The 62,891-nt window shown below is 38.2% G+C and overlaps 1 protein-coding gene across 3 annotated transcripts; it reads right to left on the bottom strand.

The window, feature by feature from the left end:
- Window positions 1-5,348: 5,348 nt before the first annotated feature.
- On the bottom strand, window positions 5,349-51,818 carry anapc1 (anaphase promoting complex subunit 1). Of its 3 annotated transcripts, none has more exons than XM_075479794.1 (53): window positions 51,641-51,818; window positions 49,956-50,195; window positions 49,514-49,678; window positions 49,192-49,234; window positions 48,984-49,081; window positions 47,905-47,987; window positions 47,599-47,672; window positions 47,352-47,497; window positions 47,114-47,271; window positions 46,466-46,591; window positions 46,138-46,356; window positions 45,916-46,011; window positions 45,336-45,426; window positions 43,676-43,741; window positions 43,409-43,546; window positions 42,961-43,104; window positions 41,122-41,182; window positions 39,663-39,718; window positions 39,104-39,235; window positions 38,818-38,892; window positions 37,694-37,816; window positions 36,696-36,865; window positions 35,136-35,227; window positions 34,710-34,858; window positions 33,947-34,025; window positions 33,167-33,203; window positions 32,777-32,850; window positions 31,862-32,040; window positions 31,179-31,265; window positions 30,899-31,038; window positions 30,489-30,607; window positions 29,947-30,077; window positions 29,585-29,725; window positions 27,805-27,957; window positions 27,587-27,668; window positions 27,205-27,296; window positions 26,754-26,888; window positions 26,223-26,305; window positions 24,879-24,957; window positions 24,692-24,766; window positions 24,047-24,099; window positions 23,730-23,883; window positions 23,389-23,585; window positions 18,593-18,679; window positions 17,822-17,939; window positions 14,888-14,965; window positions 14,669-14,736; window positions 14,279-14,417; window positions 13,076-13,162; window positions 10,308-10,403; window positions 9,857-10,046; window positions 6,762-6,893; window positions 5,349-6,391 (listed from the first exon to the last, which is right to left on the bottom strand). In XM_075479794.1, the coding sequence occupies exons 2-53, from the start codon at window positions 50,169-50,171 to the stop codon at window positions 6,243-6,245; spliced, it is 5,955 nt and encodes a 1,984-aa protein (XP_075335909.1). In that variant the 5' UTR covers window positions 50,172-50,195; window positions 51,641-51,818; the 3' UTR covers window positions 5,349-6,242. The 3 variants fall into 3 exon arrangements, with proteins under 3 accessions (XP_075335909.1, XP_075335918.1, XP_075335926.1); XM_075479803.1 differs by having other exon boundaries at window positions 23,389-23,582; XM_075479811.1 differs by having other exon boundaries at window positions 46,466-46,549.
- Between the last annotated feature and the right edge of the window lie 11,073 nt (window positions 51,819-62,891).

Raw genomic sequence — 62,891 nt, 5'->3', positions numbered from 1 at the left:
TAAACACAAGAAACTTGTGCTAACGAAAAAATAAATAATAAAATAAAGGACCAGACTCAGTGAGTAATTCCCTATACTCCCTATATAGATCTGCTCCTCACACCACAACAACCATCTTTTTACAGCCACAAGCTACCTCAGCCTCTCACCAACTGCACACCAGTCACAGCGGGGTGGGGATGCAAACCCTGGTTCGGGTAGGGGGAGAAATAAAAGAGGTAAGATAAGCGGGAATGGTCTCAAACCCTGGATCGGGTAGGGGGTAATGAAAGTATAGAGGGTGCCAGAGGTGGAGGCAGAACAAGACACACTATCAGATTCAACAGACCTAACTATAAGCTTTATAAAAAAGGAAAGTTTTAAGCCTGGTCTTAAAAGTGGAAAGGGTGTCTGCTTCCCGGACATTTACTGGCAGCTTATTCCACAAGAGAGGGGCCTGATAACTGAAGGCTCTGCCTCCCATTCTACTTTTAGAAACTCTGGGAACCTCAAGTAAACCTGCAGTTTGGGAACGAAGTGCTCTGTTAGGAAAATATCTTACAATGAGATCTTTAAGATATGATGGAGCTCGGTCATTAAGAGCTTTATATGTAAGGAGAAGAATCTTAAATTCTATTCTGAATTTAACAGGGAACCAATGAAGAGAAGCTAAAACTGGAGAAATATGATCTCTCCTGTTAGTTCTCATCAAAACTCTGGCTGCAGCATTTTGGATCAACTGAAGGCTTTTCAGAGAATATGTGGGACAGCCCATAAATAAAGAATTACAGTAGTCCAATCTTGAAGTAACAAATGCATGAATTAGTTTTTCTGCATCACTCTGAGACAAGATGTTCCTGATTTTAACAATATTACGAAGGTGAAAGAAGGCAGTCCTACAAACCTGTTTTATATGCGAGTCAAATGATAAGTTCTGGTCAAAAATAACTCCAAGGTTCCTCACTGTAGAACTAGAAGCCAAGGAAATACCATCTAGAGTAACTATATAGCTAGACAATTTCTCCCTGAAACGCTCAGGTCCAAAGATAACGACTTCAGTTTTGTCTGAATTTAGAAGCAGACAGTTCTGAGTCATCCAGGTCTTTATGTCTTTAAGACATGCTTGTAGTCTGACCAACCTATTGGGTTCATCTGGTTTTATAGATAAGTACAGCTGAGTATCATCAGCATAGCAATGGAAATTTATGCCATGCTGTCTAATAATGTTACCTAATGGAAGCATGTATAAAGTGAAAAGAATCGGTCCAAGCACAGAACCCTGGGGAACTCCATGACTTACTCTGGTGTGTGAGGAAGATTCTTCATTTACAAGAACAAACTGAAATCTATCAGATAAATATGACTTAAACCAGCCTAATGCAGTTCCTTTAATCCCAATAACATGTTCAAGTCTGTGTAATAAGATACTGTGATCGACCGTATCAAATGCAGCACTGAGATCCAACAGGACAAGCACAGACACAAGTCCGCTATCAGAGGCTAAGAGGAGATCATTGGTAACTTTCAGCAGTGCAGTTTCTGTGCTATGATGCACTCTGAATCCTGACTGAAACTCTTCAAACAGATTATTTCTGTGTAAGTGATCACAAAGCTGAGCTGCAACTATTTTTTCAAGAACTTTAGACATAAAAGGAAGATTGGATATAGGTATATGAGCCAACACTTCTGAATCAAGAGTAGGTTTTTTAAGTAAAGGTTTAATTACAGCAACCTTAAAAGTCTGAGGTACATATCCTGTCAACAAAGACAGATTGATCAAATCCAATATGGAAGTGTCAATTAATGGGAAGGTCGGCAACTTGTCCAATCAGGTTTCAAGTAACCTATCACTCTTTAGCTCAACCCTCGTGTCTAAAGATGGTGAAATCTGATTTTAAAAAACTAAAATAGGACTGGCCACATGATGGACTCCAGACTTCAAAAAGTGGAGTGTTGGGAGCAGAGATGAACATCTGTCACATTTTTGTTTTTCAGTGTGTCTGCACCGCCAGCACCTCAAGACTCTGTCAATTGTTTTAGGGAAACTCAGAGATCACACTGACTGGCTGTTCAGCATTGTGGATGAGTTCTAACACACCTTAACATAATGATAATAAAAAAATCATTTTTCTATGCTTGAAGCTTAATTGTTTACTAATCAGCTAAAATGTACAAAATGAATGATATAATGCATTACTTAAAATTAAAAAGAAAGTTAATCGAGTAGTCTAAACACATTAAAACACATCCATCTGGATACCAACAACTGAACTTGAACTTAAATAACTTTAGGCAAAAACCTCTCTGTTTATATTTTTAAATACTGGGTCTCTCATTATGACTTATGAATAACCCGTTTAAAGTACTGCCCCCAGCCATGCTGATGACTTTCCTCTTGCGCAGGCATAGATCAAAAGTCTCAATTCACAGCTGAACGTCAAATGATTGGAGTGTTCAAGTGCTATATTTTTGCTCAGCTGACGTGAGGAGAAAGCACAAGTTTGTCTTGTGCGTCAGGGCCTAACTACAATGACTCTGGTTACACAGTGTTACAATAAGGGAAAAAACATTCAAAACTAACCCAATAATCAAGTGATGTCATGTTAGAAACGTGTCTGAATGTTGTAGAGTGCACCTCCTCATTTGACACATCCAATCACAGATAAACAACTGCATTACTTTGATAAATAAATGCTTTGTGACTCAAGGCTATCACTTAGAGAGGAGGTGTATTTTTACTCTTAAAGTTTCACCTCACTGGCTCTGGTGGTTTTTAAAATAAGTTTGCTGACAAGCAGTCACACAGGCATATATTTCTGTATTATTTATATAGAGTTTAACATGGCATCAAAAACAACCACTCAGCTGCCCACATGTTTAGATTCAAATTTTGCTGAGTCTTGATTGGTGCTCCGAGTATGACATCACCTTTTCCCCATGAGAAAATTCTCCTGCCTGACCGCAAGAACCGTTAAAACATTGGCACATAACTGGCCTCTTCATGTAGAATCCTGTTACAGTATGAAGCTGACTGACTAGGCAGATTCTCATTTTGGTGTGTGCAATGCCTCTGCAGAGAAAGGGATGGAGGAAAATTAGTTGCAGCTGTTTCGATGAAATAAAGGACTGTGCAAAGTATCTGAGCGATGATAAAAGCCAGGAAGTAAGACACAATAGAAACTACCACAAGTATCTCTTTGTGGCAAAAATAAAAGTCAACACAGCCGTGGCCCTGAAAGTGTCTTTTGATGAATAAAAAGTATGTGAATCACGTCTGGTTGCTATTTCAGGGCCCTTTCAATGTTAACACGTGAAAGAAAAGACTCGTTTGATACTTTGTGCAACAGGAAACAGAATGGTGTTTAAATATGGGTGGACCAGTTAATTTAGTGCTCAACAGATGCTTCAAAGCCCACGTTTCATCCACACAAATGGAGAACTAGCCTCAGCATGAGGAGGAGTAGACTTTAAACAGATAGAAAGAGTACACATCATCTCTCGTTATAGTTTGACTTCTGTTAAGGTAATGACAGACAATAAAAACCTAACTTTATTGTAATTTTCTAAGCATCCTTGCTCTAGTTACGGATCCGGAGGAATACACTTTGAATGGACATGAATATAGATTTACGCCAACTGTAGAGTTGGACTGAAGGAGTGAGAAGCTGCTCTGCATGTCGCAGCTCTGTGAGGAGGGTGTGGACCACTTGTTTGTTCGGATGTTTTCCATTTGCTCTGGAATGTTCTCAGAGCTGTTGGTTAGGAATGATCTGAGACTCGGAGCGGAACACACGCAGCACGTCCTCCCACACACCAGCTACATGACATGAGGGTTTCCATCCTCAACTGGGCATCCAATTCCAACTTTTTGGTTACTTTAAAGACTAAGGCAGGGGTTTTTAGTGGCTGACACACAAGGCGCATACAGTGGGACATTCAGAGCCTAAATAATGTCAAACAGCATTCGTAGAACAAAAAGTCCCTTTTTGTAATGTTTTAAATTTTATTCCAAGAGTTCTATGAAAGAAAATCAAAAACCTGATCATTCTCATGGTTATCTTTACCAGCACTGAAAAATATCAAGCACTTGGAAACTAGAGAAAAATCTCAAACACTCCAAGTATGAGGTGTAACCACAAAGGCCTTAAATACAGAACGGCTGACATGAAAATGTTAGGCTGGAAGCCTTTTCTGGCTGATGGAATAAAATGCAAAAAGACAGTATGTAGCAATGACAACATAACCAAGCTAAGTACAGGCGTGTGGACAGATGAAGGGACTACCCACGGGACCACACAGCACATACAATCTGTCTTTACAAGAAAAATGTTACGTTCTTTTTATAAGTAAATATTTTTAGAGTATATTTGTTTCACTTCTTTAACCCATTATTTCTTTTATCATATTCTTTTCTCTGAATGATCTCACAAAGGGAAATCAAAGTTCTTAAAAAATGTAAATGTCAGGGCTAAAAAGTGCTGGAATTTGGGGTTGTTTTGTTTTTAACAGTAGGCAGCGAAAAAAAAATGGTTCATTAGATTTCAGTGACAGGCATTTGCACCATAACAAAGTTTCAGGTGTGCTACATTCATGCAGTGTTTGGAAAGCCCCTCATGAGCCCTGCATTTCAAACGAGCTGGCTAAACAACCATTTCAACCTGACCGTTAAAGAGTGCTACAGTATTACAAACTGTGTGAATATATTCAAGACAACACTTGATTTATTAGCAGTTCCTGCTTACTGTGTTTAACATTCTTTTGTATTTGAGGACTGTTCTTCTTGGACTTTTTACACTTTTATTTCACCTCACAGATTCTTTTTAGTAAGTACATGTGGTCTCATTAATGTGCTACTCATGATGGAAATGATTTTATGCATTCTGGCAAGATAGCATTTGTGTTACAACTTCCGCCAAATCTCTGCTCTCGTGTGTAAAAATCTTCTCCACAAAGCACCACTGCCATGTTTAGCGAGTGCCTAAGCGGGCCGTCTTCCACGTCAAAGGAAATAAAGGTTTTTGTAACTAACTGATGAGTTCTGTACTAATGTACAGCAAGTCGTCTGCTCCAGTGCTTATTTCTTATCTTCTCTGTGAATATTGGACAAAAAGACAAATGAAAGTACAAAGTGTTAGAGACTGACTGCTTGCTCAAAGGTTGTATCACAGTTTCAGAGTTAAGACTCAAAGGCATGATTCTGTTGGACCGTATCAAACAAAGGCTCAAAGCTGAAAGATTTTTCAGACAACACTTTTTCTGCAAGTAGTAAATACAGACATTATGTCTCAACTTTACTGCACTGGAAGTGGAAGGGAATCTTTCATGTGGGGAAACCCAAAACAACACAACACAGCCCGTTTTGATCCTCGTTTAACTTCGAAAGACCTTTATCTTGACCACAGAGGAAGCAACGTTGCCGACACAACAATCACATCTGTGCTAAATAAACAAAAAGCGATGTACAATTTAGACAACAGTACAACAGAAAAAAATAGTGCACTTCTCTGAAGCTTTCTGCAATACAAACAAAATAAAATAACACCCAGAAAATGCAAGAGTGTTTGTAAAACCTGTGGCGTGGACGTACAAAGATAGAAAGGAAACAACAGGGCATCTGTACTGATTACAATGTGAGCAAGCAGACTGAGCCCCATGTGTAAACACACACTGTAAAAGAAAAAAACAGTATCCGTGCAGAGTGCAGTTATTTTTCTCTTTTATTGTTGTACCTTTGTCATGTTCTGTCAAGATAGTGGCCAGAACAAAGAGAGTTCACAGGCAGCATGGACATCAGCACAACTACAACCCATTCATTCTCTTGACCAGTCTGCTCTTCTTAGCCGTTCATAGCTGTGTGAAGAAAAGATTTCTATGGCTGGACTTTTGAACAAACCATCCAAAAAGCCCCACTTTGAATAGGTTGTACCATAAAAATGGCACATATACTGCTTGATTACTGCGGTCTTAACCTTTTTTAAGCTGTAAAAAAATCCTATTTGTAATGCTATATTACAAAAACTAATATTAGTTATTACACTTTCAAAAAGGCTGAGAAGAAATAAAGTCTGTATTACCTAAACAGCTCTTCTCAGAGGTGAAGCAGCAGCGCTGCAGTGACACTGCCTGTCTTATAGTCCCATTCTGTTCAATGCTGCACATGACTGTGGCTGTTCCAGGTAGAACTGTGAGTCCCACCTGTGCAGGCACTGTAAGCCTGAACTGCATCTCTGAGAGTCTACCAGCCAGCTGACTGGTTCTAAACATCAGGATGAAAATGCTTGCAGAGGAAAGCCCAACAGTATCTGTGATCCAGATGCAGAATCCAGAAGGATGGGTGTCAGCCTTAGCAGGTCTCTCAGAGGGATGCCCAGCTGGCTGCTACGTGACAATAAATCCCCAAATGAGCTGCAGCCTGCAGGGAGAGAGTAGGGCGTTGAATTTACAGTCAGTGTCAGTGGAGTCATGTTCGGCTGTGGCTCCAAGTTCCTCTGCTGAGGTGCAACTTATCAGCACAAGTAATAGGACACAAAATATGTTAAAAAAATAAATAAATAGTCAAGGTCAAAACCTATACAGTGAATATTTATTGGTAGTAATAATGGCAACAAATTAGGCAAAAATATTAACTGAAGCTGCAGATTGTTACTAAAATATAAGCTTAATTGTTTCCTCAGAAATAAAATGAAGTATAATGCTGTAATTATGCTCCTCGCATTGGTTATTGCGATCAAAACGGTGCCATAACCATTTAAAATGTCACTTGAAGCATCTGTTTATCTCACCCTCCAACTGTGTGTGTGTGTTCTTGAGGCAGGGGATGGAGCGGTACACCAGGAAGCAGGCCAGCATGATGGACTGGGCGTCCCTACAGAGAACCTCGCCCCTCATGTAGGACCTCAACACTGTGCTGTTGTCTAGAGGGGAAAAAACATAAGGATTATAGGTACTTTTACTTAGTCAAGTGTTTTAGTTTGGTAGGTAACAGCTGTCACTAAACATCTCCATGACTGCCGTGTCACCGTGACCAATTACTCAATTACTCTGCTCCACGAACATGTTATTTTGCCTGATGATATGTCACTGGTTGGTGTAACATCAGTTTTGAATCCTTTTCACCTTAAAGACACTGCAGCATCAGTTGTGTATGCTTCAAAATTATTTCATATGCAAAATGATTAGTCAGGGAAGGGGGCACAAAACAACCTACGAAGTCAGAGCGTCTGAAGAGACCAATATGAGAAGTTGCTTTTGAGTCTTTACTGCATGAATTGCAAAACTCATGAGTGGAAAAGAGAAAAGAGGATACCTGCCTGTTAGCTAAAATGCATAACTTGTTGTAATCTGATCAGAGCCAAGAATTTCAAGAGGGTGGTGGACTCATTTTCCACTGGAACTGCAGTAAACAGCTGTTTTAATAAAGGGAGCAGCTGCTTTTCAGACTTTGTGTTAAGATTTTCAGCTCAAGGACTGGTGACAGAGGAGAAGAATGATTGCAGTGCATGCTAAATATTTCACACCTTATGGTATGCAGGTCTCTTTTAATCAACTTGTTTAGCTGAACAATAAAACCTTGAAAACATTACTTATACAGGATGAAGCTCAGCCTGTTCACATTGCAGTCTTCTTTACTATGCAACAGCTCTTCGCTGCTTTTTTCCTCACTGAAGTGCACGTCATGATAAGACATAGTTAACACATGCAACGTTGCATGGATCTTCACCTTTTAATGTACTAAGAAGGTTTCTACAAAATGAAGTAGTGAAAATATCCTTATCTAGGCTATCGTGACTTGTATTTCAAATGTGTTGCTCTCCCATTGTTGAGCATCCACCTTTGATTATTTGCCGACAGCAAACCCTTCAAAATCATCCAAACATGCACCTACAGCACTTTCTTATTAGAAACAGCACAAACGAGAAACCTAAAAATCTAACTAAAAGATTTCAACACATTTCTTTTATGTGTCAGTTCCAAAATACTTTAACTTTCCTGATGCCTGAAGTTAAGTTCGTGTGCATCGCCTTCCAACTGTCTGTCAAATAATAGAATGATGTCTAATGAAACGGCAAAGTAAAGGCATGTTTGAACTGTTCATATGATCCCAGTCTTGTCCAACTGCTTCACCTGTTTCCCACGGCTCCTGAAGTGCGTTTCTGTACTGGAAGAATGCGTTTGTTTGCGTGAGTGCGCATGTTCAGTGTTGGAATGTGTGTGTGGGTGTATACAGAGTCTGTTCAACCTCGAAACTATGACATTAATGCGCTACACCCTTTACTTGAAAAACAACTGAAACACATCCAGCATGTGACACTGCTCCTCAGTTATGTTTTTAATCACATGTTGTGTAAGTTGATGATCAGGGTAAAACGCCTGCTCGTGTCTGTCCATCAAGTTGGAACAATTAAATAATTTGGCAGGTAAAAGCAGGCTTGTTCATCATTCCAAAGCATAAAATTGCTGCTGCTTTGAAAGGGTAACGGCTGACAGCTGACACAAGATGCCTTGTTGATTGTGTCTCCTCTACAAATTGCCTTGCTGCCTTTCAGTTGGACTAATACCTGCTGTAAAGGCTGCCCTGCTGTAAATACCAGGACAACTATGAAGATCCTGTTTAGGATGGAGTATTAATCTTAAATTGAGAGTGGGTTTTCACATGTTTATCACCACCTCTGCAGTAAACAGATGCATCCTGTATCATTGGGCCATATTTACACTCTTTCCTTAGGTTTGAGATAAGAATGGCTGGTTTATTACTTAATATAAGACACTGACTTCCATAGTTTGATTCACCAAGTTTGGGTCAGAACTAAGAAAATCCTTTGCAATGAAAAAAAAAGGCTCTGTTGGCTGTGAGCCCCTGCAAGTGAAGATTACTGAGCTTCTGTTCGGCCCATTTCATGTTGTGGTCACCTTTACCAATCACTACCCATACCTGAAATTTGAAGTGCTGTAGCTCAGCACATGCAGTATGGACCTCTGGGCTTGCTCTTTACCCTCTGGCGGCAAATCCTATGGGTCCCGTGTGTAGCGGGGTGGAGCAAAACCTGGATGATCAATCAGACTGGAAGCCGGGGAGTCTGGAGGCCGGGAGCATTGAACTTTTTGTTGTGCTCCTTGAGCCATGACTGGTCAATTTTGGGGGCGTGGCAAAGCATATTTTTTTGACTGGCGGAGGTTGCTGCCATCCGAGTGACATAAATGGTTAGTAAATGTCAAAGTAGACCTGAAATTTTGCAGCAGAGCACTGCAATGTTATCAAATGATCTGCCCTATTCCTTCAACCTGTGAGTGGATTTATCGCTGTGGCGTATTTGGGAAATATTTAACAATAAGTCAATTAAAAATGTACATTACAGAACTTCAAATATCTTGTTTGCAGTTCTCAAATTAGCCACATCTCCTTTTGTTTATTCGAGCTTTGTTTTTTCATTTTTCTTTATTAATCTGGTCATCATATTCTGGATTCTGTCTAGAAATGGGAAACTGTTCACCTCAATCTCATCAAGCCCTGGCTAAAGTAAATTAACCATTACTTCTTCTTTATTTTTGTTTCCACTTTTGCAGGCATTATTATGAAATAGTGCCAATCGTTTCATGAATTGACAGGTGGACCTGCAAAAAACCATTTCATTTAAAGATTTGGACCTGATTTAAAAAAAAAAAAAAAATTAAAATCACTCATCTGATCAACATTTTTGCCCAATAATAAAGAATTGATTAAGCATCAGAACAATACTTCAAATCGATACAAGAATCCAAACAGATTACTTATTATGACATCCAAGCACTATTTTTTAATCCATCAAAAGTGTCTTCAAATATCTCTCCATCCATCCATCCATCCATCCATCCATGATGTTGCCAGTTGTATCCTCACCTTTGAGCCAGTCGTCCAGTGCTACATCCACTGCATTCTTCATGACGGGCAGAAACTCTGAGGTGAGCAGGGTGTCATGGCGATCAGCAGGACCTCGCAGCATCCTGCTGTCCCACAACTCCACCACCAGACGTAGCTGCCACAAGGGGAAGGTCTGCTGCAGGTCACTGCGATGCAGGGCACCCACTGCCTGTGAGAGAGATGATCACAAAAATAGGAGTTTATTTGGTTCCAAATTGCTCACTTTAATTCTGTATTGCATAAAATATGCATGATTTACAAGGTGGCCAATTCTGTCCATACCTAAAACTAATCTTAAAGGGACTTTTTATATTACTGCATTCTACATTGGAAAATTTAAACTAAAACATTTGTTCTACAAATGCTAAAACAATTATGAGCCATCATATTCATCGTATGCATGAGTCCGTGTTGTGTTTGGGTGTGTTACCTGCTCAATAGCGACATAAGTGGGCAGCATCTCTGGACACTCCTGCGTCACACATTCATACAGCATAGCTGAGAACAACACCAGGGTGTCTTCTCTCTGGGAAAATAACACAGAAGTCTTAATGCAGCTGAATTTTCCATCTGTTTATGCTGTATTGTGCACTGATGATGACGACTTCTTGAAACATTTTGTACTGAATCGTTGTTAGTCAAACACAGACCTTATGGTTAAGCAGACATTTTCCCCCCGCCCAATTTATGTGATAAAGCTGCTGATGTTAACTGCGTGTAAACTCAACTTGCTTGTGCACAAAGACTGAGTACATTTAAGGCTGTTCTTTTCATAGAAATGACTTTTAAATTACTCATAAGATCGTATTAATCAAACTTAAGAGGACATGAGTTGTCCATGCACCACAGTTAACTGAGTAAAAAGTCCAATATAAGACCTGAAGTATAAGTATTTATCAATGTTTTTCTCAGAAAGCAATCTATTTTCCTAGCATGGTGAATTGATTCATTTGTAAGTTGTTCCTCAATTAAAATTATTAAGGTCATCTATTTATTTTCAAAAGCTTTTTAAGGACAAATATGGAGTCTGGTAAGATTAGTACAATTCTATCTGTATAAGGAGGTATTTCAAGCTTAGTAAAACCAAAACGAGCGCAACAAATCTTGCAATCATCGGCCCAAAAAAACCACAGCATCCTCAATTTAAATATGAAGACCATGTTTACACTCAATAACCAAGGATTGGTAGAGGAATAAGCAGAGGTGGAGGTGGTGTGATTGGACTGATAAAAATTTAAATTCAATTATGGAACGCTGTGGTACAATTTGATTAATTTTGTTTTATTTCAGTGCACAAGCTGAAACTAGTGGCCTCTGCAATCTAACCAATTAACCTAAAGCCGTGATAAAGCAGCCTCTTTACTCAGAAAGAATAGGAGTCAAGTGACTAATAAGCAGAGTAACCATTTGTCAAGACAATCTTCATTATCTGTTCGAAATCTTTAAATCACACTCTGTGTGTGCGTGTGTTATGTGCTAAGCACATCAGGTTTAAACAAGATTTCATCTGCCACGTTCCAACACAGAACCTTGGCGTGCTGGCTCTTGGACCGTCACATTTACAGCTATTTTTTACGGGGGAAAAAAAGCAAGATGTGGATTTCTACCTGATCAGTCCTTCTGACCATCATGAAACACTGATTTGAATGAAAGTCCTCAACAACTACTGACTGGATAAACCTGAAATTTGGGACAAACATTCAGCATAGCCCCCTGCAGGGGGACAACTGAGGGTAACAGCTATGATGATCCCCCAGCCTTTCATCGTGGATGTTCAAAACAATTTGGTTTACGACTGAATGTCTGCAAAACAACTGGCATTCATGAGCGGCATGGCAGCGGACCCTCAGCCTCGTTCACATGCTGAGACAAAGTTAAGGTTGGCGGTCTTTCTCAAAATGCTTAAAACCTGAATATCAAATCTTAGCCATGTTTTCCTGGAGTCTTGTCAGTTCCTTCCAAATAAAAACTAAAGTTTCAAGATAGTGGACCATTTAACACATCCACTGTACTGCTGTTCATAAACACAGACGGGCTGTAATTCATCTCGACTAAAAGCTGGCGCGGTTGTTTTGGGAAATTGTTTCACTTGTGGTGCAAGTTTTTACATCATTCCTGTTGATTACAGACACATGTAGGATTGCATGCGTACTCAATGATTAAAGGATTTTAAGAAGGGACAATATATATTATCAGCATTAAAATTCAACCAACAAAATGATTTTCCCACTATTGCCTGATTCAGTATCATTTCTGTGGAATACAATGATTATAGCAAAGACACACAAGGCATTCATGTCTTTGCTTGTTTGTTTATGTCTTGTATTTCAGTCTATTTCTTTTTTTTTTGTTTGTTTAACTTCTTTTAGCTGGCCATAAGTATGCAGATATACACCTTCCAGAAGAAGACCCGAAAATATTTACAACATATAAGCCAGGGTCCCCTTAAATATGTTTATTTTACTTTTCGGAAAAAGAAAACGCGTCTGGGTGTTTTCTGTGCTGTCTGGAAGGAAAAGTGTGGAGATGATTGTCAGCAGCGATAACAGCCACACACCAACAAAATCTCCTATGTTACTATTCCTTGTGTGAATGAGAGCGTACCATCATGTTCTGATAACATATTACATGAACTATGTGCAACTTCTTATTTAATTTATTTATTCATCAACATAAGAGCACCATCTGGAATTCCTACTCTATAGAATAGCACTGTTTTCTTTGTAATTATATAGGTTTGAAATATAAACAGCTAAATTCCCGTGATATTGTCAGAGTTCCCCAGAAAAATTACTTAACTCCCCGAAGCGTTTGTCTGGAAAAACCCTCTCAAAGCTCAACTGTTATAAAAACATCCAATGACAAAAAGAAACATGGCCCATAAGTGAACTCTGCTATCACACATCAGGATCATATCCCATCATCACCTGCAGTACATGTCTATACTAAACAGTCAATTCTGCAGTGACCCAGATAATTGAACATTGAGCTGGGATGTCTAAAGTTGTAGTTATGGAAATTACACTGTATAATATAATGTCTAGGTCTGCTAAAGTGGATGATTATTAGTTATGATTGATTAAACCAGCCACCGACTTTCTCATATTCACCCATGAATCTACCATGCCTGCAAGGAGATGCAATTATAGGGTATATCTTCGTAGTGTAGCCACATACATCTCTGGGTATAAAACTCACGTGTTTCATCCCTTCAGAAGCTTTACAGAAGAACTCGGCAAACGAGATGAGAGCGGGCTCAGAGGTGAAAGTGGAGATGGCTTCAGGCTGCAGAAAAACACACCAAAAGTGTAAAATCATTCAGATGAATAGAACAGTTGAGGAGGTAAAGGGAAAAGGAGAGGACTAAAAGAGACAATTTAGGAAGTGTAAATGGAAATATTATTTATACAGGATAGATTCAAGAGGAAATGGGGAAAAAAAGGAAAGGAAAGGGGAGGAAGGACATTCAGGACTAGTGGAGTGAACAGTGTGTGTGTTTGTTCCCCCTCTGGAACTGCAGGTATATTGATTGCATAGACTGAAAACATCAGGAAGCCAGTAATAGTCTGTCAGCCACACAGCTACCTGCTGAACCCACAGCGACAACCTGCCAAGACTGGACTCAACCATTCACTGGGGAGGGGTTGAAATCCTTTACACTTGCTTCCATTCATGTGTTGGTCTGTTTCCAAACGTGTTTATCAAAGAGGAGGCTTTTAAAAGCAAAATGCAAAGTAAAACTTTCAAAGTGGTCAACAAGGATTAAAGTTTCCATTCTGTTTGGTCTGCAGAGCAGGAACTCTCCACCCACTGCAATGGAGTTTTACAGTAAAATATTCTTTAATAGTTAAAAATATCCATGAGAAATGACAGTTCACATAAGTGGACATCAGCACAGACAGATTCATACTCTCCCAGTAACTGAAAAGACCTGTGCGTGGATGATAACTCAAATGAGATCAATCTAATATGCAAAAAATATATCTACATATAAACTCTCAGTATCCGTGGCATGATAGTCCAATTAGCTATTAAAAGCTGTATTCAGAATAAACACCAAGTGAATTTTAGAGGCACATAAAAAGGACAGAAAGCCAAAAAGCATATTGTGCAAGATTAGGTGTGGATTGTTTCTACATGACTTGACCAAAAATGTTACACTTAATTTGCAACATGCAGGCATGACCTCATGAATTAGAGAGACAAGACTAAATGTTGCGTTGGTGCTTTGTGGTAAACAAGCACAGCTGATACCAGCAAGAATTCACAACATTCAGTCTGTATGTAATCTAAGAGCAGGAGCTGGCATTTGCTGTCAGATCATTTAGCTCTACAGAGAGTAATCTGAGCTCTTTTGATGGATGTTGTTATTTGGTGAATGTGACATTCTCTTGTGGTTACCTTGAAGGCCCTGACTCCATTGTTTCGGTGGTTGACGGCTGTGGCCAGCAGGCTCTTCCAACCCTGAGGGTCGTCTTTGTAAGGCAGCTGACCGGCCCGCAGTTTTACATACAACACTCCATCTCTGGAAAGGATGGACCTGTGGGAGATACAGAGGCAGACTATTTTAAATCAGCAATTCACAGCTTTGCTTTGGATTGTATCAATCCATCTATGGCAGAAAAAAATAAAAAATAAATCAAACTGGCTGATGAAAAGTTTCATTAATGAAAAATCTCTTGTACAAAAGCATCCTGACAGCAGCAGTACAATTTTATATATTAAGACAAACACATAATTCCAAAATTTATATGAAATTTAAACCTGTGTTTCACTCTCCTCTATACTTACTTCAGATGCTGTGTTTCTTTGCTGAGGTCTACAGACAGTTCCCAGTAACGTGGCCCCTTCACCTTCACCTACAATCAATATTTTACCCAAAAAAATAATAAATAAAAATCAGAAAATAAAGGGATTAGGAATTCAAGGTGCAAAAGAATTAGGCTGGATGGCAAAAATGAGTTGATAGTGCTTATATGGAAGCTGTAAACTGCTGCCCTCAGACTTTACCCGTTTGAGAAGGTGCAGTTCAGGAAGCATGGTGGGAGCCATTAGTTCAACTGTTGTCTCGTCATACCACTTAGTTTCCTGAAATTAAAAGGAAACAATTTAATTGCAACACAGACATGCATCTACTGTTTAACACTTGTGAAGTTTAATGTAGCTGCAGGGTGTTTACACATCTTACATTTTAAGTGTACCGACTATCATTATTGAGAAGTGACATGAGCAATATTGTAGGTATTGTATAGTATCTGTATGCATGTTGCCAAGGATTAGCAGGAAAAATAACAGATAAAAGAGCAAAACTGACCTTTAGGGACAGCTCTAACTAAATAATAATATAAATGTATTAAGCTTATTTTAAAAGGAGCTTTAGTTGAGTTTTTGTCTCTCAGATGTCTAAAATAAAAATCTAAAATAAATTAAACTTCTGCCACATTTGCATGTGTGCAAGTACTCTGAAACCATCTGGTGCATCCAGTCTTAATGAGTTATGTATTCATTCCAGGGGCCCACGATTTAAAGGGGCCCAGAGAGGCCCTAATAAAATTATAATACTGACATGAAAATAATATGACACTAAGTTATTAACCAACTTATAATCATAAATATATTTTATTTACAAGTGTCATTCTATAGATGATGATGTTTAAATGATGAGAAATCATAACAGGTAATTGGCCATTTTGTTTTTTGATGGTGTTTTTTTTTGCTGAGATTTTATTTGGTTCTCCACAGATGATAATTGCTATTATTTTCATGGAAGATTTTATTTTATATTTAACTTCTCTCACACAAGGAGATAGATAATGGCTGTTAATGTCCATAGCAACAAGCTGAGCTTTCTGCTGAGAACTAAATTGAAATTATGTCTCCTGTCGAAGATGGTGCTGAATACAAACAGTAACCCGTCTTTAACCTGCAACCCTATTTCATCTGTGGAAATACGGGAAAACGAGTGCTCGTCTCAATTCAACACATTATTTATCCCTGTACAGATAACCATGGAGTGAGACTAGCCACTTCTAACAACAGGTGCACATAGAGTTGACAGCTACAGCAATGGAAGGCTACACCATTGAAAATAAAAGGTGGATTTATTAACAAATGGGGTTGATGGCTACAAAACTAAAAAAAATAACTATTTGTTAGAGAGTTAAAAAGCATTAGTTGCTTTAAATACTCAAACCCAAAAGTGAAGCAAAAGAGGAGTTGCAGACTAAAATATGGTTGGCAAGATCCAATATGCCCTTTCATTTTCTCTATAATTCTAAGCCTCACAATTTCTCTCCAATAATCGCATGTTAGAAGAATAGTTCAGAACCATATGAGTTAAATGCTTGACTTTGACTCTTTGAATGCTAAAACTAAATAGTTTTTTCCCCCAAACAAAGGGAATCACTTTTTGTAAACAGAAGCCTGTAGATGACTATGTTGTGAGTTATTAGCTGGAATATACAATCAGACCACAGCCTGAAAACTTACCAAGTTCTAGCTCAAATCTGATCAAAATAGCCCAAAAAAATTAAACTAAAAGTGTGTCCAGGTGCTCTCAAACAGTAACCACACGGCCCACAGAAATATCTTTCTCTTTGTCTGCCATATCTTTCCCCAGACTTGTCGTTGTCATCTGCACTGCGTCCTGAAGTGCAGATTTAGATGCGTCCCATTTTACCCTTCAAAATGTTCAAGACCAATGCAGACCTCAGTTTACACACACAACAGGCAAGGATTTGCTGTAGCCAGGTTTCTTTAAACAGGACTGCTCGTTAGATATTTCGAGATACACAGGCAATTACATATGCTCATTTTCAAAATTTTCGTCTTCAACAAGCTCATTTACAGCTGGAGCAGTGTGAACACGACAGAAGAGGGACATGCACCATCTTGCAACATGGACTTCTGTAACCTGTGGACACCACACAAGCTCCTGTAGTCTCAAATGAAATACCAGTTAAAAGTTAGCAATGTTAATGAGCCCTATCAAGAAAACCAGACTTATAAGAGAGAATATATTAAAGATTAGGCACAGCTGCCGGTTTATTGGAAGTAATGCAAAGGCAGTCTGTAGGAATAGATCAAAGAAACAATTTCTTGGAGCTAAAAGTTTTTCAGAACTGGATTGTCAAGCCCCTCCGTAATTAAAAGAAACAAATAATTGAGTTGCTTTAGAGACACCCTTTTTGTATTTAGGCATCGATTGTGGTAACCATGTTCAAGAATCTTAGTTTACCAAGGGTTGGCTGCATGTGTACACAGCAAGTTATGTAGATAACAGTCGACTGGCAGGCAGACGGCCTTTCAATGGGTTAATGAAAAAATGGACAGAAAGGACAGTTAAGTTCTTGCAGAAGGTGCACTCTTAGCATTTCTTCACACGCAGTGAAATGTAATAAAATGCTTAAAAAGAATCAATCATGGTTACAAAAGATCCATTTGAAGTTCAGAACAAATCGTGAACTTATCATACAAATTGTTCCTCTCTATATATCTTGTACATGACACGACTGGAAAAGAGAGCAGAGGTGTGTTATGACAAAATGGCTCATTATCAAGTGATGCACACAAAGATGCCAGCAGCATACTCGTTGACACAGAATACAATGGGTGCGGTGTTTCGACACTTTGGCTGCGTATGTTGCTCCTAACAATGGAAAGTTTTTTGTTTACCAAACAATTGCTTCAACGGGGATTTAAATATATGTTCTGCTAGGCATTCAGGGCTTTTTCATTTCCACATATTTAAAACAATGGCTGGTGGAGAGTGAGCAAAATACATTTTTCCAGTGACGAGACATCCAGGTTCCACCAAAAGACTTCATACAGAAAATTAGAAAAATGATTTTCCCTTTCAAAGGCATTAATATTTGTAATTAAATAATTCTAACAAAACAAATGGAGGACAAAGGAAGACTTCAAAAAGATGTCATGTGAACTGACCTTATAGGTGACTTCTAAAAGGGCATAGCAAGGCTTTAGGGAGTCCACATCCACAGGAACCAGCAGCCGTGGCTCTGCAGCCAGTACAGCCAGATGCCGCAGAGCCTGCAAGTGGTAGCTGCAGCAACAATAGCAACATCATCTCAGTTTTCATTCAAATGAAATGAAACGAAACATATCCAGTTTACTGCCTATTAAAAATATAAAGAACAATGTTGTTAAAGCTTTAATGTACAGGACAAATCATTTTCTTCATATCATTTGATCATTCATTCATTGATTTTGCTTCAAATGACATTTTCCCCAATCACATACAAGCATAACGTAATCTGCATCATTCCCCATTACCAAATAGCTCAGGAATGTCTCCCTGTATTTAAAAAGCAATGAGTCACATTGAGGTTTTTTATCCATCTGGTTTCCAGGAGAGAAGTTTGGGAGTAGTAATGCTCCATTAACCCCTGACAGGGATTCAATTACAGAAGAAACACGGCATGCTTTGAAACTTTAAAGAAACTAAAAATGAAATGATTAATACTCACTGCCGTCATTGAATTCAATAAAAAATTCTATCAAGTAAATTAATTGTGTTATAAGCTACCACTGGTGACAGGGATGTTTTATTGAAGACGATGTACAACAAGTCCTCGTGTGCGCATTCATGAGCCACAGTCAGTTTCTGCCAGGTCTCATTGAAACTTTCATGGTCTCAGTACATTAACAAGCCCAGGTAGCTTTTTATAATGGTGTGTGTGTGTATACTGGTCTCACCGGTTATCTGTACTGTGAGAAGGGAAGTGTGGGTACAAGGCACAAAGCAGAGCAGCAATGGCTGAATTGGACGTGCTGAGGGTATACCTGATAAAAGAAACAAAATCAGAAATACCAAAAATGTATTCCTCTCCACTGCACTCAGACCCAAAAACATCAATAAGCAAGCAGATGACAAAAATCACAAAGAATGTACATAAATTAATGATTAAAACTAGAAAAATGTACACTATGACTGGTTTGTGATGTAAACTGGGGACAAATATGTCATGGTAATAAGTAAAATGCATGAATGGATTTCTCATTGTGAACATACAACACATCATGGAGTTTTAAACAGTGGTATGCTCCATATTAAACATCTTGCAATAAACCATCTGTTCTCTTTGTCAAACCAGGTGTGTGTCATAATCCTCTTCGCACCATCAAAGGCCAAAATATGGCCTCTTAAACAAAATAGCAGGCAGTTAAGTGTTTACTTTAACGACTACGGTCATTATGATAATGCTGAGTCTGGCCCTGACAGCCGCTTAGGCCTGGGAGATTGTACTTGTAAGAGCACTCAGAGTCATCGGAGGCAAAGGATGTTGCACTTCATTTAATGACTGCTTGTGTCATGCTTAATGTATCTAAGAAGATTTATTTGTTTCACTATACCTTCAAAGAGCCATACGGTCTGTAACGCTCATGAAAAACAGGAATATATTTTTTGTGACTCACTTTCACTTGATGTCATATACGTGATAATTTCTTGATAAATAATGGATACTTTCCCCTCCTCATCATCCTGAAAAGCTCAAATTATGGTTCCCCACTGAGGACATGAAATGCAGCAAAGGGGTAGCATCTACTGGCAGTGATGTAATGTATTCAGAAATATGTTAACATTTGTGTTGAGTCCAATGTAAATAAGAAGTATTGATAACCTTAGAACGAGGAAAGAAACAATGATGTTTGAATTTTTTATCAAATGAAACAAACTTCACTAATGCCACACTCTGGTAAAATGTGTGTGATTTACAAGTAAGAGAAACACGCAAAACCTAAGAAAACCTTAGCAGTCAAAAACTTCTGAGGGGAGCTAATCCAAAAATGGTTCAATAATTCTCATGCCCATGCTGACTTATAATGAGCAATATATATCAAAAGAGTCTTACTTCTCAACCTTCGGCCATGTTGCACGATTATTTTGCCAGATTAACCAAGAGTCAAACAAACCCAACACTGGTTTTAAAGCAGGATTTTTAGGTTTTTTTTTTGCATATTTTGTGACTACTGTAGTTTTTCTACTCAGAAGGGGACAGTGAGACACATTAGGTTGGTTGTAATTTGTAATTCATACAGCTCAGAGTCTCTATATCCTTCATGCTAGACCTTTAAATGGAAAAAGGTTAGAAGCCACCGCTGTGCTCTTCACCAAATACTGTAAAAAACTTTGCTAAGACACAGCAGATCAACAATGAAGCATCATCACAACAAGAAATCTCTCAACTTTGCATCTGTCAAACAGCAACAATACACACAGAAATATCCTGGTCTCTGAGCTTTTGCTTCACAGCTGCTGACAATTACAGAACAATGAGCATGTCTCCATGAGATATGAGTGTAACGTGCTTTGGATAAAAGCGTCTGTTAATTTCATAAACATAAAATCTAATTACTGTTAGTTCAACCAATGCCGGACTTTTACAATACATGTAAGTCTGACCAAAAAAGCATATTTTTCTTTTGTCAGACAGCGAAATACATCAGAAATGGTCGTCCATTCAGACTATGTGTCACGACATATTGAAGCATTTCCACAATGTCGATCAACTCAAATAAAATCCTGTGACTGGAGTTTCATCTGACAAAAATCAACATTCAAGTAACTTAAAGACAACATCTGTGCAGTAAATTCAGCCTAATTGCATGTGAGATTATTTCTCCCAGTGAGAAAGTAAGAAGCGGCCCACAGCACAGCAGAGTCAGAGAAAGTTCAGTCAACAACCGCCCAGATCCTGTTAAATAGCCAAGCCAAGCTGTAACTGTAGCTTGACTCAACTGTGCATGCAGAAAATGTCCTTTTACATTATATTGGGTTTCAGTGTGTGCAACAAAATATAAAACACCTGTTTTACTTGTTGTTTCTACACACTATAAAAAGCTCGTAAAAATAATCATTCATTGGTTAACGTGAGGAAATCCAACCAAAGTTATTTCAGAAGTTATTTTAGACCAACAGTGTGCAGGGGGAACTGCTTGCCTGGACACCAACTGTGATGAAAAGTTCAGTTTCACTTCAATTTCCCTCTAAACACTGAATAAATGAGAAGAGAAACTAACTGAGCAAACAGAAAGAGAGATGGAGAAAGGGTGAGAGAACTCAAAAGAACCACACATCAGAGATAAGCAGTTGGAAAACAGAGGTGAGAAAATGAATGAGACAAAGCAATGAATGACGGCAATGTTGTGATAACAGTGAAATGTTCATAAATCAAATATTGTAATGGAGACGAGTGAGAGATTGAATGACAGATAAGCATAGGGAGAAAGTAAAGGAAATGCTACAATGACATGACATGACATGACTCTGCCCTCCAGTATGGCCTACAACTTCTGCAGACCCCCAGTAAACCACCCTTCATAATACACACTTTGGTGTCTGACATTCAAACCTGCAGCCCCTGCAGCTGTGGGAGCTTTCAGCTGGCAGGTCTAAAACAAAACATGACCTGAATAAAATCAAAAGGTTCATCTGATTATGACTGGAGGTTGACAGACATTTGCAACATATAATGACAGAGCGGGTGCTGTTGTTTCTCTTGAAAATACACAGGGCACGGTCAGTGGTTTGAGGAACCTGGTTTGAGTGTGTGAATATGTCTGTGTGAATATAAATGTCATTCATTATGCACAACACAGCGGACTTGTGTGTATTTTTTTGGCTATCACACACAATGAGTGTGTATGGGGTGTACCTGGTCCTTCCCAGAAGCAGCAGTCCCACATCTAGTGGGTGTGCTTTTGTTTGCAGTTTGTGTTGTATGTGTGCAGTTCGTGGCATCCAGAAATCCAGGCTTCATGTGACAGGATACGTGTAGGATAAAATTAAGGGCAGCTCAAAGAATCATAAGTTTCTTTGTTTAAACAATGGAAGCAGTGTTTTCAGTTCAGGTTTTTGCAGCACACAACATGAGCTTAAAACAAAAGAGTCAAATTCACAGGGACAGCTGGGTGCTCCTCAAACAAAGTGTAGTGGTCTTAAAATAATAATCACCTTATTACTACATCCCATTAGCCTGGCTGACGCGTCCACAATCTCGATGAGATGGTGGTCTGGGAACTAGGTGTGCATTTTCTCGTATTTGAGGCGTGGTTTACGAATGCCTAGAGCCGTTTATTGGGCGTTACGAATGTCTATCAAATGGCGTCTGGTTCTTCCCATGCTGCTTTGCGCGCGATTCATAGCCAATTGTATCACTTATACCAGATGACGACAGAAATTCGACGAGGAAGAAGAAGAAAAAAAAGTAAAATAAAAGTAAACTTGCGCTCTAAGCTACTTAAAGTGATGGTTCGGAGTAGATTCACCCTAGGGTCATTTGAACCGTGACATCCAGCCAAGTTTTTCCGATATTGGCCGAACATCAGCTGAGTTACTGAGTTATCCCGAATAGCTTAGTACAAGCGCTAACGGACCCTGGCAGTATCTCCAAAATTACCACACTAAAATCACATGCCATGACACCAAACTTCTACAGTAGTACAAATATGGTCTGTACTCACAAAACAATGCATTTGGAAGTTTGTACATAGTCCAGGAGTTTATTATTATCAACACAAGCCTGATAGCTTCTCTGCTGCTAAAGCTGCGTCGACGTCACTTCCTTGATCTGGGAGCTTCAAAGTAAGATGAGGGTTGATCTACTACTGTAGACAACAAAGTATATGCTATATTCTACATGAATTTTTATGTTGTAGAGTTGTGAATTTATTTTATCAATGGAGAAATTGAGCAGCCTTGCTTTGTTGTCTACAGTAGTAGATCAACCCTCATCTTACATTGAAGCTCCCAGCTCCCTGAAGTGACGTCGACGCAGCTTTAGCAGCAGAAAATAAGTGCTCCAAACAGAGGCGCCATTCAAAAGTATCCTGATAGGCCAAGATATTGTTTATCAGTGTCTGTAGAATATGTTGAGCATAAGAAAAATATTGAATATCACCAGCCTAAAAGAAAAAAAAAGAAAGAAAAAAAAGGGTAAAACTGACAAATAAATTTCAGTCCAATGCGCAGAGAAGATGTTATAAGTATGAGTTCATGGTTTCTGTGTGCAGGAACTGACTGGAACTGCACAGACGCACACTCAGTCCTATTCATGGTACCTTTTGGCTCAGCTGTGATGACACTTCGCACACATCACATAATTGGTCTACAGAACATGGCACATATATGGATAACAGTGAATCTCTTGCACAGTCTCGCCTACAAGACATACATTTTTTTTTTGGGGGGGGGGGGGACCCGTGAGGATGATCAAATGTGCACCAAACAGGCCTCACACGCAACAAAACCATGAACTGGAAGGATGGTGTGCTCTCAAATTACACGAGTTTATTAAAGCAAGTGTTCCAGATGTAAGGCATTTAAATGCTGTTTGAAGGAACCTGTAATTTTCTTTTTCCCCAAATAAAGGATTTGCAAAATGTAGAACTATTATGTAGATTGATACAGTTTGTTATGTATAGGGTTATGTATGATGCTAAGGAAACAGTAAGTCCATCCAGAAGTGCCTGTATATGTGTGATTGCCTCACCTGCCTCCTCCCAGGAAGAGCAAACCAAGTGCCATGTGATGAGCCATGTGGAAGCCATAATTCATCTCGCCGCCAGTTTGCTTGTGGAGGAAGCGACAGAGCTGCAGGACCTTCAGGTTCCCGGTACCAGACATTACCATGGACATAGCCAGCAGAATCATCGACAGACCAGTTTGTAGGTTGTAATAACCCCTCTGCTGGGGGGGGCAGCAAGCATGTGGCAAAGAAAAAGAGATTAAACGTATTAAAATACCTGTATGTATAAGCACTTCTAATGACTGTAGCAAATTTCAAAGGCCAGTCAAAGAGGATTTAAAAAAAAAAAAAAAAAAAACACTCACAGCGACCACAGGACCTGTACCAGTACAAGATATGATCTTCATAAAGGTCATGGCCAACTCATAGAGGCAGTCGAAGGCATCAGAATTGGCAGATCCAGCAAAGCGTAGGCCTAATGCCATACAGGCCCCGGCTGTAATGTAGTCTTGGGCTTGGCTGAAACAAACAGATAGCATTTTATAATCAGTCCAGTTAGAGGGCTACTTGGGAAAACAACACAGCAGCTGCCGATACAAAAGTAATCAGTTTTCACACAGAAAATACATCAAACGAATGATCTACTTGTTCATGCATTTATTTTTTTGCCTTAAATACTCACACCATTGCCTCCACGTTATAGTCTTCTGAAGGATCAAAATTTCCCCTCATGATCTGAGAACAAAGCAAGATAAAAGATACAAATATGGGTTGATAGGTTTCAGTAGTAACAGTTTTACTGATACTTTCTTTTGTAGACATATGTAACAGGATGACTGTCCACTTTGTTCATTTATGTGACACTAAAATTCTCCAAAAATTAAAAAAATTAATTGCTATACAGAATACAATTTTTATTCACTTGAAAGACATGAGAAATGCAATTAGAAGTCCTGCATCATTGCTGAGCATAACATCAGGGAGTCAGTGTGGGAATATATGAATAGACAGAACATCTCAGAGGTCGCATGAGGATGGGGCTCCAAGCCAGTAGCGGTACAGATTTGATGAACTGGATGTCGCAGGAGGTGTATTCTGTTACACTTACTATGCCACAAAAATCAGTGTACGTTTTGACACAAAACGGCAGAAAATGGCAAAAAAAAATTGCTTAACTCCTGAATTAAATAAGAGAAAAATGTCTCGATCTGCACAAATAAACCAAATTTCTCAGTTGGAGATACTTTGTACACCGTCTTATTGCCATGTCTGCATTATAATTACATATATGTACACTCAGTAGTGCCGTGTGTATGCATTTCCTCACCTGGGGTATGTTACTCTCGACCCACTCAGTATTAGGGAGGATTTCATCCCACATGATGATACAGCGGGCAAGAGTCTGAAGGGGTGGAGAGGCAAGAAGAAGCAGCAGGTGTGCCAGATTAAGAAAAGGTGGGGGGAAAAAAAAAACTCTCGTTCACACATATACATGCATATAATGCCACACACACCCTCAGCAGCAGAAACTCAGGCTTAATGAAGTCCAGCAGAAACCAAGTGTCTGGAGGTTTCAGCCAATCAGCAATCGACCTAATGGGCAGAACCAGGATGAGAAAAGGGAGTGTTAATACATTCCTTCAACACCCTCTCCACCAAGAGGCAGACAGCATCAGATGAGCCTTTAAGAAATCAGGAGCCTCTTGACCAACAGACAGTTGGGAGGTGGAGGAGTCTTGTTCTTCACTAACGTAGGTTATGATGCTCTGATGTTCACATGCACAAGAATTAGCAGAACACATAAATCAGCATCAAATATAAAGCTGTAATAAAGGAAAGATTCTGTACACATCGCACAGTCTGTCATTTATAAATGTGCAATATTTGTGTCATGGTACTAAATGACATCTCACACTGGAAATAAAGTCATTCTACATCATCATGACCATTCCTCCATACATACAGACAACAAGAGCTATTTTAAGACAAGAGGCAGAAGCCCATATTGTTTTTTTTCCCCCAATTTGTACATCCTCAATTCCTCTCCAAACGACTCTCCTCCTATCTTTCATCCCAACTATGATGATAGCAGAGGAGGTGGGGAAGAAACACAAGGAGAGATGAGTCAACATGCATTTAACAGTCTGAGACTCCCAGGTTTCATGGTATTTTAAACAAGCACAAATGAAATATGAAAGGGGGCACAGCTCTATCAACTCACCATTGTTTCCCTTTAATTGCATTCTAATTTCAATTTAATTAGCAAAGTGGAGTGATGTATCGTGTGCCTTGTAAATGTCACAGAAATAATACTTCAGCATAAGATACACCTGTGAATACTCTCTCATAGCTCCTCTGACCAGCCTCCTTGTTACTCTCCCCATTAGCTTCATCTTAAAAATAACACGTTTTTAAGATTTTGTGCTGGGACCGATATCCGTGTCACAGGAAGGAAGACAGAGGATGCAGAAAATAGAGAAGTTAGGAGAGAGAGTTTTAACAGTGCTGCAACATTGTGTGTGGGATAATATGAATAGATAGAACGTCTCAGAAAGCCTAATTCACAGAAGAACTGTTTCCAAAGATGTTTCAAATAAAACACAAGGTCAATAATTTGACTTAAAACTATGTGCACATATGTTACATCCATGCCAAATGTCAATGAAATTTATAATAATTAGTACATATAATGTAAGAAATAACACAAAATTTAAATAATGCATGTAAAGCACTAGATCAGCAGCCTAACTCGTCAACAATTAAAACGTACAAAAACCCTCTGATATTTTACATTTCTAAAAAGTGATATTCTCTGCTTTTTAGAGGGGTGGATTTAGGAGTTGCCTTTCATCTCTCACCTGTTGTTGGTCTTGAGGTAGATCATGGCGAGGGCCAGCGTGGCCCCTGGACACGTCACGTCAACATTTATTGTGTCACCCTCCTGAAACAACCAATAACAAAGTTCGTTAGCGAACCAAAGTCAGCTCATCGGTCACTTCAAATCATTTGTGAAACTATTTTTTACTGTGATGACACTTGTCAGCCGGTCACGTGTTAGCCATTCAAAAAAATTTGGATTAAACATTTACAGGCAACTTTTGACGTCTGCTAAGAGAAGTCTGACTTAAGCCAGATGGTCAAAGTCTATAATAAACATGAGAGAGACCAACACAATGTTTGGTTTAATATATCGATATATCTAATATATCTTAATTTCTGAGATATTCTTTGTTTGTAATATTAAAATAAAAGGCAAAAATATTTTCAAGGATATGAAGGGAATGTGACCCTTGGACACTTTTACAGTGCTACCAAATATATCTGCTTGAAGCAATATTCTAAGAATACAGTAAAATAAAACTGTTTACACCATTGAGGGATATGTCTACCTTGATTTGGTAGCTCGGGGACTTGTGTCTCTCCCGACTGGCCCCAGTCTGAGCTCTGCGATGGCCCCCTACCATATACTGATACAACTGCTCAGGCACATTAAGGTCTGTCATCCCGATTAGATTACTGCCATGCTGAAATAACAAGGAGGGGAGGAGAGACAGGCAAGAGAAGGGGAGAAAATGATGAGTGAAACAGAGTAAGAATTAAAATAGAGGAAAAAAGGGTCTGAGAAGTCATACAAGTATCAGAGAGAAGCCACTGCCTCTTTCTTAACATGCCATTATGGACCAAACAAAAAAAAAAAAAGAAAAGAAAAAAGTACACCATTCTTTAATTCTAAGTCATTAATTCCCCCCAACGCTCTCTGTGACCAACAGTTTAAAACATCAAAGATGTTTCAGCAGATATTTGTTTGACCAGCAGGGAATTTTCATGAGAGCAACTTACCCCGAGACAGACCATGCCCAGGGCGAGTCCAGCAGCCAGTGAATAGGACTCTCTGTCAGTACAGTACTCCATCTCTGGACCAGGGGGACGGCCTAATCAACAAAAAAAAAAAAAATCTTAACTCAGAGAATTAACCAATTATGAAAGCTGGATGTAGAAATAGCTCAAATAAATTGTTAAATTGCTGACCAATCATTACAGCTCTTTAGTAATGTTGATGAATTTTGCACAGCTTGTTCATTACCACTGACCATCAGTAAGGGTGAGCTTTGATCAATTAATTGTTTGAGTGACCCAGTTTTACACAGTGGTTTACTTATATTTGAAAAATGTCTCGTTCTGTTAGCTCTCCATTTTCCACACAAACACAGAACACACACACCTATTTCAGACAACAACACTTCAGCATTGTGTCTGTGCCCTGTTCCCTGGTACACCAACCCAATACCAATTACAGCAGCAACCTGCAAGACACACGGCGAGAGAATTTAATCGTTATTGCTGAATTTATGTGTGAAACCGTTTCATAGATATCAATTATAGCTTGCAGATCCTAATGAACAAAGTATATTCACCCCAAGTATGCACACTGACTCTTACCTGAACATTGTGCGGCACATCCAGCTCAGTGGACGTTGGTGGGAGAAGCGCAGGTATGTGTATACTGAGCAGACGGGTGATTGACATGTCCATGGTGCCCAGTTTGGCTGAAGATACGCCAAGAAGGAGTCCAATGCTGGTCATCTCATGGCCCTGACAAAGATAAGGATTTGTTTGTGCATGTTTTTGGTGGAGACAACTTACATTGACTCTGGTATTGTAATCACATGTAGTTGTGTCCTGACTTAAGCTGATGATGTCTTATAGCTGAAACTTGTAGATCATGTATGTTAATAAACTGGATGACTGTGCATCAGTGGATACAGGTATTCTATTTTCTTTTCTATTGTTTTAATTCTTCTGAGTGATTATTTAAAGATCCTGAGTTGTATTTGCAAAAAGCCTGAGTAAGAAATTTTTACCCCCATTTCTATTGAAAAAGTTGTTAGTGTTTGTACAAACCTGCTGCAGTGTGGCAAGCACACTATGGTGACTAAAATAAAAAGAAGACCGCTCTTTAATCTGTTCAAAACTACAGCAACACACAATTCTAATGAACTGATCCTCGGTATGTCAGCGTCATTTCTCTGTTTGAGCTAGAGTAGAAACCAACAGAAAACCACCAGCTACATAAAGGCTTCACCCTCAACCACGTTCACAACTTTCATTCACACTGGAGGCTGCAAACAATTCATTTCCCTATCAAATCTACGTCATCTGCCTCAGTTCTTTTCACAGTAAATCAATGTATGTTGAGTTGGTAATACCAATCAGGAAACATATTCCTGTGAATTTCTTATTACAAATTTAAAAGGGGATTTTGACAGTAATTGTGACGCCAGCTTCTTATGATTTCATTAGCTGTTGATATCCAATTTATATCTACAAGATTAAATTAGTTTAACTTTAATGCATCAACCAACACATCACTGCAGTCTGGGTCAAATATAATTTTTACATAATCATAACCTGTATGGTCCAAGGAATTCTAAGGTCAGCCCACTTAGAAGAGGGCAAGAAAAACAGATTTCTTCTTTTTTCATTAAAAAAAAAATAAAAAATGAAGGTGTCAGCAATTTTACTGCACGCAATGAGAACTTACAGAAGTTTTCTCGCAATTTCAAGTAGTTTAAGATCACAAGATCAATCCTACAGTGCATCCACGCAGAATTAACTGGTAGTGAAAGTACATCGTGATCATTACAGATTAAATTACAGTTTTACTTCACCGTATGGACAAAAACAGGAATTGTAAATCAATCAGTCAAGAAGTGGATAATCTGCTTGGAATTCGCTTCTTTGTCTTAAACCGTATCGTTGTTCTCACTTGTAAACTCGCAGCATCCTGTTTTTCTCACCAGAAAGTGGGAAAAACGTATCTCTTACAAAAGTTCTCAGAAGGCTGAGTTTCACTATGACAAGCAGCTTGTCTTTGATGCAGGTTTACAACTTTCATTTACACTCATCTCGAGAAAAGCGTATATATGGTTGTGTATGTGCAAGTTCAACAGAGTAAATGGGTGCATCTTTGCATGAACTGTATTCAACTTCATATTTGCCAATCTTTTGAAGTTGCCTGTGTAAGACCGGTAATCTAAAGCACCATCTACTGTAAACTGAGTCTTTACATAAGTTAAAATCAATATATCCACATGTATATGGTAATAGTTTTCTAAACAACAAAAAAAATATTTTACTCTGCATTTGCTGAGAAACTCAAAGAGTGAAATAATCACTCCAATAGTTTCTGCACTCGTATGCATTGCGCGCATGTGTGCACCTTGGTGAGGTAGTCATGTATGTTGAGTGTGGCCAGCTTAGTGAGGTGTCCATTGAGCCCCAAGGCCATAAGGAACCCTGCATACTCATTAGCCAGCTCAGGGCTCTTTGGCTTGTTGTAGGCGATCCAGGCTGAGTCCACCTAAAGAAGCACAAAACTAAATAAATCATAAAAACATAAACTAACATGTCCATCTGACCTAACTCTCTTTATCTCTGCTTGTAAAGCATTTGGTAACATTTTTAATAAAATATCTACTAATAATACTTCATCATGACTGTTATCAAATATATTTTTTTTGACATATACAAAGGAACATAGGAGTTGATGAGGAGGTGGCACAGCTCTGGTTTCAGTCTGACCTGTGAAGCAGGCGCTATTTTGAGTCCGGCCGCGACACCGTTATGGAAGCTTGGCCAGCTGGTCATGTTGGGAGGAACGTCGATATTCCCACTGTTGAGATCTACCATAGTATTCCTGGGAGGGGCACGGCCTGGAGATCAAAAATAGAAACCATCAAAAAAATTGTCTCCAAAAACTTTCATTTTTAATACTCTCGCCAAATGTGTTAAGATTTTTTTTTCTTATTTTATGTAAACAATAATACAAAGAAAAATGCAAGTTAAAACTCAAGCTTTTTTCTTTTTAAATTGATGAATGACTTTGTTAAGTACCGTCTCTTTAAATCACTTATAGTGCATTGAAACAGTTTTTAAAAAATTACTGATTTAACCATCTTCAAATTTCCTGGTTCTCCTAAAATTGCTTCAGAGATTTATTGGTTTATTTTCAATCTTCCTCTGTGGGACCTACCTGCTAAACCTTCAGAGAAATTCCACAAATTCCGTGATTTATCATAAAGGGACAAGTGTTAAAACGGTAAGAGCTTTCATCACCACATTACCTGTGAGGTTGAGCTTTGGTACGGGTAAAGGTTCAGTTGGTACTGGGTGATAGGAAAAGAGTGTGAAGAGGCCTCGGCCAACTGGAAGAGCCATTGTCCTCTGACACAACTGCAGGAGTCTAAGGTGGACATAAAGAAAGAAAAAAAAACAAAGAGTGAACAAGAAATTAAAGCTATTGAAAGAGCACAGACTCAAACAAAGATTAAACCAACACCAACTCAATATCAATTACATTAAAACTGTAAAAAAAAAACATGTAGAAGAAGAGTAGATGAGACGAACTATGGACCAAATAAAAGGCAATGGGACACACACTGTACATGCCCTTTAAGTCTGTTGTATTGTTTTCTGATAACATCCTTGTTTTAGGTCTAAACACAATCGTGACACAAATTTACTTTGTACTTACTTGTTCTCTTTCTCTTCTATGTACTCGTGGTCGGAAACCTCGGGTAGCTGAACAACACTGACCCGAACAGGCCTGGAGCTCTGCAGCAACCTCCTGACCTCCTGGATCCTCAGATCCTGACTCCAAATCAGTCCTGTGACCTGAGGGTATAAATCTGAAGATAATTTTCTCTTCTGTTGAACAAGATATCCGAAAAGTACTTTGCAAAATGTTAGAAAATGTTATCTCTGAGGGAAGACAAATTAATTGTTAAAAAGAATATGTTCAATAATTCAGTTACCTCTTGAATGATGTCTGACATCCCATCTTCTTCCTCATCTGCTTCTGTGGTTGCAGGAGGTTTCAAGGACAGTCCTGAACCTACAGACTGGAAATACATAATGATCCATACATTTGACTTTTTAGCCACAGTGAAGGCTGCCAAAAATTTACATTGTAGATACAGTATGCAATGATTCAGTTATGGATAATTATCTTAATATTCTCACAGATTTTAAGAAGAATAACTATTCATTTCAGAGGGCAATGGTGCCAAATCCCAGAAATACAAAGGTGGTATGAACACTTATCATTTTTGGTTGTTTTTACAGTGTAAACGAGTTTACTGATGTCCATTGAATACCAAAAAGAGACGAACATCAGCAACTCAAAATATTGCCAAGTGGAGTGAAGGTAGCAGGTCTTCACCATATTCTTTACAATTCAAAACACATTAAAACCTATGACAAATCTTATTTACCGTGTCTGTGGCATTTCTAAGACCTTTAAAAAATGGATTTAAAGACTCTAAGGGCCATTTTTATGGAAATCTATGGCCTTATTTCAAATGAATAATTGAATGAATTTAAGACTTTTAGGGGTCAGTAGAAACCCTGGTTTTATTGATGGCTAATATGAAACAATGTCTGCATCTTAATCTAACTCAACAAAAAAGCCGCAAGTTTGAATTTATTTCATACTCACAGCTCTGCTCTTGGCCAAGGTGGTCTTGTGGGCTTGTTTGGTCAGGTCCTGTCGCCCAATCAGCAGACAGACGTCCTCTGACCAGCCAGAACATGGCTGCTCACGGCATCGATAAATGGCTTCTCTAATGGGCAAAGCGACACCGAAAGGGACAGACTCCAAGTCTTTCAGGGTGAAACCTACTCAATTGAAGACAAAAATGTGCGATTTTATTTTAGTTATGCAAGAAGCAGCATCCTAATTTAGAAGCTCTTACACTTTTAAAAGAAAAAATATTAAGACCGGTGGTCGAGTTTGAATTGGCGCTAGTGGCAACCTTTTGCATCAGTTCTGGTCATAAATTTTTTCTTTCTTTTGTCTTTCAGAGATTTTCTACTAAACTTTTTCATTTTTTAATCATTTTCATTTAATTATTTCATAAGGGACCTCTGCTGGTGATTGCCAAGGGAAAGTTATTTACATTTCAAAGGAGCTGACTGATTTTTATAAAATCCAAACTAATGCTGGGAATAAAACCCTAAGTTCAAATAAGTTTAAGAGGAGACTACTAGGATGTAGGGCAGGAGCAAAACAGAGAGCAAGGAGGAAGAACTTAAAACCATTTCTCCTCTTGATCATCATGAGGAACCTGAGATCACTGGCAGATAGTGGACAAGCTTGGAGCTTTTTTCAAATACACAGTGGGAACAGACATGGCTGCTGAAACATATTCTGGACTCGTGTCTCTATATCCAACTTTCAGACATTAAACATATAGAGACTGTATAGAGGAAAGAGTAAAATAAGAGGGATTGCAGTAAGTTGATAACAGATGGTGCAATCTTAGACATGTTTCTGAGACAAAGTGTCTGCACCCCAGATAATGCTAGTTTCCATCTATGTCTTTTTTTGCCCCAAAAAAATAACGTTTCTTACCCTGTGAGGTGAGCCAGACCACCAGCTGCTCAGCCAAACTCTCACTGGAAAACTTAACCTTCACACTGCTCTGTCTAGAAAAAAAACAAAACATGCCAATATCAGGAAGATAAATAAAAGACAACATGAGTGGCCATTTCAAAATTATTGTCTTAGTTTAGTTTCAAAATGCACTTGACTTGCTCAAGGATAGAAGTTTGAAATGTTCTTTAAAAGGTCTTTACTGATCTTTGAAAAAACATCAAAGAAAAGGATTTCAATCCATTTTACTGTGATTAGGACAATAAACAGTAAAATGACTGTAAATGTTAATGTACACTATTCCTTTAAGTTACTTAAAAAGCTAAAACAAAAAAAATCATTCATCTCATTCCTATGAGCTTGTATTACCTTCTGAAGTGTGGTTCAGTCGCAGAGGACTTCTGGCCTGAAAAGAATGAGAGTGAAGGAGAAAAAGGCAAATAGCTGTTAACCAGGGAATGTGGTCAGTTGTATCAATTTACCCCCCGAGGCCTAATATGGCTCTAATATATATTTTCACAGATTCTGAAGTAACCAGGATTCATATAATTTTCAAGCATGCACAATTAGCTGGTAAAATTTGGTGCGAATAAAGGATGAGTGAATGACTTTGTTTATGTGGGATGGCATTTTTTGTTGTTCTACTTGTAACTGAAAAACAAAAGACAGTGCTGGACACAAATCTATATAAATATATTTATTTTATTATTAAAAATGCATATGAGCAACAAAGTCATGGCTAAATTCTGGGTCAGTGAAAAAACGGCTGATTTGAAACAAATACCTGCAGCGATGGTTGTCACCTAAGAGCTGCATTGGGTTTTTGTCATAGCAAAAGTAACCAGGCCCTGAAGCGGGGAACTACATAAGTGGCAGCTAATAAGGGTGGCTCGTCAATACATGCATACACAGAGGAACACACACTGTCCAGGATGAAATAAAAGGCAACCAAAAAAAATAATTGAGGATAAACACAAAGGTACCTTTCACTTTTAGTCTCAGGCACAGTTTCAAGGAAATAAAAATAAGATGGAGGCTGTCTGCATTTCAAATGGGACTGAAAGTCATGGTAAAATGCTTTTAGTCTAGCATCCATGTGGTGGAAGTGCTTGGGACGAGTTCTAGCCTCAAAGCTGTTGCAATACATACCTGCAGAGAGTTTGACCAGGTACTTCGAAACATCTGTCGTGGTAGCATTATCATTTCCAATGATGTAGAGAGCATAACTCTGAGAGAAAATAGAAATAAACACAGTATAAATATTAATATCATTATAATAATTGTCATATGCATCTGATCTACAAATGTTTCAATGAAGGGTAACACTCAATACGCAGGGTTTTCCCTTTCCATTTTCTTTCTAAATACATCTTTGGAGATTGTGATTATTTAGGACTATTGAATCTATAACTCAACGTAATCATGTAACTAAGCCTTACTATTTAGAGCAGTATTTCTCAAGCTAAAGCAGGAAAAATAAACTTTAAACTTTTTAGAGACTAACATTAAAAGCTGCTCTTTATATGGGCAACCAGCTTTTACCAGTGTTCAAATGTGCGTTGTTTTTTTCTGATAATGGAAGGTTCTGATGAGGCAATAATGTCTAACCAATCACTGTCAAAGACGGTTCCCCCTAAGAAGATCCAATAAAAAGAGTTTTTAAACTACAACTGATGGCAGTTCCCGCAGTGATAACAAAAGAAAAGAGGAGGGGCCTCCCACAAGTTATAAGAAATGTGAAAACGTAGCTGCCTATTGTCTTACATCTTCCCACTTGTTCCTAACTGTGATGTCTTAACTACACAATCAAAACAAATCTAAATACTAAATATGATTGGGTCTCATAAATATACACTATATGAATTAACTAAGTGAAAACTTATCCTTGAAAATACAGAAGTTTTGGCCGTACCAGAACCAGCAGCCTGGTCCTCTGACAGATGCTGGGCAGGTATGGGAAAGGCGGGGTCTCCTCCCCTCTCAAACAGCGACTGAGCCAGCTGAACACAGAGGGAGGCTCAGACCTCAGGAAGGATGGACGCTGCATCTGACCGATTAGAGCTGAGGAGGAACGTTCGAGGAGGGAGGAGAGAAAGACGGAGATTGAGACAACAGAAAAATAAAGGAGATGAGGGGTAGGGAATGGAGGGAGAATGACCGTGACAAGGGAAGTTGTCATATTTATTTCACTTCATCTATCACCTACAGATTACAACAAGGGAAGCAACAAAAGACGACTACTAGTTAGATACAGATGTTGACATAACAATGCGTTACGTAGACCTATAAGATAAGGAACCGCAGACAAACAAAGAAACTACTCTTTTGTGGGTCCTACCTTGGTCTATGATGCAGCTCTCAGTGAAACAACTCATCAGTGACGGATAGTCCCTCCAGTACAGATCAACATACTCTTCCAATTGGAGGTCTCTGCATACAAAACAAAACAATCATCAGCGGACAGCAGAAGAGAAGTTGGATTATTTTTCTTTTTTCCACTTCAACAGTAAAGAAAAGTAGCATTTCCATATGCACACAACTTGAAAGTTATGAAACTTTTATCACTGGCCTTGTACAAGGTGCTTTGTACATTTAATAAGGTCTACCTCTGCACGGCTGGATGCTAGATTGCTGCAGGTGATTAACACTAATCCAAAAATAGCTCGACATTCTCAAACAGCTACTGTGACATTTAACTTGTTTTGGGCTGTAGTTGAACAAAGAGCAGAAGTAATTAACAGAAAGAATCATGACTATTCAGCTCCACGTCAATAGTTTTTCTTAAGTGGATAATCTCATACTATTACCAGCTGTGTTTGTACGTGCAGGTTGTACACTGGCACAATGTCAATTAAGGTACAGATATGCAATCTTCAAACCTATACATGTAATGTAAATCCTTTATCCCGTCCATTTTTAGATATTCAGTCATCAACCTATGAGTTATCAAACCAACAAAAACATTTCTTTAAGTTTGTAATCTCAGGTTTGGGTGTGCATCTAATCTCCTTGTGAAGTTAGTGCATGCAGTTGGCCTTAAAGTAGAAAACAGAATTGGGTATATTTGAGTAATAAAAAGCGAACGTAACCATTCCATAATTAAGAAGAAAAAAAAAACAGACAATGAAACTTTAAACATGCAGTTTTCTGCAATGAGTTAAATATTTCTGGATTCTATGTCCCTGGAAGATATCAAAGGAACAGCGAGCTTATGAAATTGCTTCAAACTGAGGATGCTGCGTACTGATGAAATCACTGCATAATTACATTAGTACAAATTTTTAAAAATACCTTTTTCATGAGATTTAAATATAGAACATACAAACAAATCTATTTATCAAAGCATGGGGACAAATTATTGAGGAATAGAATCCTCGAAAATGCCAAATTAAAGAATTGTTTTAGTTTTACCCACCTGACAAAGAACACAGAGTGTAAAAATTGACAGCATACTTAGATACAGCCCACATGCTAACAATACAGGCCAATTACTCTGAAGAGTGCTTCACTCTCCCACTCCACCTATTCTCTTATCATCATCATCACCAATCACAGGAGTCACTTGACAATCTGCTGAAGTTTATTTCTCCATACACATCATCAAGGGCCTTGATTACACACAAACTTTCACTGAAAACAATGAGCTGCACTCACCTTTCTCTCTCATTTTAAAAGTTCAATGCAGCTGATGGAAAATTTGAATAGGCTGAATTTGCTGTGATAATTGGCACAGGTCTCTTGCCTGTTTAATGACAATTGTGGATTAAAGGAAGAGTTTATTCTTTCCTCTACATTTTAATTCATCACACCAACACCCCACTCGCAGATTTCCATCATGCCATTTGCTCAGCTGCAGCAAACGGAAACATAAAAATAGGTACTTTACATTGGTGGTTACCTGGCAAGTTGTTGCAGCAGACAGACCAATGAGCAGGCTCTCGCTCTGTGCAGCTCATCCAGCTGCAGCTCCTGATAAAGCAGATGGAGCACGTAGAAAAGGGCAGGGATGTGAGGGAACAGAGGGGCTGAACTGTCCAACTTCAGAGATGGACTGGAGGGAGAGGATGCCTTACATGATAAGAAAATGAGGAAAAAAAATAAGAGAATACATAGTAGTAAAGGGCAGCATACAAAATATATCAATTAGAACACAAATTTGCCATCAAGCACCTTTTTGATCAACTGATATTATTACTAATAACATAACACTAATATTATTGTCTCAGTCTTTCAATTAAACCAGTTTTTTTGTCTGAATTATCATCACAGGTCAGATGCACTCCAGCAAATTTGATGTGTTGCATGGTTTGTTTAAAAGTATCATCAGGGAAGTCCTCCATATAAGCCACTTGGGAAAGATCGGGCATTTCTTTCATAAGTAAAAATTACTTATGAAGTCACTGGGTGACAAGCCTATCTATGAAACCATCAGCAAACTTCAACCAATCTGACAAAGCTCTGCGTGAAACCACAGACAGCCAGTCGGTAAACAGGAGCCCAAGCTGTTGATTGTCGTCACACATCAGGACGATGTGATTGAGGCTGTAGTTTGACGTGCGGTTTAACTATATTATATAACACTAACTATTGTTTCTATTCTTTAGTCTATCCAATTAAAACCAATGAGTGTAGGGTAAACAGCATCAGTACCTGTCAATATAAAGCATCATAATTCAGCAGCACACACTGGAGACTCTAAAATAATCCTATAGATGAATCAACTACTTTCTGCAAGAATTTCATGCCAGCTTGTATCCATACTGGTAAATCCTGCACACTGTGTTTAAAATTGCTAATTTTATAAGGATGCATGAAAGAACAACGAAGACATGAGCAAGAAACATCCAAAATCAAACAGCAAGCATTATACAAATGTATCTGTAGTGGGGTACATACAGAGGACAGGCCCTCAGTTTCTGAGATGATACTGTCATTGGTCCAATTTGATTCCACTGAACCAAAGACAGGCTGAGAATTGATCTGCCGATGGTAATGAGATGCCAACAGGTAGTCCCAGTCCTACAGAGAGAGGAGACGAATAAAAGCCACCCACAATACTACCAAAAGTAATCAGTCATACAAAATAAAATACATGTGTAAATAAAAACTACTGTCTGTGGGTCACAACAAGTGGGCATGTGAGAAGAGGTGGTAAATTATTGCTCAACTGAGCCGTGAACTTCAAGAGTAGGACTTCCCCTTTGTGGACTGCATCTATCATAAACTTTGCTTTTAGTACTATGGCATGACGGCCGCTGTAAATAATGGTTACTCTGGTATGCTAGTTTTACTGACTGGATAGGAAGGCCTCCAACTACATAACACAGCAGCTTGAGTTGAATTTGACTCATGCGTTTCAGGTTTACAGTATGGAGCTCATCACATCTGTGTGAGGTGCCCATTTTGACCCAAGTACAAATGTGTGTGACTGTTTTTCAGACTGCTAGGCAGAGTATAGATCTGCTACTTCAGCTACAATGAACAACCTTGTCTCTGTCAACATGGTTTTCCATATCTCCGTTTGGGCTTTAGTTTTAAGTGTTTCAGGTTTTCAGGAACTCCATCTACAAAATGTGTCAATGGGAATAGTATTTCTGATTATATTTCAAATATAATACAATTCTAATATTCCTTTAGAATTATTGGGACACACACCTCATGAACAACAAAGGCTGTTTATGCTTGATCTGGTCGGTTTGCCTAAGATGACAAACTGCATGTCACTCCTTTAAGGTTGATAACCTATAATAAACCTCTGTATAAACCTATATAGAAAACTTGATAACCAAATAAACTTTGACACTTCAGCAGCCACAGATACCTCTTTATTTTGTTCTCTACACAGCACTTGTTTCAGTAGCTCAACACAGGACACATCGGTTCTCATGGGTATTCAATTCTCTCCCACAAAAGAAAATTTAAAACAAAGCCCACAACGTATTTTAAACTGGTCATCAAAGCTGACCATTGGTGCTTATTGTACAGCAAACATCATAACATATTGGCTGTAAACAACACACCTCATCAGAGCCTCCATCCGATGGACGAGACCTCTTGGCTGCAATCACTGGAGAAAGAGGCACTTCAAAATGGAGCTGGGGAAAAAAAAAGAGCAGCAGACAAAGAGAAGGACACAATAACATTTAACGGCAAGGAAGTCACCCAGCAACCAATGCGATCCTTTCTTGGGTTGTCAAATAGTTTCTTGGCTTATCTAAAATTAATTAAGCATGTGTGTATTTTAACATTTGAAACTACAGTAAATACCAATCAAATTTAAAAGAGAAATCACAACAGAATACTCACATGTCGAGTCCAGGCCAGGCGCTCTGTGTTGTAGCCCATCAATGTCAAAAAACAGGTGACAAACTGGTTCCACTCTGCATGAGCACTGGGACCACCAGGAGCGTTGTAGATGTTGTACCACTTCACCAAAACCTGCACATTTTAAAGACGCGAGCGAGTTAAAATGGTTTATTCAAATCGTAAGAAAAATTTGCCAACAAAGGAAAATATATCGAAATTCACTCCTTTTAAATGCCCTAAAAATTTATTCTCAAAATCAGCTTTTTACTCAGAGTGATGCAGACCCACATTCACACAATTTTCTATCAAAGCTTTTATAGTTTATCTCACATATTTCTTTTTTTATTATTATTATTTTTTTGGCAGGTGTACACCCATACAGCAACATTTGTACCCAAACAGTCCAGATGAAGCAAATTACTAATTACTTAATAGTTCTTTAATCAAACTCGTAATGAATAACTAACTGGTTTCTGAACAGTCGGCACACCTTTATGCTTCCCACATGAACAGGTCACCAAGAAAACAGCATGCCAGTGTAAGCATTATATTTACCAACCTTCATGGCAGCTTCCTTGGGAAGGATGAACCGGATCGCCTGAAGGCACTTCCTCACTGAAATACATCCAAGGGCAGACAGTGAGACAATGGATAAATACAAGGAAACAAAAAGTTTTACAAAAGGTCTGTTGAAAACATCCAGTTTAGACAATGTGTGGCATCTTCTCCTCAATAGAGGAGAAAAAGGAAATTGAAAAATAACCAGTACAACAGTAATTAGTGCTACTGTGGCTCCTAACAACTCCGACCAATTAGATTCTTAATCAACATCACTAGGCTATCTAAATTGAACATCCGAAGTGGGAAAGGTCAAAGAGGAGGTGGACAAATGCCATTTCATTAGAGCAAGAATCCTCATCCATAAGATCGATGACTAAATAAGGAGAAATACTGCAGGACCAGATACAGACGTATGTAAACCTGAATAATGCTGAAGGACAAAATTAATTTTAAAAAAAGCATAAAAAATGTATATATATCTATATAGATATATATATGAAAATCAAACCATAAACAAATGCCAGAGGAGATCTTGAAGGTTCAAAGTGAAAACAGATGTTAAGAGCTGAAGAGACCCATCAGTGGTAACTGACAGAGAAGAGAACCCTGCTGAACTCCACTTTCATTAGCTAGAAAATAAAATGTAACTGGTATTAATTATTCTCAAGTACTTGGTCACCAACTAGTTTTCACTTTTGAGGGATAGCAAAGGTGGGAATAAATACTTCTAGTCAACAGCTGCAAAACTGAGACACTTCCGAAACTGCCAAAATGTCAATTTTTTACGAGCTGAATGGACATTTCTAGAACAGAAAACAGTCAACGGCATTTCGTCTCAAAAACGTACATATGCATTAGATCTTTCTCTCAGAGCTATGTGAAACACTGACGTAGTGGATCAATCATAATCTGAGGGGTGTGTGTGTCTGCCTTGTAAGGGCATCCTCTGTAAGACAAGCATATACGTCACTGTATAACAGAGCAATTTTCAAACCTAATTTCAAGGACATAACTGCTCTGACTCATCTGAGAATGTGTGTGTGTATATACTTGTTTTTCTGTATTCTTATGGTCCAAAAATGAGACATTGTGAGGTCAAATATGTTTGATGGGCTTAGAACTAGAAGATGGTTAGGAAACTCCCTTGGAGCGCCCAGGAGCTGAGATACCGCATTTCACGACTTTGGTTTGCGCTCCCACACCACACAACTTAGATTTATGGTCATTTGACATTTTGTGGGCTTTTGATGGTGCCTTTGTGGCCTCTTCGATATGACAAAATATTCATGTGTATGGCTGTACATGTGCAGGGCTCATATGGAGATTTGTTTTATACAACAATGTAGGGGGAGCCAAAGAGCAAGAAATGTGCCTAATTCTCTCGTGCTACTTAAAGTATATCTGAGAATATAACATATTTCTGTGTGTGTGTGTGTGTGTGTGTGTGTGTGTCTTACCCAGCTCTGAGGTGGCAATCTCAGGAACGGAGATCCTCAGCATCGTGCCACTGCTGAGTTCCTGGAGAGAGACATAATGCACACGAATTCAGATTTTACCATTATGCTTCAATTTCATAGCCGTCTAATGCAACGGTGTCTGTGGTTTGTTATAAGGTGAATGTCTCAATGCTCCAATCTGTACAAGTGTAACCTGTAACTAAAGCAGCTAAATTAAATGTATCAATGCTCAATTTTATCATTTACATATCTGCTTTTTCTACAATGAAAGACAGAAATGTGCCCTGAAAACGCCTCAGCAGAGAGACAGACAAGGTTAATAGAAAAACAAATTGATGCGTGAAATGATCAGTTGTCTCAAAGTACAACAGACACACCTGCCAGGAACACTAGTAATTCAAGACTAAAATAAAAACAAAAAGACCATACAGGTGGAAGTTTCTTCTGCAAGTCTCTGTATCAGAGATAAACGCTAATTAAAAATCCAGCACATCAGAAAATACTTGGTTGGCATAATCATCATGAAATTTGTATCTAACAGGGGTTTTAAATGTGGGGAAGGCAGTAATGTTCAATGTCTAAAATGTGTATTATTTATCACGATTTGCAAGTCTCTTGCAAAATACCCTTAACACAAATTTTAAAGATTATAATCATTTCTTTACTCCTGAAAAACATTATTGGAAAAAAAATAATGATAATAAACAGGTAAAATTAAACACTATGGTGGCTAAAAAAGACATATATACTGAAGACTATACTGAAATAAATCTGCAAACAGTAGTACAACATTATAGCACAGCCGCAGTTGTCATTTCCAAACAAATAACCCCACAGTTCCTTTAGCTGTGAGTCTGCAATTATGATTTTTTTTTCACAAGATATATACAACAGTATATTATTTGAATTAGGTTGAATAGCTGTCTTCAAGATCGCACCCAGACCAGCAGGGTTTGTCCTGCTCTCTTTTCAAGAGAGAAACCCTGATGAGAAAATAACCCATCACTCTGACAGCACAAAGCTGGAGCTGCACGTGCAACAATCAGCCACCAGACTGATGGGCTGCAAGAAAAAGTCAGTGAACAGAGCCAAAGAGCAGAAGTCTTCAGACTGTTTTGCAGTTTTTTTACAGAATGTTTTTTGTCAATGTGTATGAGGGGAAATAAAAACAGCTTTCTGTTTGTGTCTGTGTGTATACTCTGGGGTCCCAAGACTAAAGAGGCTGGCAGGACAGGACAAACCCAGAAGCCAGAAACCCAGAAATAGCTTTTCTTTGTGGTTCTCATTCACAAATATGAGTGAATCACCCCCCTATACACACACACACACACACACACACACACACACACACACACACATCTCACTGACCAGAAACAAACCTTAAAGGGCTTTAAGCATTTTGTTTTCTGAACCTCCATTCCATCAGTCATCATTGAGATCCAATTACTTAACTCAGTAATTATATTACTGAGATCAATAGAAATACGAAGTCTTCAGTACTCATGATAAAAATCACAATAAGCAATTTAAACTTATTCACCTATGAAATCAAACACGTTTCTGGTGCAGAAAGGCTGCAGTTTTATTTTTATTTTGGGACACAACTTTAGACAACGCATCAAAGGTGCTGCTCAAGTTACATCTAATGCTTCTATAAAAGGTTACGAAGTCTGTGATATAACATCTGTTACTTGTAAAGTCAGACCTTGCAACTGCCACTGCTGACGGGAAAAGAATCTGGACAAAATGACCCAACGTGTGAATGAATCAACATCAAAATGATGGAGGTGACCAAGAGTGATTTGTTTGAACTTCATTAGATTGCAGAAGCAAACTTACCAGAGTGACCCGGTTGCAAACAGGGTCCCGCAAAGCGTGGATGTAAGGTGTGGTTTGTTGAAAGGTGTAATCTTCCAAAAATGAAGCCTCATGGTGTTTAATATTTGGATTCCTCAGCTCTGACACCGGTGAAGGCATGATGTCCTGACGGAGAAGGAACAACTTACAGGTAAAGTAGAAGAGAACGGAAAAATGGTAAAATCAGTGGTAAACGTGGATCTATGTTAAATAAATAAATGTAGTTTTCTAAGTACAATCAGCAAAGTGTAAAGTCTTTGAAATTATTTTCAATTTTTTTTTAAAAAGATCATTTAAATCAATACATTTACTCTGAGTTTACCAGACATTGTGAAATCAGTCTCTTAGATAGATTATTGGATAGCAGCAAGAAAAATGATAACCTATCCATGCATGTAAAGTGCAGTGAATCTAAAACACATGCTTGTACCTCATTAAGTCTTTGGATGTGCCGACTGCCAGCATTAGTGGGTGTGCTAACGTTCTCCACTGGCGTGCTGAGGTGATGGAGGTGGTTGGTCAGGCTGATGGTGGGTGACAGGAGGCCGGGGACAAACACCTTACTAACCTGGAGGGACACCAAGAAAGCTAATTCATGACTCCATCCCCAAGTGATGGCACTGAGATTATCTGAAGCATCAGTTACGTCTAATCTACAGTTTGTAAGGCAGCTGTGTATCAAACTGGTGTAACTTACTCGGGTGATTCCTGTGTAAAGAACCAGACTGCCACAGGCCTCCAGAACCAACATGACATCTATATTCTGAGGAGCAAAGTGTCATTGTCACTGCAATTAACCATCGTTTTCATGATCAACCAATAACATATTAACTACTATTATGGAATGAACTGCCACTGCACATTAGACAGGCCTCCTCACTGTCTAATTCTTAAAACACATTTCTTTTCCTTGGCTTTTAATACCACGTAGGCTGTTGATTTTATGTTCACAGATATGTTATATGGGGTGGGGTGGACAGTCTATTTATTTATTTATTATGTTTTATTGTATTTATTTTTATTGTACAGCACTTTGAACACATTAGTGTTTATTTAAACTGTGCTTTATAAATAAAGTGGATTGGATACTTTACCAATCGATTTGATAAACTATGTGGTCTATAGAAGTCAGGTTAAGTTTACTTGTTGAAACTGTACCTTTGATACAAGATTAAGAGCACCATCAAATAATCAGTAAGGGCCTTAAATTAATTAAGTTTCAGAAGTTGTATGTAAAAATAGACGATAGCAACTGATGTATACATATTCAGAAATAATCAGTTTAACATCCAGTTAGCCCCAACATGCTTTAGTCACATATTTAATTAACTCTGAAGATTTATGGGGTAACTGTTAAAACTGATAGTTAGTATGTTAATGTCTAAATTCAGATATAGGTTGTTGTTTGTTTTGCTATCTTGCTCCTGATCAATACTTTGTGTGCGCAGCAATACCAAATCAGAAATAATTACCAATTTGAATTAGCCAATCATCACAAAACATAAAATTAATTTACCACGATTTCTAACAAACATAAAACTGCAAAGACAACAAAACTATTAATGTAACGGACAGTACATTTAACAACTCACAACTTCAAGCAGAAATCAACTAAGTACCACCATCAAGCCTAATGTGGATCTTTCGTCCTCAAAGAACAGCCTATATTGATTTGTTGGCACATCCAATTTGCGTACAGATTGATTCTCAAATGTCTGTGACGTAAAAAAAAAAAAAAACACAATATGCAATTTATATAAATATATCAGATGCGAATTCAACAAATGCATCAAATCCAGAGCAACAGTAGTGTTGAGTGGAATATTGTTGCCACTCGCAGAAAGTACACAAGGACATCATGGAGAGCAACAGCTTGTGGACAGATGTTGAAATATACTGTCTGCGTTGTCCGTACAAGCTGTAAGGAACTTACAATTATAAAGCTGCATCATCAGCATAGCTTATGTTGTAATCAACGCCTAAATCACTAACATATGCAGCCCATCAATCTGTTCGCTCACATATAACAATGTACACTGGGGTCGAGAAAAATAATCAAATCTCAGATCTCTATAATATTAAAACATATTTTAATAACTGATAAGGTATTTTTGATAGAGCATAAAAGGAGAAATTTGGAAAAGAAGCACTGGGACAGTCTACAGCGATTTATGCATTAAAGTGGCCAGCATGCGCACTATGCAGTTACATACAGCAAAACACCATTCTTTCCTATGTCTTTTAGTGATCCAAATTTAATCTTGGATACTTATGTAAGGTTAGTGACCTCTGCCAATTGTGTCTAAGACAAAAAAGAAGTAAGCAAACAAAAGAAAAACATGAATACATCAACGTACCTGCAGAGGCTCTGCGTCTTTGGCAGGGATGATTGTGACAGAGGGGAAGATAAGCTGAGACGTATCATTGCTTTCAATAAACTTTACACATCTGTGGAAACAATCACAAAGATGGCAGCGTGTAAATGCAGATGTCACCATTACATCTGGTGGCCGCAAGTAATGATGAGAAAGAAAAATAAGTTTGCGCAAATGCCCCATTATTGTTTCTGTGAAAACTCCTAAATAATGGGCTTTCCGCGCCGTAGAACTTAGATGTACAGTATTTGTATTGCTTTTTTCTGCAGTGTTCCAGAATTGAGTTTTTCATCAAAAGCAATGATATATGTTGGCAAAGGAATGGGGGATATAGTTCCTAGTGGTTCTGGTGCTGAGATTTAGTCACACTGCTGCAGAATATAGTGGCAAAATGCAATTAAAAGGTAAAAGTCTTGAGTTTGTAAATATCTTCACGTTTTATTTCAAAATCACCTCTTTTTTTTCACTTACTGTCACTGACTTCTCTGAGTAACTTACGTCTTTATCTTGATAAAATAAATACTGAATGAAATAAAATAAAATTGTTTGCATATTTGTTGACCTGAGCTGTTGATGAGACTCAACCAGGAAACAGAGGTAGCGGTTCTCACAGAGGTCAGAGGTCAAGAACACTTTTGACGCCTGGCTGTTCATCTCCCTGCAAAACGCAAAATGATCACAATTGTATGAAACCACAGCAGTGAATAGAATAGTGAAATGGCAACAAAACATCTAAGCACAATAAAATTAAAATCCTAAACTATTCAGAATGACGGGTTATTACCTGTGACAGCCAGCAGTTACAGTCTCACTCCACAGCTGCTCCATGCAGAGGTCAGGTATAATGGGCTCCATCTCCGGTATTAGAACTGTCTCATTGATAGTGCTGTTAGGGGAGTGTAACAAGCCATGATGCCCCCTGGAGGACGGGCTGTGGAACGATGCGTTAAAGCGAGCCGCACCTGAAAAGGATGGAGCAGCCATGCCTGGAGAGTGGGCGCGGCTGTGATGGGAGGACGGAGGAATAGATGGAATAATGTTTCAGTTAGCATGTAACCAAGGTGTTTGTTACTCCAGCTGTCACCTGTTCTGAGCCTCAGGAACAAACTCACCTAAGGGCGGCCATGTTGGATATACTTGGAGAATGAACCCGGGGGTGTACTCCTGGTGACGATGTGATGATCTTGTTCTGATGACTGTGAAAAACACTGTAGTGCAGTGGAGAGCCAACAGCAAAACTAGAGGAACAATTCAAATAATGAGGTGAGACGACATTAAAGGATCACATGCTTTAAAGGAAATGTCCCACAACATTTAAATCATCCAAGACTTTTGTTCTCCCTTTTCAGATTTTGATTTTGTACATTTTTCAACAGACCTGTGGCAGACTGTGTGAAGCTTATTCTTCATATACCGTATATAATTCAATTAACTCCTATTTATGTCACAGTCTTGGCAAAAGCCAAATGTAAAGGCTATGCATGGTTGCAACAAATAATGTTACTTAACTTTTGATTTTATATATAAAAATAGTGAAATTATAACCTCAAAACGCTAAAATCAAAACGCTTGGCCAATATTACGCAGCTGATTTTAAGGTTGTCTCTAACTGTGCAAGACAAAGCAGCAGTTGTTATATCTGAGAGGCTGGAACTAGATAGTTTTGACATTTTTTCTTTAAGAATATCCCCAAAAGAAAAAAAAAAAAAAAAAAAAAAGGAAAAAAAGTGGAAGTAGCACTTTCACTTCCCTTTCAGTACCTTGTTCCAGTTCCAGGACCGAGCCCAGTCACTGCACTGCCACCAGGGGAGTCAAGGCGGGACATATTACGCAAATGAGAGGTCAGGAAGCCTGAAGCCATCATACCCAGCGGTGTCCCAACCGGCTCTGATGCACACCTCAGGACTTTGGAACGCTCCTGATGAACATACAGGATTCGAGGTTAGGGAAGACACGTGGAGTATATGTGTTTTTATATGTACAAGTTAGGTAACTCACATCATGTGTGACTTTGCGCAGGGCCCAAACTGAGTGTGTTCCCTGTACAGAGTCGTATGATACAACAAGAGAAGGCCGGCAGCATGTGAACACGATTTTCATGGTGGAGTCAGATGCATACTGCACACAAGAGCCGTCGAACAGGCCTGCAAAAAAGCGCACGCATTTAGATAAAAAATTACCACCACTCATCATTCAGATGGAGAGAAAAGATGCAGATGGAAATACATGCGAGATTTTGTCATACCTGAAGGTTTGCACACAATTGGTGCGATCTCATCCAGAGGATGCAGCATGCTGAACACTGTAGGCAGAGGGTCTCTGTGGGGGAAAAAAAAAATCTCAGTACCCTGCTATATACACACAATGGTGTGTTTTTGTCTGTGCACACACATCAGGGTGCAAACTGAAGGCTGTTGTTATTGTAGATGCATTGGTTTAGGGTTTGACTTAATCGCTTCATGTGGGTTTTTGAATTAATCTAAACAATTTAGCTTTTTACCTTCAGTTTGTGTATGGATGAGTTAGTGAGTGTACAGTGTTAGTTTGTTACCCAGGGGAGTGGAGTTGCGTCTCATTTACTGTGTTCTTCCGTTCCAACAAAAGTCCAAACTCTGTCGACCAGACATTTGAAACCTGGAAGAAAGAAGATGAGAAACACATGAAACATATGTTATTGTGCATTGTTGTCATACCAACAGCTATAAAAGCATTTCAAAACATTAACAAACGCCAGCAATACAAGTTAACCAGAGAGCTTCTGCAATACCTTACAGGAAATATGAAGCTGCAACAACTTATTTTGGAGACTTTAAAAATAGAAAAAGGAAATGCTTATAATTCCCATGTCCAACTGATATTAAGAATCTTTATGATTAATTAGTTTTTTGGACACTCTGCAAATCCCACCTACAATCCCCTTTTCCAGTATAAAGTATAAAGAAATTACCTTTCAGTGTCTTTACTAAACAACTTCATGTTTAGAAATTAGAAACAAACACAGAATTTCATACCAGCAACAAACAACTTGGGAGGCATGTTTACTTTTGTGTTACATCATCCTTCCTTTTAATTCTACTTTTTAAATTTTCCCAGAAGTAGCTTTGTTTCCGTTTCTTTTTTTTCTGTGCAACAATCTCATTAATCACATGTATATACATGGAACCTTTAAATATATAGTGTCACCTACTCATTCAAAATGAGTAGGTATTTCAAAACTTTTGACTGGTATTTTGTGCATGTATAAAAACACAGTATCGACTCTCAAAAACATATCTGCATGCAGTTTAAACTCAAAAGATAAAAGCATCTGTACACACAAACACACACATTTAAGTTTAAAAAATAAAGTCAAACTTCAATGTCTAAAACAAACAACTAATTAAACACAAACATCTGAAATGGATGAGGCTCATGGCCATTGTCAGTGATCTGAATGTTCTCTCTTAGTTGGCCAGATAATTTTTAAGTCAAGGCGAAGATCACTAATTTCACGAATGATCAACCCAAAGAAGCACAATAAGACAGACTTTCCAAACAGATGAATACATTCATTTTCTGGTTTATTGATGTGCTGACCCGTCTCGTCTGGCAGACATGAAATTTTCCCACCAGTGTCTGTCTCTTGCTCACCTGGAATGGTAGCGGTGAGATGAAATCCTTCCCAGTCACAGTGTGAACATTGACACAGCTACTCTGGATGATACACACTGAGTGCTCCACTTCTTCCTCTGCAAAACAACAATTAAAATATGCGTGGATGATTCAACAGATGTACACCACAAAAGACAGGATAAACTGAAATGAGGGTTGCTACAAAACATCTTTAATCATACAGTACCATCATTGTTGTTGTGAGAAACAGCAAAGTTGCACCATAAAGCCTGCAGATAGCACAAGACAGTGTCAAATCCAGGACGGCAAAAATCTAGACAATCACTGTGAAATTCTACTGATCTTAGAAAAGAGCATAAAAAATGTTTTTAGCACATAAAAACAAAAGCTATCTTGGCACATAGAAAATGTTAAACTAGAAACATAAATGTTTCCGCGTGGCGCTGCCATTTAAATTTTCCATAAACTCTTATGGTGAAGCTAAGGAATTAATATGGTCTCTCATAACTGCCTTCAGGCAGAAGTACAGCATTCTACATACAACAGACCTGCTGTACTGGGCTGTCAACGGTGAAGGCCTTGTATACGCTGGAGGCTTGTATCCGACTGCCCTGACTCCATACAACCACGTTTCCTGCTGCATATAGCTCTTCTTCAAACTCCACATCCTCTTCTTTGACTCCTGTGCAGCCCTTCCTGAGCTGCCAGCATTCCTGCCATTCAAACACATTCAATAGGACCAAAGAGCCAAATCTAAAAACTGCACTAAGTTACACATAAAGTCTTACTTTCATGCTAAATAAATTGGCGCAATACTGCATCTATTGAATTACTTTGAGAAACAAATAGAAGGAATATAAACTGCAAATGCAAAAAACGTTTTGCAGCAATAACACAAAATTAAAAAACTGAATTTTATTTCCCTTAATTTGTTTGTGGCATAGGGGTAGATAGGGGTTAGAATCAACACTAAAAGCCATGCAATCTCACCCTTTCTCTCTCCTGCAGACTGACTTCCTGCAGGGACCCCACCAGGCCTGCAGCACCGTCTGACGACCAGAGCTCGGAGGCAGGTTGGAGCTCTCTGAGCTGCAGGTTGAAGGCATTTGGATGGTTCCTGCAGTGCTCGCGGCCAAACGGGACAAACGACTGCAATTCCCCTGCGGCGATCATCGTGGCTGTCTCTTCATACACGACTTCCGACATGAGTTCCAGATTTCAGCATTATTTCTGGGAAGAGTAGGGGGATGAGGATAGATAAATAGGCTAATCAACAATAAGAAATTAGAGATCTGTAAAATAATGGTCTGATAAGTTTGACATTTTCAATCAGATGCTCACTCTCACGCTTGTAATGATATAATCATTACAAAAGCAAAAGGAAAGCTGAGAGGGGAGGAGAAATGGATTACTGAAAAAAAAAATTACCAAATGCTATTGGAAGCAAAAGATTAGGAAAGTATTCCAGTCTACTAATGTAGAACTGTAAAACTGTTTAAAACTGTAGGTTAATTACCAGAAAAATGATTAATAGTTTTTATGTAATATTGTATCGAAATACAAAAGGACATAAAGATTACTACAAGCATTCCAGTCCAATAATGCCTTTATTTGTGTCCAAATAATGACAGTTTCAAGTATCTGATGCCAAACAAACTAAATAAGAAGAAAAAGACTGTCTACCAGCATTTATTGCTTTGCTCAAGCATGGTTTTTCTGCTGTAATGTGTGTTTTAAAGGTAACTTTTCAACATATTCTCCACAATTTTATTAACCAATGTAGTGCAATTAGTGTGGAACCCTAATTTTTTCAAGACTTATACTATATATTTTGCACAAATTTTTCACCTAACATCTTATCAAAGAAACAATCGACTAGAAACTGTGCCATTCAACAGCACCATGTGGCTTCCCTCAATGTTATGCTCTGACTTGAATGCATGTAGTCTTTGACACCAAAGCGAAATTTCCACATGAACTGATGAAAACATAGGTCTCCTCTATGCTAACTGAAAAAATATCCCTTCAAAAGGCACACCTGTAAACATATTTTGTGACAATCTTAAGCAAAACCCAAACCAATATTCAGCTTAAATAAGTACAATTTAAACACTCAAAGCTTCTGGTTCACAAATGCTGAGAATGGAGTTTACAGTGACATCTAATCGGTTGTGCAATTCTGGATACAGCTGTTATCAAATCACAGTACTGACTTTACAGGCAGTAGCTCTAAGCTAACACTTGTAATTTAGCTTCAATCACACTTGAAGCCAAAACATTTGTATCATATACCTTTGATTAAGAGTAATATCAACATTAGAGACTGTTGAATAACGTTGGATAGTGGCATTTTTCCAGGCGAGCTCAAATCAGTCACTCCCAGCGATTATTCTTATATTTACATGCGTTTATTCACGCTGACAGATACCACATTGCTACAAGTAAACCGGAATCTTTAAGCTGAAAAAGAGCTCACAAGAAACCAAATTGACTGTCATCTAAAATGTGTATTACGTTAGAATAATAAATATTAGCAGTTGCGAATCGGACGCTAACTTAAAGTGCTAAAGCTAAAGTCCCATAGAGGACAATTGCTGTCAGCGGCTCGCTTAGCATGTTAGCTAGCATTAGCTTCAACTAGCTCTGCGTTTGCCGGGAGAAAATTAGCCACAAACCTGATAATAAGGAATAGTCTGGCTCTTGTCGCGGAGTCCTCGTCTTTTCTTTCTATGAGGCTTGCTTGAGCACAACGCCGTCACCCGTGCTAACATAAAAACGAGTTAGTTGAGGTGCCAAAGTGTGAATTTGGCTAGAGCAGGTTTTCAAATGAGCGCGGACATCTTTGCTGTCCCGACATCCTCTTCCTTCCAGAACTAAACCAATCAGCAACAAGGAACGGATGAGCTGGAAGCTGATAGGCTGCCTTCATCAGGATCGCTCTGTTGACATGGTAGATAGCATCACGAGCTGTTGTTCATAAAAAAAAATGTCAGCTGCCAAATATATAGACCAAATTTTAATGTAGGTAGAATATGGTGGATAAATTCAGTAATCTCACAGCCTCAAGCTGCTCTGAGGTCTGGTGGTACTGCAGTAGATACATCTGTCCTGTCAGATGGCAGCAGGGTGAACAGGCTGTGTCTGGGGTTAATTTGGTATTTTATCCTCTTGGATAATTGTAGATGCCTCAGCAAAAACACTGATGTTGCTGGCCCATGCTCTGAAATAAGTCTTGCGGGGGTTCTGTTGCTTTATCTGTTTTTACTCTAATACTCCAGGATCTTCTTCATAGTTTAATAATTTTTTCCCTCCAATCCAGGAAGATGGTTGCAGGCATTGGGATAATAGACCAAAATGGGGAAGTGGAGGTTTTTTTTTTCATGCCTGTAATATCGCATATATTTAGCCAAATTAAATAAAAAGAAAGACATTCCATGACTTTGGAAAGGCTTTTTTTCAAAACAAAATCTATCTAACGAGTCAGGTTGTATGATAACAGAGCTATGTATGCCTGTGTTGAGTATCTTTCTAATAGAGTGTTCATGAAATTATTCCCAAAGGCATAAAGTTTCAAAGCCACACATACTACAGTAATGTCACGTAAGAGACCAGGAGTCTCAGAGTCAATGCATAATCTAACAGATTTCTGTTGACAGAAAACTAAGAAACTCATTTGCAATTTCTGTTTGGTGGTGGATTAAGTGTCTATCTATTAAATGTCAACAATATAAGTTTTTTTCATTATCAGTACATTTATTGTACAATCTAATTAATATTAATAAGATATGTGGAGCAAAGAAATTGGTATTTTACATAAAGAACTGTGATTAAGCTTAGTTAATTAAGATGTGTACAATCTAGAAAGCGATTAATTCAACAAGTTATCATTTTCGATGTTCCTCTGGCTTCCGACTGGACACCTAATATAGTAAAAGTTTTTCAAGCCAATGGATACAAATGGGGAGAAGGAGCAAAACTGTGGTTCAGAATTCCATCTCAGTGTTTAGTTTATTGTTTATTTAGGAGTCGAGCAGATTACTCTTTAGCGATCCACCAGTTTTATGCGAGTTATTTTGCTGTTTCTTATGATAAAAGTCAGAAGATGGGATCAGTATCCAGCTCAGAAAAATACTTTACTGAAAGTAACATCCTCCAGAAAATGTGTTTGAGTTTTAGCAATCATGTTATTTATGCAGATCAGCCTATGAGAGTGAAAATACTCCTTTATTCATAGCAATTGGGTAAATACTTTTCGAGCAGTGTGCTAAATTAATGGCATTAAGTTAAATACAAAACAATGAAGTAGATTACTGTAAGTAAATGTAGATGATATATATAATCAGTGAGAGGCTTTGATACAATGCCACACACACTTTTTATCCATTAAAGTTTACTTGACTTCCAGATAACATTTTGATAACATAGTTTAATATGGAGGATATTAATAAATGTAGCAGAGAGAGTAATTGTCACCCCAATTAGGAATAAATAGGCTGATATTTAGATGGGGAAGTAGTGAATAATTGCCAGAATCTGTTTAAAGTCACACTTAGATTTAGACTCAAAGCATTATTCTGCTCTTTTAAATATAACAGGTTTTATTTTGAATTAATTTCTTCTTTTACGATACTGTGTGACTGCTTATTTGAATAATATGGTTTTACCACAAGAAGTGAATCATTTAGTTATCAAAAACAATAATTATTAGAAAACATATTTACAGTAAACGTTCCTTATTGATCTAATATGCATGGTTATCCTACGCAACAAAGCTGTCTAGAATAAAATCAGGTTGTAACAGGAATTTCTGATGCAGTGTTGTTGACGGACACTGTATCATGAAATCAAATTCAATCCAATGAGAAATTATATTATTGCTGGAAATCAGGAGTCTGGGTGGCTCTGGTGCTCACAGATGTGATGGATGTGCCACAACAACAAGGTATTATCTGACTGAGTCAACTCTCCCAGATGATATCAGCGCAGCTCTCTGAGGTGTGACTGTCACGAAGAGGAAGAGAAAGAAATAAAGTGAGACACTGTTATATAAAAATGATAACTATTTAATGGAAAAGATGGACAACGCAAAAAGGTGATGTGTCTTCACAAGTTTGAGTCAAGTTGATAAAACATATCAGTTTTGTAGTTTTTCAATATTCCCTCTCTGAGTTAAAATGGCCCCATTTTAAGCTTAATTTGATGATTCAAGGTGCCATTAGTTTCAGACACAGAAGAATACGTCAGGAAGAAACTTGTGAAAAATTGTGAGAAAAAAGCCAATGCCTTTTTCAAAAATGTGGTTCCTGTTAGTTTTATCTCAATTATAAGAACACATAAGGGTTGGATCTTTATTTTTCTGATCACAGAGGACAACATTATTTTCTTGCATTTCTTTATGGCAGGGGTCTTCAACGTTTTTCAGGCCAGGGACCCCCAAACTGATGGAGAGTTGGAGCAGGGACCCCCCTACTATTTATATGGCATACAATTGTGTTTTATATTTAACGGGGCCTAGTACCGTGTATAAACATAGGTCCTCTGTTATTGTACATTCAATACTAAGCTATTCAAATAATACACAGGTTAATATATTCATGTTTTTATTTTAAACATGTGCAAGGTACAAGGTGGCCGTGCCACTACCATTTATAAACAAACATCTTGCATACAACACTGAGCTATTCAAATAATCCACATATTTTAACTTTAAACATGCATGTTGATGGGACAATGAATCCTCAAACCATCTGTGGATGGCACACGTTTGCACACAATTTGTGAGAAAAAACAGTTTTAAAAAAAATAAATAATTAATTAAAAATCGTCTAATCAACCAAAGATTTCGCGACCCCCCTGCAGTACCTCCGCAGACCCCCTGGGGGTCGCGGACCCCCTGTTGAAGACCTCTGCTTTATGGTATGTGATGTGCAGATTACCAAGTAATCAAATCTAAACTCTTCTCAACCTTTTAGATATTTCACATGTCAGCATCATTTAATATTATAGATTTCCTGGAATTACAAGAAAAAAAGTCTCCTCTTGAGAGATAGAAATATGTTTGGCCAGAGCAAAAACTATAGAAAATTGCAATAATAGTGCGAGGTACTACTAAAATGCATGGTTCAGAAATGTTGCCAAACAGAATAATTATTGGATAAACTGTTATTATTCAGGGTAAAATTGGCCCTTTTCATGCTGCCTTTCCATGAAACAAGGGCTTTACAGCGCTGTTGCTCAACAACATTCACGACAGATTTCTTATTATACTCATTTAGCTGCAGTATGTTGGCTGTTTTCAGTGAGGTCATCCTGCCATAACAGGTGCTCAGATTTCATTACTGCAGAGCTGCAAAAGCATCCATGAGTAACTGTGACGCACTGAAGTTGGCCGGGGAGGGACATTGAGGGAGTCGCACTCCAGAGGTAGAGATCATACTTTGAGAGAAATGGCTTAATGCTTCAAGGAAGAATCTTTTAATTGGTGTCTTGAAATGTGCCAAGAATATTCAGTCCATCACAGAACTTGTTCAAGTACTGAATGCAAAATACAGTCTATAAATGCATCAGATGCACTCACGCAATCAAATGCAATTGTGTGAAGGTCATAATATTCATGTTTTGATCGACACGGCATCAGAGAAGGTCCTTTTGAGTCATTTCCAAGCCTGTCATTCGTTTAGAGCGTGCACTGTATTGTTGGCTATGTTTTGTAAAATCCTTTGAAAAATTACTGTAAATTAGTAATTGTAGCTTTATCTCTTTACTTGTGATCTTAGAATAATGCAGTGCATTAGGGAAGTGATTAGAGCTCTTATTATGCTGCAGGAAAGCATAAGTAATAACAGTGAGTTGACTATACTTTGTCAAAAACAACAGCATCTTCCCAAAATTGGGATCATATACGGTACACCCACAGTCATTGGATCAGAAAGCTACTAAACTTCAAGATAATCTTTGTGCAATAAAAGCAAACTGTCTATGGTGAAATTTACAACATACTATCCATATTTTACAGTTTTTCTCTATTGGTTTGGCTCATTTCTTGAAACAGAAATTACATTATCAAAATAACATGGACAAATCTCCAAACCACCTCGCAATTGTTCACAACAGAATGGCATTTCTCATTGCTTTCATCAAATTGCAATTGTCTTAATACATGTGTCAATTGTTTCAGTGCATCTCTGCAAAAGATTAAGTACAAGTAGCACATTTAGCACAATTTCCAAGTGAATAGATTTTGGTGATCTGAACTGATTAGTTTATTCTTGGTCTAATGGTTCTTCCATCCAAAATATGTCAGCATGATTTCATTGTATAAGTCATCACATGCACAATAATCTGTTCAATTGTCAAAATGGGCCAAGAACATGATACCATCAATACCATATAGAATCTCATGTAACATTTGATAAATTCATGACAGTAATTGACAATCAGGTGAAACTAGAACTTTACTACAGTTTTTCCCGATCGTTTTGGCCCATTTTTCCATTCACAGTTTACTTTTTCAAAACAGCTCACACAAAGCCCTTAACAGAAGCTGAAATAACCAAAACACTTTATGATGTTTGCAGAATGACACCACTTTCTCAAAACTTGTCACACATCCATCAAAACCAAACTTTTCCATCAAAACCTACAATTTGTGCTCAATTGAACATGTATGTTTTCTCATTTATTTAACAATGGATAACAAAATTGAAACTACAGCTATCAATATCAACTATTGTTCAACACCCTCATAGTATTGACTATTTTACAACTGACAACATACTACAATTTGGGTTTTGTATTGAGCACTCTAACTTAGTTATATAACTTAGAAATATACTGTCACAGAGTATTTACAGTAAAATCAAAAAATGTGTATACAGTAAAATATTGTAGATCTGTTTTTGTATTGCTGAAGTACCTGTCAACACCATTGATTTACATTTGTTCTACTGTGTACAAAATGGCAAGATTCTGACAAGATTCTGACAGAAAAATATTTTTTGCAGTACTTGTCACATGCACATACTGTAAGCAATCAAAATGACAGGGTTCAATATGCAGTACAACAAAGGTCAATTCTCAAAAAAGAAAGTACTGTAAATGAAACACAATGAAATGAAACCCTGTAAATATGAAAAAAATAAAAATACAGGAAAATTACACATTGTCGACACGGGCCTGACGATCAGGCCACATGTTCTCATCCACGTCACAGAGTATAGGTTGAGAACTACTTGCTTTGTTTTGCAAAGAGAGTTCACACAGGTGCTGAGAATTTTTAGAATTGAGAGAGCAGTTCCAATTGGCTGCTACTAAGTGTCTGCAATGTGTTGCCATGGTAAATCAGTTATGTTTCGTGTCTCTTTGTGAGAAGTGTGTTAACTGTTTTGAAAAGTGTATTAAAAGTCAAAGAAAATTGTGTGAAAGCAATGAGAAATAGTTAACTGATTCACCAGAGAGGACTCTTGCTGTGCAAAGAAGGTGTGAGCATTAGATAAAGTTGACCCATGATGTGCAAAATGTGGCAAAGCAATCGAGAAAAACTGTAACGAAGAAGGAGTTTCAAGCACCTCAGGTGACCAATCAAATGGTAGGCATAGTTAGTTACCTGACAGATGCTGTCCATGATTGTGAGTGCTGCCAAACATGTAGGCCTATATAAAGAGCGTGACCAGGACCAATTTCTGAACATGGAGGCACCAGGCCAAGCAAATGAACAAGGGCAAGTTCCTGCTCGAGGAAGAGGAAGAAGAAGAAGAAGAAGAAGAAGAAGAAGAAGAGGAGGAGTGAGGATGTGTGGTGGTGGAATAGGGGGAAGAGGCCGAGGAGCACGAAGACACCGTGCTGTCCCAGATGAAATTCGGGCCACAATTATAGATCATGTCATCATCCATAGCCAGATAATTTTCCTTGTTTTTTGTTTGTGTTTATATTACAGTAAATGTGTGCTATGTATATTTTTCTTTTCCTTCTACAATACTATACTGAATGGAAGTTACGTACTTCACAGTATTTGTGTAAATAAAAATGGTTGGTATGAGTGTATTGTGTGTGCTTTGAGGCTACTCTTACTGTGAAACTTTTTTCCTTCAGTTTTATACACTATTGTATTCTGTTAGGTAGTCCTATGCCATAGTGACAAAACATCTAAACATTTTGACTTGTAGTGCTCACACAATGCCAAAAGGACAATGCATTTTGGGGGCACTGTCTATTTGAATGAGAAAGAAACTTCATTTTGACACATGGCTGAACTGTTTAGGGGGAGATATGAGCTTTTGCTGGTGAACCATGGTGTTTTGCTGAACCATTCAGTTTAGTTTTGCAAAAAGTACTAAAGAGTGTTGAAAACGTCCGGTCTGTTTCAAGAAATGAGCCTAGGCAATTGAGAAAGATCTTTGCAATTTGGGTGGCAGTGACTCTTTACATGGGAAAGAAATCAGGTCTGAAGTATGGGTGAACAGTTTTCAGAGAGATATGTGCTTTTGCAGGTTAGCTTTATCTCAATTATAAGAACACATAAGGGTTGGATCTTTATTTTTCTGATCACAGAGGACAACATTATTTTCTTGCATTTCTTTATGGCAGGGGTCTTCAATGTTTTTCAGGCCAGGGACCCCCAAACTGATGGAGAGTTGGAGCAGGGACCCCCCTACTATTTATATGGCATACAATTGTGTTTTATATTTAACAGGGCCTAGTACCGTGTATAAACATAGCTACTCTGTTATTGTACATTCAATACTAAGCTATTCAAATAATACACAGGTTAATATATTCATGTTTTTGGTGTTTATGGTGTTTATGGTGTTGTGCTGAACTATAAGAGTGTTATGCCAAATGATCTTAGAGTTTTGAGAATGTAATTTCTGTTTCAAGAAATGAGCCAAACCAATAGAGAAAAACTGTAAGACCCCCTTTCCTCAAAAATCTTGTGATTTCACTAAAAAAAGACCCCTCACAGCACATTTTGACATGTCACTGCAGAAAGGCCAAGCTGCAACTAATACATCAGCAATGACTCAGGTATGCTGGTGACCCAGCATGCATAATGGCAGGACAGCGCCAAAATGGGATGCGGCCATTACGATGTTATTACTCACACCAGTTAGACGGGTCGATCGATAGATAGATAGATAGATAGATAGATAGATAGATAGATAGATAGATAGATAGATAGATAGATAGATAGATAGATAGATAGATTATACCATTTCCCGAACAGGCAAAGCTATGTAATCTTATTGGTCCTCATGAGAGCCAGCCCCCAGTGCATTATGGGTAGGTTTGGCTACTTAATGAGAGCTAATGATGGAGATGTGTGTGTGGGAGTGTACGAATGTGTGTTGCACCAATTAGTCTCAGGATGGCATTGCTTTGTGCAATGTCTGCCATGGGGCTGAATCTAGTCCAAATGTATTTATGTATTTAGTTAATTTAGGATGCAATGAAGAGCTCTGGTGGTCTAATTGATCTCTACAGCAGGCAAACACACTAAAAAAAAAAAAAAAGGCCTCCATTAAAGAAATCTCAAGGGAGCGGAGCTCCGATGAGTGTGTGGAGCATGTCACTGTGTGTATGTGTGGGGAAGTAGAGAAAACAAGTGAAAGGTGCAATGGAAAGATGAGTTTCTGTTTGTGAGCGTAGGCGTGTTTGTCCGGACTGAAACACAGATAAATGGACAAAGATATCACAGTTTAGACTGTTTTAATACATAAGCTCATGGTAACCTGAGATACACATAAGGAGTCTCCTCTCTTTCTGAGAAGATCAACAATAGCCTTGTGATTTGTTAAGATCAGAGCTCAAAACACAGGTAGCCTATATCAGAAAAAAGACCAGTATAAAGACAAATATTAAGAGATGGCAAAAGTGGTGGGGGAAGATATTTTTGACTGACCATGAGATAGTAACGCACTGCCACAAGATCAATGAGTTACGGTCATGAGTTAGTGAGGCGAGCAGAAGGGGAGAGTAACAATAAGTACATTCATTCAAGTACATTTTAGAGATATTTGAACTTTTATGCCTAATAATTGCACTCCACTACCACATTTCATAAGGAAATATTGTATAAAATGTATAATATTTCATCTGAAAATTACCCACCAGTTTGTACAAGTACATCTGAAACTGTTAGTCGATTAATCAATGAGTGGACTGATAGCAAACCATCTAGAAAACATTTTGTTTATTGTTTAGTCTTTGTTTAGGCTTTTATAAAAAATATTTCCTCAAATTTTTTCCATAAACAATTGTATTGTTTCTATTTGTTCCATCTTACTAAAGCATTAATGCTGTATAGTACACTAGACTTGTTAATCGTTCAAAAATGGCATGCTCTGTGAATGCTATTATGCAGTTCATCAGTGAGGAAGTGAGGAGGATATGTGTTGTAATTATGACATTTGTGTTGGGGCACAAATGCTGCTCATTTCCCAGATTTCATCTGGTACTGTTGACTGCTCATCTTCATTTTCAGCTTTGAATGCAGCCTGTGTCCTGCTACAGTAAACCAGGTTTAACCAGCAGGGGAGTTTGGCTCTAATTTATCTAACTAATCTCCTCTGTTTGCGGATGGCAATCCATCACGAAATCCAACGGGGTCCACACTGAGCCAGGAAGAGTTTCCCTCATGGGAGAAGAAAATCAGTTTGACCCTGGCACCTATCACGATGTTTCAAATGACTGCAACCGCCTGCCATATGACTGTGGAGAGAGCTATTCATACTGTAGCACACACTGATGCAGATCCAGTAGTCCAGTCTTTACATTGTAATGAAATCTAAATATTTTCAAAGAACTTTTCCTTTCTCCACAGTACATTTACGAATTAAATACGTGCATGCAGCTAAATAAATTGATGCACGTACATCTGTTAATGTGCATTATGGTACACATACAGATCAAGATTTCCTATTAAAAAATCTCCTAACATGTTATTGGCAACAAAACAAAAACTCAGAAGACTATACCAGTGTGATTTGCACTTAAAAGACGTATGACTCCTTATGCATTTTCAGGATTTTCAGGATTTCATGTTATTTTGCTACTCTGTTACATCAAGTGACTCAAGGTGAATAACTAAAACTATGTGAATAACTAAATAAATATCACTGTTTTTACTAAATTTATATGTATTTCCACAAAAGGATTTGAAAAATCTGACAATAACCAGAAAATTGTAGAGTATGTACTTTCCAGTGTAATAAAGCAGTTGTTGACTGTCCAAAATGGTTTTAAACTGCTTGTAAATGAATGACAATATTTAGCACAGGTGAAAACAAAAGAAGGAGCCATTGTTCTAAAACTGTGTTTTTACATCTCATGGTGAGTTTTCAAAACTGTGCTATGAAGTGTTTGACCTTGAGCTTATCAGTCTTCATTTGAAAATAAAGACTGATAAGCTTTAATGTGGTGCACATCTTCTTAATTTCATTTTGCTCCCTGCGTTTTTTCTCTTCCACTCCTCTCCATCTTTTGTCAGGTCCCTCTCGTCCTCCACGTGGCCTCTCTCACATACTCTTTCTATCATCTGTCTGTGTCTCATCTCAGCCTCTTTATTCCACCTGCCACATAAACTCAGAGGAGACAGAGATGAGCCAGAGCGACAGAGAGACTCAAATGAGGCCCGTCAAGCAGCTAGCAGTAATCTGCCATCAGAGTCGTCACTCTGTGGCTTGCTAATTGGATAATGTGGTGGAAAGGAGGCACTCAGAAAGCCAGGGGATTCCCCTCATCACACCGGCCGGTGGGAGTGTCGTGACGCAGAGTCTCTGATTGGAAACACATCCACTGTTAGAAAGTAAAATTGGTTTCCACTGGTGATCCTCAACACATATATGCTCTGTCTTTGTTTGCTGTAATAGTATGCTATAAGTTCGTTGTGGTAATTGCAAAAGTGTAAAATTGTTGCAGGGCTTGCAGAAGTGGAAGACGTAGAAGCAACATATAATATCTATTCAATTTATTTTCCTTCTCAATGCCATTTCAGTACAATATATTTCCCTCAATAATACCCAAGAGTGCGATGCGCTCCCAAATTGTATATGTACATAAATGTGTATCTTTGTATACTATGTATACTTTTGCTTTAATTTGATTTTGTTATCTATTTATAACAATCATTTATACTGCAGCAAAACAATTTACCATCAGGGTTTAATAAAGTATAGTTTTATTAAGTTAAGTAAACCTTTACAAACTAAGCTTTGGTCCTACTTTTACCTGTCTAGTTCCATGTTGTTCTATTAGCTCTTACTAGTAGTTTAAGGGTTGGGTTTGGACTGGGTTGTCACTTGGACAAGGCCAGCCACAGCCCTTTACATTCCCATTGGTCCTCAAAACCATGTTTTAATGGACAATTTATGAGACAAAAGGCTCTCGCCTCATCTATTAGGTCAGAGATGTAAATGAACAACACGAAACAAATAAATGAAAAATTATACCTCATTCCAATTGCTTAGGATGACACTTAAAATAGATTTGTCTCATTACAATATTTACTTTAACAGAACTCTCGGTTGGCTATTCCATACATTTTTGCAATCAAAGTAGAACTGAGAACACACATACATGAAAAGTCAGAGAAAGTTTCCTCACTGTTCTTCCCTCTAAGGTTTGTCGGTCCTCAAAAGAACAATTTGAAATGCTGCTGGAATTTGTTTCACAGGCAGAAAAGGAGTTTTTTTTTTTTTATCCTGACAAAGAGTAGTCATATTTAGCTGACCTGGTAGACCACAACTAACACTTCTGTAGACTAATGTAAAATTTTTATTCTTATGTCAACTTTTGCTCTGCTTTGGCCAGCCCCAGGAGGACAAATAGCTCTGTTTCTTTCTGGTTCTCTTAGATGTGGAATCATGTAGACATGTGAGAAAGATTTGGTTTTGTGATCATTTTTATTGTCTTGTACCTCCCAGATTTTAA

This window comes from Odontesthes bonariensis, chromosome 2, assembly GCF_027942865.1.
Source record: "Odontesthes bonariensis isolate fOdoBon6 chromosome 2, fOdoBon6.hap1, whole genome shotgun sequence".
NCBI classification, from domain to species: Eukaryota; Metazoa; Chordata; class Actinopteri; order Atheriniformes; family Atherinopsidae; genus Odontesthes; species Odontesthes bonariensis.
The sequence above is the reverse complement of the archived record's forward strand: the minus strand, read 5'-3'. Positions and strand labels throughout refer to the sequence as shown.

What these genes read in the sequence shown, in the direction of transcription:
- anapc1 (XM_075479794.1), bottom strand. Translation starts at nt 50,171, where the DNA reads ATGTCGGAAGTCGTGTATGAAGAGACAGCCACGATGATCGCCGCAGGG. An exon ending in TCCAACATGGCCGCCCTTAG is followed by an intron (nt 46,357 to 46,465) that starts GTGAGTTTGTTC and finishes CTCCCATCACAG; the next exon opens with CCGCGCCCACTCTCCAGGCA. An exon ending in TTTACACAGGAATCACCCGA is followed by an intron (nt 43,547 to 43,675) that starts GTAAGTTACACC and finishes GTGTCCCTCCAG; the next exon opens with GTTAGTAAGGTGTTTGTCCC.